The sequence below is a fragment of the Rutidosis leptorrhynchoides genome, chromosome 7 (assembly GCF_046630445.1).
Source record: "Rutidosis leptorrhynchoides isolate AG116_Rl617_1_P2 chromosome 7, CSIRO_AGI_Rlap_v1, whole genome shotgun sequence".
Taxonomy (NCBI): domain Eukaryota; kingdom Viridiplantae; phylum Streptophyta; class Magnoliopsida; order Asterales; family Asteraceae; genus Rutidosis; species Rutidosis leptorrhynchoides.
In genome coordinates, this window is record NC_092339.1 from 5,017,495 (window position 1) to 5,089,583 (window position 72,089).

Genomic DNA, 72,089 nt, shown 5'->3' on the forward strand with positions numbered 1-72,089 from the left:
AGGGGTTTAATGAAATTAATAGAATTATCATTGAATCGATTGTATCTGAAACAATCGGTTTATCTTTACCTGATCGAATGATAAAGGATGATGATTAGCGATGAAGAAGAAGACTGATGATGAGGAATTGATGACCTGCAAATCATCGATGGATGCTGCTTGATTAATCTGTTAAAGATGATGATGATTGTTGATAGATTGGGCAACGATGATATCATCTTTCTGCATGGTTGCTACTGCTATACTCGATCTCTTTTACTTGGGAAACCCTAATAGAACACTAGGTCGACTACTCCCTCTTTTATTCGTTTGGGCCGAATTAATAGGGTTGGGCCGAGATCAAATTTTGTTTTCCTGGTGGGCTGAAACAAGGACGATACATAAGGGTGATATGGAATAATTCGTGAATTATTACTCAAATGAATAAGCAGCTCAATGGTTTGGCAAAGTGTTTGTTATTCGAGAGATCGGGGGTTCGAGTCTCGTCTGAGGCTATTCTTTTTGGGGAAAGCTTAAGGTAGTTTCATTAATGATTATTATTATTATTATTATTATTATTGTTATTATTATTATTCATTTATTATAAATGTTACAAGTATTAAAACTATTTGTATGGTTATGATTTTTACTAATATGTATTATTATTATTGTTAATATGAGTAGGAGTATCATTAGTATTATCATTACCATTATCATTATTATTATTACTATAATGATTATTATTATTATTACTATGATTATTATTACTATTGTTATCTTTAGTATTATAGTAATTATTAATAATATCATAATTACAAATTTTATGTGTATTGCTAATGTTATTATTATTATCATTATTGTAGATATTATTATTATTATCAGTATTTGTATTATTAGCAATACCATTATTACCAGAAATAATATTATTTTCAAACTTATCGTTATTATTAAGACTAATAGAATCATTAAAAATAACATCTTTACTATCATTATTATTATTAAACTTATTATCATTATTATCATTATTAAAAAAAATTAAATTATTATTTTGTTATCACTAAAACTAACTATATTATCATAAAAAGATACTCTTATATAAACATACAATACGTTATATTTTTATTAACTAAAAATATATTAGCTAAGCTATATCAATTAATATATAAATATATACTAAACCTTAATATATAGTTTTTATTATTAATGATAGATAATAGTTATATAAAACATATAAACTAAATATATTAAATTTATCTAAATAACATATTGTATAACAAGTATATTATTAATAACAAAAATATATATATAATTGATCAATTTCGATTACGTATATTAATATATCCACAAATGATATAGGTTTGTGAATCCGAGGCCAACTCTACCTTTGTTCATTATCGTTATACGTATTTTTACTACAAAATACATTAGGTGAGTTTTATTTGCTCCCTTTTTAAATGCTTTCGCAATATATATTTTTGGGACTGAGAATACATGCGCTGTTTTTATAACTGTTTTACGAAATAGACACAAGTAATTGAAACTACATTATATGGTTGAATGATCGAACTCGAATATGCCCCTTTTTATTAAGTCTGGTAATCTAAGAATTAGGGAACAGACACCCTAATTGACGCGAACTCTAAAGATAGATCTATCGGGCCCAACAAGCCCCATCCAAAGTACCGGATGCTTTAGTACTTCGAAATTTATATCATGTCCGAAGGAGGATCCCGGAATGATGGGGATATTCTTATATGTATGTTGTGAATGTCGGTTACCAGGTGTTCAATCCATATGAATGATATTTTTGTCTCTATGCATGGGACGTATATTTATGAAAAACGGGAATATGAATTCTTGTGGTCTATTAAAATTATGAAATGATTATTTATGTTAAACTAATGAACTCACCAACCTTTTGGTTGACACTTGAAAGCATGTTTATTCTCAGGTATGAAAGAAATCTTCCGCTGTGCATTTGCTCATTTTAAAGATATTACTTGGAGTCATTCATGACATATTTCAAAAGACACTGCATTCGAGTCGTTGAATCCATCAAGATTATTATTAAGTCAATTATAGTTAGATATTATAAAATGATATGCATGACGTCCACTTTTGATGTAATGAAATATTGTCTTTTCAAAAACGAATGCAATGTTTGTAAAATGTATCATATAGAGGTCAAGTACCTCGCGATGAAATCAACTGTTGTGATTCATTTATAATCGATATGGACTTCGTCTGGGTGGATTAGGACGGGTCCTTTCAACTACACGAACAATACCCACGAATATTACCCATAACCTCCATAGCTATAACCCATAGTTTTCTTAGCTCTATCCCGCTCGAAAATTCATTTTGAAAACATGCGAGCAGAACCTCGTCGTAGTATTTTATGTATAATAATACTAATAATAATACTACTAATAATATATTTAGATTAATAATAATAACTAATAATAAAATAAATACGATGTAATATAAGATCAGAGGAAGTGTGCAACAAATGAACCAAAACGTCGAATTTTATAGACTTGAGCCACCAACTCACACCATGCGATCGCATGGGAAATGTGAGGGGAAACCATGCGATCACATGGCCCCTAGTTCCAGCTCATTATCATTTGTTATTTAGCTTGTCGACATATTATTATATAATATATATAAATTTTATATTAATTAATTATATATTATATTATATTCACGTGCATAGTTGACTTGTAATTTTTGGTCCGATGACTCGTACGTTTACGCTCGACTAATGTCTCAGTTCTGGTTTCTCGAATGTATTTTCGTACGATTAGAAAACTAGTACTTTTCATTACGCGACGTGTACCTTTATCAATAATTAAACTTAATCATTGATAAACTATGTCACTCGAAGTGTAGCTTTAATCAATTAAGTGTTTTGGTGATTTGCTTCTATATGTATATATCTTTATTTAATATACATAAATCAGTTTTTAAATACACATTGCAGGCTATTTATAATTAATTTTAATAATTAATATTCCAACTTATTGTATATATATATATATATATATACAAATAGATGTTCGTGAATCGTCGGTTAATAGTCAAAGGTTAACTGAATATATAACATTAGTTCAAAAATTTTGAGAATCAATATTACAGACTTTGCTTATCGTGTCAGAAACATTAAATCAATTAAAGATAAAGTTTAAATTTGATCAAAAATTTCCGGGTTGTCACAACAAATATGACACTTTTCTACCAGCTGAGCAACATCTTTCTTCATCGTGGGACACTTTTCTTATTTCTCGACGCTCTAGTTTGTAGGATATAGAATTTTCTTTATTTTCTTTAAAACTTCGACGAAAAATTATTTTAAGCGGTTAAATTGATAGACATCCAAAAATTTCTGGTTCGTAGTAATAGTTGGATTTGTTAGTGGCGAGTTGTGGGCTTCCGATTTAAAGGGTCCTGGCTACCTGCTGCATCTATTGGCTATTCGAAACGTGGGCAAAATCAAAAAAGTCTATTAATTTGATAACTTATATAATTTTTATCTTTTATAACTAATAGGATATTCAGTGAATGCACCGAGCAAAACGTTCACCGCCTTTCATACGTTCACCACCTGTAACTAGATCAAGACATTTAGCCAACATTGTAGCCGTTGATTTTTCTTTAGAATCGTCATCAAGTCGACCAAGTACTCTAATTCAAATTTTCGATAATCCATTTTTTGAACCCGACCTCACAATTGAGAATCCGGAGGATATTCAGGGACAATTCAGAGATCCTGAACCACTAATCATTCCTCCCGAACCACAAATCACTCATCCAGAGATTGTCGAGGAAGAAACCATTAAGTCAGAATCCTCTAGTGATTCAGATTCAACAAATTCAATCATGGAAAATCTGGAACCTCTAAGTATGGAAGACCGAATGAGAGCTAAACGCACTGGCCAAGGTCATGCAATTACTCTACCAGATATTAATGCGCCAGATAATGAAATTAAAGGACAAATTCTACACATGGTAACTAATCAATGCCAATTTAGTGGTGCGCCGAAGGAAGATCCAAACGAACATCTTCGTACCTTTAATAGGATCTGTACACTATTCAAAATCCAAGAAGTGGAGGATGAACAGATCTATATCATATTATTTCCCAGGACTTTAAAGGGAGAAGCCAAAGATTGGTTAGAATCGTTACCTGAAGGGGCGATTGATACATGGGATGTTTTAGTTGAAAAATTTCTTAAACAATTCTTTCCAGCATCTAAAGCAGTGAGACTTCAAGGAGAAATTGTTACGTTCACACAAAAACCAAATGAAACTCTATATGAGGCGTGGACATGATTTGAAAAGTTGTTGAGAGGATGTCCGTAACATGGTTTAGACACTTATCAAATAGTACAAATATTCTACCAAGGATGCGACATCACTACACGAAAAGACATCGATATAGCAGCTGGTGGTTCCATTATGAAGAAAACCGCAACTGAAGCTTACAAAATTATTGATAACACTGCTTCCCACTCACATGAGTGGCACCAAGAAAAAGATATCGTTAGATCATCTAAAGCGGCTAGAGCCGATTCTAGCCATGACTTTGATTCCATGTCTGCAAAGATAGATGCTTTCGAGAGACGAATGGAAAAGATGACTAAAGATATTCACGCAATACGAATTAGTTGTGAACAGTGTGGAGGACCACATTTGACAAAAGATTGTCTCAGTATTGAACAAACAATGGAACAAAGAGAGAATGTTTCATACATGAACCAAAGGCCTGGAAATAATTATCAGAATAATTATCAACCGCCAAGACCAAACTACAATCAAAATCAGAATTATAACCGAAATATTCCATACAACAACCAACAAGGTCCTAGTAATCAACAAGTATCCAACAATACTTACAATCAGCAAAGACCTATTTTTCCGATTAAACCACCACAAACTGATGATAAAAAGCCTAATTTAGAAGATATGATGTCGAAGCTAATTGAATCTCAAACTCAATTTTTCACATCTCAGAAACAAACCAATGAACAAAATGCTCAAGCATTTAAAAATCAACAAGCTTCTATTCAAAATCTGGAACAAGAAGTGAGTAACCTAGCAAGGTTGATAGGTTAAAGAAAATCGGGGAGTCTACCTAGCGATACAAATGCTAACCCCTGGAATGAAACAGCTAAAGCCATTACCACGAGAAGTGGTATTACATTTAAACCACCTGAAATACCTGTAAATTCTGATGACTCTATTCCTTCTACACAGGCACCATAACCTGAGCAAGATATGGAAACAGAACCGGTAGTTGAAAAGGTAAATGAAGATAACACAGTTAAGGCTAAACCTTATGTTAAACCATACCAACCACCGCTTCCTTACCCAAGTAAAATGAGAAAAGAAATACTTGAAGCCGAGCAATCCAAATTCTTGGATATGTTTAAACAAATAAATGTAAATCTTCCTTTCATTGATGTAATATCACGAATGCCAAGATATGCTAAATTTCTGAAAGATCTAATCACAAATAGAAAGAAAATGGAAGAACTCTCGGCTGTTACTATGAATGCTAATTGTTCTATAGTGTTGTTGAATAAGATACCAGAAAAATTATCAGATCCAGGAAGTTTCACAATTCCATGTTTTCTGGGTAGTCTTAGTTCAATAGAAGCGTTGGCAGACTTAGGTGCTAGTATAAATTTAATGCCATATTCACTATACGCTAAACTAGACCTTGGAGAATTGAAACCAACACGAATAAGCATACAACTAGCCGATCGATCTATCCTAGAGGGATAATGGAGAACATGCTAGTTAAAGTTGGTACTTTAGTATTTCCAGTAGATTTTGTTATTTTGGACATGAAAGAAGATTCTCGAGTTCCTCTCATATTAGGAAAACCATTCTTAAATACGGCTAAAGCAATAATAGACGTGTTTAGTAAGAAACTGACAATAAGTACAGAGGACGAGAGTGTTACCTTTTCTGTTGATAGAGCCATGCAACAACCGCAATCTGCAGATGATACATGTTATTATATTCAAACTATTGATTCACAAGCAGAATTGTTAGAAGAATTTCCAGAATTACAAGGAACAGGAGAATGTTCTTTAGGAGAAGGAAATGAACTAATTGATGAAGCTAAAATGTTAGCTACACTTATGGCTAATGATTACGAACCAACAACAGAAGAACTTCAAATGCTAAAAGAGGAAGACAGATATCGATACAAATCATCGATAGAAGAACCACTGACATTAGAGTTAAAGCCACTTTCAAACCATTTGGAATATGCTTATTTACATGGTGAATCTGAATTACCTGTAATAATATCGTCTTCTCTTACTGAAAATGAAAAATCTCAACTCATTTCTATGCTAAAAGCTCATAAACCAACTATTGCATGGAAGATTCATGACATTAAAGGCATAAGTCCTTCGTATTGCACACATAAAATCGTTATGGAAGAAGGCCATAAAACCTATGTGCAACGCCAACGAAGACTAAATCCTAATATGCAAGATATTGTTAAGAAAGAAATTATTAAACTACTAGATGCAGGTTTAATTTATCCAATTTCTGATAGTCCATGGGTAAGCCCAGTTCAATGCGTACCTAAGAAGGGTGGCATGACTGTCATCACAAATGAAAAAAATGAGCTTATTCCTACTAGGACTGTAACAGGATGGTGAGTTTGTATTGATTATAGAAAATTAAATGACGCCACCAGAAAAAGATCACTTTTCCTTACCTTTCATTGATCAAATGTTGGAAAGGTTAGCCGGGAATAGTTACTATTGTTTTCTTGACGGTTTCTCCGGATACTTTCAAATTCCAATAGCAACCGAGGACCAAGAGAAAACCACATTCACGTGCCCTTATGGTACTTTTGCTTATAAACGCATGCCATTTGGACTTTGCAACGCCCCTGCAACCTTTCAAAGGTGCATGATGGTAATTTTTCATGACATAATAAAAGAATGCATGGAAGTTTTCATGGATGACTTCTCAGTCTTCAGTGATACATTTGAATCATGTCTAGTTAATCTTGAACGAATGCTTATTAGATGCGAACAATCAAATCTAGTTCTTAATTGGGAGAAATGCCATTTCATGGTTAAAGAAGGCATCGTTCTTGGTCATAAAATTTCAAAGGAAGGAATTGAAGTGGATAAAGCTAAAGTAGATGTAATTGCTAAATTTCCACATCCCACCAATGTTAGAGAAGTTAGGAGTTTTCTAGGGCATGCCGGTTTTTACCGACGTTTCATAAAAGATTTTTCTAAAATTTCCACTCCTATGAATAAACTCCTTGAAAAGGATGCTCCATTCATCTTTTTGGATTAATGCATCAAATCTTTTAATATTCTTAAAGAAAAACTCACTAATGCGCCGATCATGATAACTCCAAATTGGAATCTACCATTTGAACTCATGTGCGATGCAAGTGATTTTGCAATGGGAGCCGTTTTAGGACAAAGGATTGAAAAACGATTTCAACCTATTTATTACGCTAGTAAGACGTTACAAGGAGCACAAACGAATTACACAACTGCTGAAAAAGAACTCCTTGCTATTGTCTTTGCTTTTGACAAATTTCGTTCATATCTCGTTCTAGCAAAAACGGTGGTCTATACCGACCATTCTGCTCTTAGATACCTATTTTTGAAACAAGATGCCAAACCACGATTAATCCGTTGGATCTTACTCTTACAAGAGTTCGATATTGAAATCTGAGATAAAAAGGGAGCAGAAAATCTAGCCGCTGATCATCTTTCTCGTCTTGAAAATCCTGAATTAGAAGTTCTAAATGTATTGGCCATACAAGATAACTTTCCTCATGAATATCTTTTAAAGATCGATTATAATGAAATTCCATAGTTTGCAGACTATGCAAACTACTTAGTATGTGAATTCCTTGAAAAGGGGTTGTCGTACCAAAAACGAAAGAAATTCTTTAGTGATATAAAACACTATTTCTGGGAAGATCCACATTTGTTTAAAAGTTGTCCCGATGGAATAATACGCCGATGTGTATTTGGAGATGAAGCCAGTCAAATCTTAAACCATTGTCACACAGGACCAACAGGAGGGCATTATGGGCCTCAACTCAAAGCAAGAAAAGTCTACGATGCTGGATTTTATTGGCCTACAATTTTCAAAGACGCGCACCTTCTTTGTAAATCCTGTGATGCATGTCAAAGGGCAGGAAAAATAAGTCAACGTGATGAAATGCCATAAAATGTCATTCAAGTATGTGAAGTATTTGACGTTTGGGGTATTGACTTTATGGGTTCATTTCCAAAATTTCATAATAATCTCTACATTCTCGTTGCCATTGATTATGTATCTAAAATGGGCGGAAGCACAAGCTCTCCAAACTAACGATGCACGAGTTGTAGTCAATTTCTTAAAACATCTTTTTGCAGGGTTCGGAACACCGAAAGCTTTAATAAGTGATCGGGGTACTCATTTTTATAATAATCAACTTGAGAAAGTTCTCCAAAGATATGGAGTAACTCATAAAATCTCAACCGCTTATCATCCACAAATAAGTAGACAAGTTGAAAATACCAACCGAGCTTTAAAATGTATTCTAGAAAAAACCGTAGGATCAAATCTGAATGAATGATCCATGAAATTGGAGGATACACTCTGGGCTTTTAGAACAGCCTACAAAACTCCAATTGGAACCACACCTTTTAAACTTGTTTACGGAAAAGCATGTCACCTTCCAGTAGAAATTGAGCACAAAGCATTTTGGGCTTTGAAGACATGTAATCTTGATTTACATGAAGCAGGACGTCTACGGTTAAGTCAACTAAACGAATTAGAAGAATTGAGACATGAAGCATATGAAAATTCGTTAATCTATAAGGAAAGAACGAAGAAATGGCATGATAAAAGAATCAGAACTTCAAAAGAATTTAAAGAAGGAGACAGAGTTCTTCTTTTCAATTCACGATTCAAGTTATTTCCTGGAAAATTGAAATCAAGATGGTCTGAACCATTCATAGTCAAAAGAGTTTTCCCATATGGAACAATAGAATTAATAAATTCAAATGGGGTTGAATTTAAGGTTAATGGTCACAGAGTTAAACATTACATAGAAAATCCAATGGAAGTTGAAGATGAAGTTAATCACAATTTCAACACCACAGATAACTAAGTGTGGGAAGATTCGAATCTTTTTAGGGTAATATGAATTTCTGTTAGAGTTAGATTTTCTGTTTTCGTGTAGTTCTCGAAAATGGAATCCGAATGGTCTTTCCCTAGCAGACCCTAAAGAACTAGTCTTCTCTCTCCATTCTGAATTTTTATTTCTTTTAGGTTTTACGAGATGAAGAATTCCTTTGATCTGAACCATGGTCTACTACTACACGCTTTGATTACTAAATGTAATAATAACATCTTTCCGAGTGAACTGGTATCATTCATAAGAGGTAAAATGGACGAAGTAAGGAAAGAACTCAGGAAAGATCATCATAAGACACACTTTGGTAAAGGAAAATCAAAATTTGCAACAAAAAGAAGAGCAAGACACCTTGAAAGATGTCATAAATGCGGAAAATGGTCACACGAAGGTAAATGTTCGAACAATCAAACATATTCAAATACCGAATTTGTTACTCTATGCAGAGAAGGACCGTTCATATGTTTAGAAGAAAAGTTATTGAAGAATCGAGGGTACGCTTATGTAGCTATAGAAAACCAAATCACACGACTCTCCTATGAGTCGGCTAAAGCAGGTCTCTGAGAATTCTTTCTTACAGGTAAGTATGTACAGTTTTTATTTATTTTTATTTATTTTTATTTATTGCTTTTAACCTTTTGATAATAAACGCTGAATCGTTCGCTATAAAGTATTAAATTGATATTCAATAAAATTAGGTATGGGAAACCGAAATTATTGATATCATACAAAAATTTATTACATCACTGCGAAATTTACCGTTTATTCTTAAGGTATAAATATCTTTAATCAATCAATCCAAAATATTTCAGAAATTCGTCAGGAGGAAAACTAGGTAAAATAGCCGAAATTACTTTACCCAAAAGAGGGGCGTATATTTTTGATAATATTTGATTGATTAAAGTGGGATAAAAGACCAAAAAGATTTTTAATTTTATTTTTACCTTGTTTTTAAATTAATATTAAATTATTATTGTAAATTTTTAAAACCAATATATTTAAGTTTTTAAATATTTTAAAAATTAATATTTTCAATATAAGTTTGTAAAATTAATGTATAAAAATATTAATGATATTTATATGAATTTTTAATTTTATGCATTTTAAATTTAAGTTTGGTGTGAATTTAAAAAGAAAATTTACTTTATTTCATTAAGTTAAAAAAGTGATTTCTAAAATTCGTCGTAAGTTGAAGACTAGGTCGTTGAACCGAAATTGCTTTACCCGAGGGTGGGACGAGAAATTTTATTATCATTATTTTTAATCTTATTGATCTAAAGTATGTCAAAAACATTAAAAAAAACCCCAAAATCTTTGCTTTTAAAACAATCGCTTTAAAATGACAAATTTTAAAATTTTGTCGAGGGACGGACTAGATCACGTATCGAAATGCCCTCATTCTAAAAAGAAACAAATTTTTAATTAATTATTTGTTTTATAAGTTAAAGATTTTATATAAAAAAGAAAATACACCCCATGCGATCGTATGGGGTTTGGCCTTCAAAACCATGCGGTCTCATGGGGACCAAACACTGGGCAGATTACAAGTTCCAGTCGCTTGTTCTGTCCACACACATCACACACAAACATACGTAAATACACACAAAACCCTCTCAAAAAATCACCAATTTTTCACCAAAATCAACAAAATTCCTCACAATAATTCGCTATAATCATGTCTTTTCTCAGATGGGGAATCAGGAAGGTAAAAACTTCACCCCTAAACTCATAAATTTCCTAATTTTTGTGATAATTACAAATATTTGCAATAATTTGATTTTGTTAATTTCTAGTGTAATTAGAGTTAAATTGTTAGTATAATATGCATGTATAACCTAGATTGATGCTATTTGTCATGATTTGAAGCCAAAAACTTCAAAAATTTTAGAAATCTAGGGTTTGTGTTCTTGAGCAATTTGGGGCTTTTTGATATAAACAGGTTATGACCGATTTTTGTCATGAATTATTGCTAAATTAAGTAATGTAACATGTTTAGATAGCTAAATGATCCAAACATTGATCTTAAACATGATTTTTGAGAATTAAAGTGGACTTTTTAAGTCTAAAATTCATGAACTTGATTAATTTGATATAAATGTCATTTGAAACTTGTTTAATTACTAGTAATAATTATTTTGACATGTTATTTGAGTTGAATGCTTATGAACTTTGTATACATTTTCATATATGCTTATTTGAAAAAGTGTAGAATTGATAAAAATATGGAAATGAGTATAAGTTTAATATGGATTAAACATGTTATTGTAATTATTTTAATTTGTTATTTTGCTAACACTAATGCATATTTGGATGCACAAATTTTGTGTTTAATGTGTTTTGCAGAGAAATACCGATACGGACAGTGCATCATCGTCTAGGCAACCTGATCCGGAACCACAGCCAGAGATGCAATATCATGAACCGGAACACCAACCTGAACAACAACAACATTATGATCAACACGTACCATACTATGAACCAGACCCATAATTTTTTATTGCCTACGTTGTATTTCCTGTTCACCATATAATAGAACACCCAACAATTCATGAAGAACAGTTGCATCCCAATTTAAGGATTGATAGAAGTTGGAGAGATTACCCGACGTACCAAAGTAACAAATTTAAGCTTTTGACCAAAAATGTAGAACTACCAAGGGTAATAGATTGGGAGCCTTTGGAAAGGGTCCACCTAGCTAACCCAGTTAGGCAGCATCTAATCCAAAGGTATGGCAGCTCTTCTTTTACTGATTGGGAACGTTTATTTACCACTCGTAGGCCTGTATATAAAGAGTGGTGTGTTGAGCTAATGAGTACTATCGCTTTTAATAAGGATGTAGATAGGATAGATGATAAGAGTTTTCTTAGATTTTTATTTCGCCGTAGGATGTACAGAATGTCCATGCTGGACATGGCCAGGGCTTTACAGATTTACACTCCCGCTGAATTACTATCACCTGATTGTACAAATTTGATTTATCATGGTGAGCGGGTAGATAGAAATTTTGACGCCAACGCCATCTGGAGGCGTATGTCAAATTTTAATGTGTTTACGCGGGAAGTAAGACACTCCTATTTAGATATTAATAAAGCCGAGCTTCGTATAATACATAGATTCTTAGCAAACTCAATTACACAAAGAGGTAACAACAAGGAGAAAATGACCTTACACGATTTATTTTACCTTAAGTGTATTCGAAACACTAGAAGCTTTGTTAATATCCCCTACTGTATTGGTTTTTATCTGTCCAAAATGGTGGAAGGAATACAGGAAGGGGGAATAATAGGAGGAGGTATTTTTATTACTCTCATTGGAGAGTATTTAGGTGTAGATAGGGATCAAGGGGGTCCGATGATGGTATGTAGGGAATAGGACGAGACATTAGGTTTGCAAGTCTATCAAGGTGCAAAAGTCTTGAATAGGAGACGCAATCAGGCAGTACAATATCAGGGCCGCCATTCACAGGTAGAGAGGGGTTCGGATGATGAGATGAAGGAAGCAGATGACATTAGGGATATATATATATATATATATATATATATATATATATATATATATATATATATATATATATATATATATATATATATATATATATATATATATATATATATATATAATGATAGTGCTACTGACGTTTTCCAGCGTATAGATGAGGTAGAAATGACTAATGAAGATAGGCATCATCGGTATGAGCAGTGGCAAGCCGCGAATGAGTATGAGACTTCCAGGCGACACCAACACGATAGCTGGAAAGTTCATCTGCACCAAATCATGAGCCAGCTATCATATCAGGTACCAAATAACTACATCCCGACTAGACCTGCTTACTATCCTCCACATCAGCCCGATATGCGACCACCCTATGAGTTGTACGACCCCAATCAAGCATACCAGAACACCTATCACCAACTATGGAACCCAAACGATGATATGAACTGAAATCCCTATCCAAATCAATAGTGTTCCATTGGTGATGTCTTCTCTTTTATTATTTTTATCTATTTATGCTAAACATTTAACATTTTGATACTTTAATGTAATATTTAATATTTTTATTATTTTGTACTAATATTTCATTTTTGTAATTTGAAAGTGGGATATTAAGTCCCATTTCAAATTACCATGCATGTTTATATTTGTATTGTCTGTATTTTATCTCATATACATAACATGGTAAAACAGCGCATTTTCAAAGACTGGCACTAAGTTCAGTAAAAGCTATTAATTTTGACGACAAAACGAAAAACAAGTGTGATATAACAACAGACGGAATGAACAAATGATGTGCACCATTTATCATTCAACACAAACAACAATATGTTTGGAAACTTTGGTAAAATTTAATCAAATTTCTACGCTAATCACCCTCAATAATTTAAATTGCTAATGATTTCTTGCAAATGAGGGCATTGCAGGATCTTAAGTGTGGGAAGGGGTTAAATTCTTTCGAATTTTTAAAATTTTAATTTAAACACTTGGTTACCATTAAAAATACTAGTAATGCAGTAGTTGTATTAGAATCTAGTGCTCTCTGATAATAAAGAACAACCCTATTCTTATATACTGACTACCCAATTCTAGTAAATTTTTTCTAATTTTTCAACTAAATGAACTCAAAATCATGTTTATACATATTTATGAACGATAAAACTAGGTGTTAACACCGAAATTATTGTTACCTCGAAAAGGACATAAATTGAAAAAACAACCCAAAACGCTTGAATTCATTTAAAATGGAATAGAGGAGAATAAAAAGGCAAAGAAAGAAAAATAAAAGCCAAGTGTGGGAAAAATTTACCAAGTTATTTAGAACATATATCACATATTTTTGTACAAATAATTGAAAATATTTTTGTTTTGGACGATATTAATCAGTTTTACCCAGTTTATTATAAATGGAATTTAAAAGGAAGTAAAGTCTTCCGAGAAAAAGACACGCGCTTCTTGATTTAAGTCAGAAAGTTGTCGTCCAGACCAGTTGTAGAGTCTACGAAAAACCTTGAAAAGTTTTCTCGAAAATCAGCTGGAAATCCACGGACCTCAGCATCAAACAGGGTCGCCAAGTGGTCAGACTTATCCTAACCATGAGAGGATTTGTCTCGTACAATGGGGGGCATCGTGCAAATTAGCTTATAAGACTAATGAATCAGATCCCCATAAAGGATAATCTCCTTAAAGATCAAAAATCAGCTTTTAAGACTGATATTACTCAATCCTTGAGATTGACTTTTAAAGATTGAGAATTACAAACTCATGGAATTCAATGATATCTAAACTCGAGCTTGAACGAGAAAATATTTTGATCAAATTACAAACCAATTTGTTTTCTGAAAGCCCATTTTTATTGCGTTCATTACCATTGAACGTAAAATCCTAAGAATTCACCGAAATTCATTAGGTCACCTGAACTAAATCGGGTGTCAATCGTAAGAACGGTGGTTGCATAGCAGGGTCGGAGACAGGACCTTGTGCCAGACCGAAAAACTATAGGGTGATCTTTACTATTGCTCCTACAAAGGATAGTAATTGCATCCGACACGATATAGACCATAATCAAAAGCATGTCACGGGACATTGCCTTAACAGTTGCTTGTTCAACGCTTTCCTTTACAACCGGATGGTAGTTTACCGAAAGGTAATATACGGAGCAAGTAAACTGGACGTGTTGCTTTTCCAATACAAGGTTAGCAAGTGGGTGACACAAAATCATAAGTTTGAAGCTAAAATTTTAAAATCTGAAACCCACAAAATCTACAAAAATAATTCGCAAACACCGGTGAAGGGTTATTCTGGAAAACTTATCTAGGGTAAAATCTAGATTGAATTTTCAAAAGATCAAAAGTTTTCATAAAGATCCAATTTCCTAAAGGATCTAAATTTTTATAGTCATGTGGGACTGTAAACCACATCGTTACTATCATTGTTCATACCGCCATATTAAAATCACTGATGTACAAAGTGTGAAGAATAAAGAAGTGATTCCAGTAATTCAAGTTCTATATTGCTTGAGGACAAGCAACGCTCAAGTGTGGAAATATTTGATAATGCTAAAAACGAACATATATTTCATAGCATTATCCTTCAAGAAAAACAAGCTTTTGGTTGCAATTGTTCTATTTACAAGTGATATTCGTTTAAAAATAAAAAGGTGAAGATAAAAGACAGATTCGACGATTTGAAGACGCAAACGACCAAAAAGCTCAAAAGTACAAAATACAATCCAAGTGGTTCAATTTATTGATGAGAAACGTCTAAAAGTTACAAGAGTACAAGCCGCAAAACGCAAAGTACAAGATTTTAAATTGTACGCAAGGACGTTCGAAAATCCGGAACCGGGACATGAACCAACTATCAACGCGCGACGCAACGGAGCTAAAATTACAAGTCAACTATACACATGAATATAATATAATATATAAATAATTCATAAAATTATATATATATATATATATATATATATATATATATATATATATATATATATATATATATATATATATATATATATATATATATATATATATTATATATTAAATAAAAACTGTCGGCAAACAAGAAGACAAGTGAATGTGAGCTGTCCCAGGGGGCCATGCGATCGCATGGCCTGGAAGAGAAATTGCCATGCGATCGCATGGCAGCTAAATGATGGCCAGGTCCTATAAATAGCCAACGAATTCGACGAGTAATAGACACAATATAATTATCTACTCTCTATCTCTCAATATATATATATATATATTTATATTTTAATTATAATTTTAATTTTAAGTTAATAGTAATAAGGTTATGGTGGCGAATGTTTTAAGTTTGTAAGTCGAAATTCTGTCCGTGTAACGCTACACTATTAATACTCATTGTAAGTTATGTTCAACCTTTTTAAATTAATGTATCGTAGCTAAGTTATTATTATGCTTATTTAAATCGAAGTAATCGTGATGTTGGACTAAATATTAAAGACGGGGTTATTGGGCTTTGTACCATAATTGGGGTTTGGACAAAAGACCGACACTTGTGGAAATTAGACTATGGGCTATTAATGGGCTTTATATTTTTTTAACTAAATGATAGTTCGTTAATTTAATATAGAGATTTACAATTTGACGTATCTATAAAAAACCATATACACTCAATCGGACACGATGGGCGGGATATTTATAAATACTAAAAATCGTTCATTTGACCAGACACGGGAATGGATTAATAGTCAATGGACTCATTAAAACAGGGGTGGATTACATACAAGGACACTTGGTGTCATTGATAATAAAGTATTAAAACCTTGGATTGCACACAGTCGATAACCTGGTGTAATCATTAACAATGTATTAAACCTTATTACAGTTTAAGTCCCCAATTAGTTGGAATATTTGACTTCGGATATAAGGATAATTTGACGAGGAAACTCGCACTTTATATTTATGACTGATGGACTGTTATGGACAAAAACCGTATGGACATATCGAATAATCCAGGACAAAGGACAATTAACCCATGGTAATAAACTAAAATCAACACGTCGAACATCATGATTACGAAAGTTTAAATAAGCATAATTCCTTTATTTTATATCTCATCGCACTTTTATTTACTGTCATTTTATTTATCGCACTTTTAATTATCGTACTTTATAATTATCGCAATTTTATTTATCGTCATTTTATTTATCGCACTTTTTATTATCGCAATTTTATTATCGGCATTACTTTACCATTTAAATTAAGTTATATTTATTTTTAATATTTTACATTAGATTTTAATTGTGACTTAAGACATAAAATCGACAAACCGGTCATTAAACGGTAAAAACCCCCTTTTATAATAATAATACTACTTATATATATATATATATATATATATATATATATATATATATATATATATATATATATATATATATATATATATATATACAAATATAGTTTTAAAAAGTTTAATTGCTTATATATATATATATATATATATATATATATATATATATATATATATATATATATATATATATATATATATATATATATATATATATTTAAACTCATTTCAATTAATCAATTCTTAATAAGTTTGATTGCTTAACATGTTGGAAATATTTATTCATGTAAATATTAATCTCATATAATATATAATCATGGAAAAGTTCGGGTTACTACACGAACAATACCCACGAATATTACCCATAACCTCCATAGCTATAACTCATAGTTTTCTTTGCTCTATCCCGCTCGAAAATTCATTTTGAAAACATGCGAGCAAAACCTCGTCGTAGTATTTTATGTATAATAATACTAATAATAATACTACTAATAATATATTTAGATTAATAATAATAATTAATAATAGAATAAATAAAATAAATACGATGTAATATAAGATCAGAGGAAGTGTTCAACAAATGAACCAAAACGTCGAATTTTATTGACTTGAGCCACCAACTCACACCATGCGATCGCATGGGAAATGTGAGGGAAAACCATGCGATCACATGGCCCCTAGTTCCAACTCATTATCGTTTGTTATTTATCTTGTCGACATATTATTATATAATATATATATAAATTTTATATTAATTAATTATATATTATATTATATTCACGTGCATAGTTGACTTGTAATTTTTGGTCCGATGACTCGTACGTTTACGCTCGACTAATGTCTCAGTTCCGGTTTCTCGAATGCATTTTCGTACGGTTAGAAAACTAGTACTTTTCGTTACGCGACGTGTACTTTTATCAATAATTAAACTTAATCATTGATAAACTATGTCACTCGAAGTGTAGCTTTAATCAATTAAGTGTTTTGGTTATTTGCTTCTATATGTATATATCTTTATTTAATATACATAAATCAGTTTTTAAATACACATTGCAAGTTATTTATAATTAATTTCAATAATTAATATTCCAACTTATTGTGTGTGTGTGTATATATATATATATATATATATATATATATATATATATATATATATATATATATATATATATATATATATATATATAGATGTTCGTGAATCATCGGTCAATAGTCAAAGGTTAACTGAATATATAACATTAGTTCAAAAATTTTGAGAATCAATATTACAGACTTTGCTTATCGTGTCGGAAACATTAAATCATTTAAAGATAAAGTTTAAATTTGGTCAAAAATTTCCGGGTGTCACAACAAATATGACACTTTTCTACCAGCTGAGCAACATCTTTCTTCATCGTGGGCCACCAATACATCGGTTTTAAGTCATTATACATCTTGGTACTACCCGGATGGACAGTCAACCTCGATTTGTGCGCTTCATTTAAGATCAATTTCCTTAAATCTCCAAGCATAGGCACCCAAATTCGGTTCTCAAACGTCTTAAGTCCACGGGAATCATCAGTCAACTGGTCTTTAATTTTAGTCATCAGTTCAGTTTTTAAGTTCTCCTCCAATAATGCTCGGGCTTGAACTTGTCTTATCTGTTCAATAAGACCTGAGACTATTTAAATTTTCATAAATTTCACTTTCGGCAACAACATTCGCTTTGCCCGGATGATACTTTATTTCACAATCGTAATCTTTGATAAGCTCAATCCACCGTCTCTGTCGCATATTCAGTTCTTTCTGCGTGAAAATATATTGAAGACTCTTATGATCTGTATATACTATACACTTTGTACCATATAAGTAATGTCTCCAAAGCTTCAACGCAAATACCACTGCAGCCATTTCTAAATCATGAACCGGATAATTACGTTCGTGTGTCTTTAACTGACGAGATGCATACGCGATAACTTTATCTATCTGCGTCAGATACATCCTAACCCGGCAATTGACGCATCACAATAAACCACAAAGTCATCTGAACCCTCTGGCAACGCTAACACTGGAGCATGACACAACAACTATTTCAGAGTCTGAAAGGCATGTTCCTGTTGATCACTCCATCGAAAACTTACATTTTTTCTGGTCAATCTGGTCAACGGACCCGCTATTTTAGAAAAATCTTTTATAAATCGGCGATAATAACCTGCAAGACCCAAGAAACTCTTAACTTCTGTCGGCATCTTAGGCGAATTCCAACCCATTACCGCTTCTATTTTCGACGGATCCACTTTAATACTTGCCTCACAGATAACATGACTCAGAAACTGATCCTCTCAAAGCCAGAACCACACTTAGAGAACTTAGCATATAACTGCTCTTTCTTTAACAACTCTAACACCAATCGAAGATGTGTCGCGTGATCAGCCTCTGTCTTTGAATACACCAATATATCATCGATAAACACAATAACAAACTGATCTAAATACGGTTTACAACCCTGTTCATCAGATCCATGAAGACCGCCGGAGTATTTGTTATATCTAAACACTGTCTTCGGTATATCTAATTCTGCAACCCGAACCTGATGATACCCGGATCTTAGATCTATTTTCGAGAAGTACGACACACCCTGAAGATGATCGAACAGATCATCGATTCTAGGCAACGGATACTTATTCTTAACCGTTCTCTTATTCAATTCTCGATAATCCATACACATTCTCATAGTACCGTCTTTCTTCTTTACAAACAACACCGGCGCACCCCACGACGAAGAACTCGGTCTTATAAATCCTCTGTCTAACAATTCTGGTATCTAAGACATCATCTCTCTGATTTCTGAAGGAGCTAACCTATAAGGAGCCTTAGCCACTGGAGTTGTTCCCGGAACCAACTCAATCTGATACTCTACTTCTCTTACCGGCGGCAACCCCGGTAACTCATCGGGAAATACCTCAGGAAATTCTGTAACCACCGGAATATCGGTAACAGCTCTTTTTTCTATCTTAGCATCAATTACATAAGCCATAAAAGACTCACACCCCTTAGAAAGTGACTTCTTCGCCTTCATCATAGAGATCAATGGAAAACTGAACCCACTTCGTTCCCCTCGGGCCACAATACGGGTTCCATCAATCAAACAGAAAGTCACAATCTTCTTATCACACAAGTGGGCCTTATGTAGGCTCATCCAGTTCATCCCTAACACTACGTCAAAACTAGGGATATGCAACACTAAACAAGACATAGCAAGCGGTCTACCATCAATTTCTATACTAGCTCCAGACACATACGTGGTGACTGGAACCGTCTTACCATCAGCTACCTCTACTCTAACAGGCTTAGGAAGTACAGTAGTAGGTAACCCTTACTTAATACTGAAATCTATAGACATAAACGTATAATTTGCACCTGAATCAAACAATGTCGTTATGAATGTGGTTATTAGTACTGGAATGTGGTTATTGAAAAATTCCATAAGAGGTTATCGAATTGGAAGGCTAGAACAATGTCGTTCGGGGGTAGATTAACGCTTATAAAATCGGTCCTTAGTAGCTTACCACTTTACTACTTCTCGTTGTTTCGTGCACCCTCTTGCGTCATCAAGCATCTCGAGAATATGCGCCGTAAGTTTTTTTGGGGCGGGTCGGGAAATGAGTCAAAACTTTCATGGGTCAAAGGGGATACGATTCTTTTACCTTATCGGGAGAGTGGGTTAAATATTGGGTCACTTAAAGCTAAAAATTGGGCTCTTTTGGGTAAATGGTGGTGCCGTTTTCGCACCGAAAACGGATCACTATGGGTTGACATAATCAGAAGCATTTACGGGAGGAATGGAGGGTTGGGATCTTTTAATTCTAATCCTTTATTGAGACAAGTTTCAGCGTGGCGTAACATTATCAACATTGGCAATGAAATGGAGAAGATGGGGTTCAACTTCAACAGTTTGTTCGAGAAAGTTTTCGACGATGGGCATGACATCAGATTCTGGACTAACTCGTGGTCAAATTGCAGTCCTGTTAGCGACAGATTTGCTCGTTTATTCAGGCTAGAAAGATCCAGTGATGCGTTAATCAGAGACAAGGTAGTTCTTCTGTCCTCGGGCATGTTTCGGTTCAGTTGGGACTGGGTCAGACCTCTCACGGGTCGACTTACAGGTAAGCATGATCGACTTGAAGATTGGGTCAGAAACAATTTGCAGCTTGGCAATGGTTCGTGTACGTGGAAATTCTTATTAGGGAACAACGGTGTTTTTCTCGCTAAAGATTTAACAAACAAGCTAAATTCAATTATCATTCCTAGGGATGGCAACAACAAAGCTACTCTCCGCAACAACTTGATTCCTCAAAAAATTGGAATTTTTATTTAGAGAGTCCTAAAAGGGAGAATCGCGGTAAAATTGGAGATAGATAAACGTGGGATTGACCTCGACACATTATTATGCCCATTATGTAATGATGTTGTCGAATCAATTGATCACGCTATTTTCTCTTGCAAGTTTGCGAAAGAGGTTTGGGTCGGTATTCATAATTGGTGGAATCTTAGTTTCTCATCAACCGTCTACAATGATGATTTCTTCAAAGCGTCGGGACATCCAAACATCTCGGGCTTCAACTCTTTGGTCGACATGTTACTATATTTAGAAAAATAGAAATCTTAAGGTCTACAAAAGCAATGTGTGGGCTTCATCAAAAGTTATCTCCGAAGTGCAAACAAAAATGTTCGAGTGGATATGCAACCGTTCCAAAAAAATGCAAAAAGATTGGCTTCAATGGCTCTCGTGTCCTTCAAACATGGGTTTTCCGAGTATCAACAACGTGGATCCGGGTTAAATTGTTTTTCGAGTTCATTTGTTAGTAGTGTATATAGTTTCGTGCCTCAATTCTCATTCGTGTAATTTGTAAATTTTCTCGTGATTCTCGGTGTAGGCAATGTTGTTGACAACTTGCCATCACCCTCCTTTGTACATTGTATATTTCATATTAATACAAGCAGCTTTTCAAAAAAAAAAAAAATAAATAAATACAACGAGAGTGTAACCCAACTTGTATATGGGTACAAGTGTACAACTTGTATATTTAGTATTTTTTTTTTAAATAATAATAAATTTGCTTATACACGTTTTGACGATGATAGTGACTCAATGACTCGTATAGATGGCATTATATCAAAGTTGAATTACGTATTTATAAGTGATCTCTGTTTTCGGAAATTAAAGTAAAGAATTTTGGGCCGATTTCTCTTGTTCTTATTGTACACACGTAGCAATATCAATTATCGCTTTATCATTTTTTAAAATTATTATTGTAAGTAGCAATTCTAAACTTTTTTCTAGTGCAACGTTTTAGCAGCTTGCACGTATGAAAGAGGACATATAAAAGTTCATATACGCCATTTTGTTGCTTTACTATCCCTTTTAGCAACCTCAACCGTGTAAATGGTTTATGTAGATAAGTTGCGTCTTACAGGGTGTACAACATATGTAATAGAATATGACTTGAAAATTTAGAAGGACCTAAAATTTTTAAATACCTTTCATATATATTTATATTGCTATCCGTACAAGCAGGTCAAAAAAACTTACAACAAAAAAAGCTATTTTTTTCGACACAGATCATCCTAGTTAGAAGTAATTTTAATTAGGAGACGGAAACAGTGATAAATTATTTTACTATTTATAATGATAACTATCTTCATAGTGTTATTTCATTTTTATATATATCAAGAAACTTGACTGAAACGCCATTGACCTGAAAGAAAGTTTTTTATAAGTGCGTTGTGCGCACTTTGAATATGTGCGCGGCGTGCAACCCTTTGCAAAAGTTCTCCTCCATATCTACATTGTAGTGTGCGGTGCGTAGAACAAATGTGTGACGCGCACTCCCTGCTCTACCATCTTTTCCAACATTTAACCAAAGTGACACTTGACCCAAAAATCACAAAATGGCTTTAGCCTTAGTTTAAAACACACATTTTACGGTAGAGTAAAACCCTAAACATTACAAAACATAATATGACTTCATACAAAACATAATTTGCTATACGGGCTTCAACCACCACAAGAGCATCAGATGGATTAGTATTAAATATAAAAGGAAAAGCAATCAACTCCTGCTTCCAATCTTCCAATGTTTATGCTTTTCTCCGTTGTCCAGCTTGCCACGTATGTATCATGTTTGCTTCAATAGGTATTATCTGATTATTATTAGTTGCTTTACTCTTGAGAGATGATTGATTCTTTAGAACGGATGGCGCCATATGTTGGTACTATTTTCGTATAGCGGGTGACAGGTACCAGTACAGGACAATAGCCGCTTAGCGTCGAGCGAAGTGTTGTCGATTGATGATTGCCCTTGGGAAATAATCCATGCAGACCCGAAATACGGATGAGAGATCCGTGGGGTGGCTTCAATCATTCTTTGGACCAATCTGGAATTGGTCTGTGTAGCATTCAGTTGCTAAGCGGTTAATGTTTTTAAAGTGAAAAAGAACTATGTGAGAGAGAAAGTGTACTTCTCTCTGACTGAAGTTCAGATATGAAATGTGGTGACCCAAGGGGTCTATTTATAGGTGTAGAAGGTCCGAAATTCTCGGGATACACGTGTCAAACGCTGTTTAATTCTGTTATGCGAAATATCCGGAACCGATTTGGCGTGGCTGACGTGGCTGCGTGCCGCTCACGCGCCTAGTTAAATGGCTTAAGCTTAGAAGCTGTCTGCAGGGCTTACGCATGACGTTGGGCGGCCTGCTAAACGCTAGACGCCAAATGCTAAAAACTGCCAAATATTGTTTTCTTTTATGCTTATTTATCCATTCTTCTGTATAAAAACAATGCTTTTATGCGTGTATCCCCTAGGATACACCATTAATTCCCATATTAATTCCGATCGTTCATAAAAACTTTTTATACATACAAAGATACACTTACATACGTCAAAAGACCCAAAACCACTTGAAAGCATTTAGTGGACTAAAATCAGTTGCACGCAACTTAATCTCATAAACCACAAGACATTGTTTCATAAATCAAAAGACGACACTTTTTTATCAATACACGATTCTAAAACAGCGTTTCCATCAAGTGGTGACATCCACATTAATTAAAGAGCTTGAAGAATTCACTTATACTAAAGCATCTTCAAGCTAGTCCTTAACTTCTTGTTTCCCTCCCGAAGCACCTCGCTCTACCTATACCTAAACCCACAACACAACTAACGAGTAAGCAAAACTTGCTTAATGAGAACAAACTAGCAATAACATAAGTAAAAGTAAAACACAACACATATTCACATTTTGTAACTTACACACACTCCCAACAATATTCATCAGGATTCTGTGATGGCCCTACCTATCTGAACAAGGTCATAACAAGCAATTATGGTAATCGACCCTACAATTACTATGCCCAAATGACTAGCTCCTTGCCATTATAGTCCAACACGATGGACTAATTATCATTTATCACAAAATCAATACACATAAATGAATGAACAAGTAAACATGTTTCGAAACCCCAAAATTGCATGTCGCCTCTTGCACGGGTGCAATCCGACAGCATACAATCCTTTCCCAATACAACAACTTGAGAAGTGCAATTACATGATTCTTTAGCATTACCTATTCAAATACACACATACGAAAAATATCATTAGTATACACTGCTACCTCTAAACCCCTTTCCTAATGTACCTAAGTACTACACATTGAATTAGCCCTTAAGTTCTCCCATCAAGAAGGCCCGACCCATTACACCTTGCTACACAATTTAACTCCAAAAACAATTCTATTCATACCCATTTGAACTCGCTCCCTTAATTTCGTAACTAAAAGTATAATTTAAATACACTTTCTTAACAAAATCCACAATCATATTCACAACTTTATGTTCTCACCCAAATTAACTTATAAAAGGTTTCGTCCCATTTCACTTTTTCATCACAAACACACTTCTATATCAACTCAACCCGCTCTAGCCCAAAAGACCGATCTCCTAAAGCTTAATTCACATAGACATTATAACCCAAAAGTTACTGAGACACTTTGATAAGTTACTTGCTAAAAAAACTTGCTAAAAAACTTATACACTTAAACATCATAAATTTTAGCTTTTCAACTCGTAGTAAGACTACAATTACATATCCACTTCACCCAAAATCCCCATTTAATTCCATGAACCCTCATTTTACTTAACCCTTTAAGATTTTCATCATAATAACTCTAGTTAGAAGATAAATTATCCTAAACAACACCATATCATAAAGTAACCCTAAACCCCCAACTCATTCATAAAAGTGAGATTATGATTCTTACCAACATTGGTGATGATAAGCAGTAGTAATACCCTTGTTTGTTGTTGATGAACACCCACAAGCAGGGGGAGTCTAAAGCATGCCATGTGGGGTATCAGGTATGACCTCACTATTTTTTAAATATGTGATGCAATTTATTCTTCAAATTTATAAGAAATCGCTAAATTTAACTATAGAATCTAAGAAATTTTTAATAGTTTTTTGAGGTAAACAAACACTAAAGTGTCATTCAATTATAATTAGTCTTGAAATTTGTTTTTGAGAACCCATTAATTTTTCATCCTGGATTCGCCATTGTCCACAAGACTCATGCATTTATCCAAACCTATCAATTTCTTCAATTAGGAACCCTTTCACTCTAAGAACCCAAGATCGCCATATCTCTCTATAATATTTCTAGAATATGTTTGTTGAAAAATGAGTAATATGCCAAAAAAATTCCAGCTAAGTTTTTTACACGAAATTACACTTTTCAACTCTGAATCCACATATTTACACAACACATATCTACCCGACAGAGTGCACGGCGCGCACCCTTAGTAGTGCACGGTGCGCACTATGATGAAGGTTCTAGGATGTCACATTAACGTTTATAAGGGTTCAGTTTTATATATGGAACATGTACACATAAATCAATGAGACAACTCTGATGAAGACGTGACATTTAATCCTAGCTAGCGTCTTGAAAATTGTTCTAATGTAGAAAAAAGTCATTTATTACTTACATTTATGTGTATCACATAAACGTTATTTGTGATCATTACCAGTTCTCTTCCACGATGCTACATGATATTTACGTGCGACACAATAAAAAGATACTTGTACAAAACTTTGCATATAGATTACACGTTTTTTTGTGATATTATAGCTTAACTGAACATCCACTTTTTGTTAATTTGTTATATAAATTAACGAATTTAAAACCAAAAATAATTTAATAATAGTATTTTTATAAATATATTATTACATTATATATGTGTGATTTTTCGAATTTGGGCGAATAAAGTTGAATAGTTTAGCGTTTTGAAAACTTAAAAAATTACTTATGTGATTGTGAAATATAACGATTTTGTTTAGACTTTATAATTGAAATACATACATATTTTTTGTGCTCTGTGAACTCGAATTTGGTTAAGAAGTAATATTTATTAATAGTTATATTTAAGTAGTGTTTATCATATAAACAATATAATTATGCACATTTCGTAGCTTTGTATGCATATTTATTAACTTTGTATGTTGAAATAAGGTAAAGGTAATTTAAATGTAATTTTAATTTTAATTTTTCTTCGTTTTTAATCGAACCCGAGTTATAGCAAGGGTATGTATACAAAACATTGAGATATCCTATGTAAATCCGTGACAAAATGATAAACGATTTGAATAGTAAATGCTCTTTTTCTGACATAGGTCCCAAAATTTTACAATAGTTTATAGTTTATGAAAGTATAATTTAAATTTTCCATAAGTTTATTTAAAGTTTAAACTAGTTATAGTGTTTGGTTTGATGAAAGATATAAAATATAGAGTTTATAAAAATTTACACATATAAGTTACTTTAATATGTATACGGAGTATATTTACATATAAATACCATATATGTTACAATGAATAATGTATGCCTGATGCCTCGATGTATATTCAGCGAACATTATATATTCATATTTGCTAAATAGAGACGAAATTTTTAGGTTGTTACAAAAGGTCGACATTATCATATCATTTATAAATTAGATAAAGAAAACAAAAAAGGACCAGATGAAGATGCAGTGACCCTGTCGCAGTTACTACGAACTTTCCAAATAAAATATTGAAAATGAGAAAATTACCTCAACTCTATCGTCAGTTCACTTGATATCACTTGGGGTGCGTTTGATTCGTGAAATTTCAGGAGATTTCGTGAGATTTGCATTTTAAATCCCATAATATTCTACGTTCAATCGGAGTATTTCGAATGAATAGCGATTTTAATTTCCGCGAACATATAATTTCAAAAACCCTTGTATATGTAAGGATATATTGCGTTTACGATTTACATTTTATGTTTACGTTATATGTTTATGATTTACATTTTTGATTTACGTATACGTTTTATGTTTATGTTTTACGTTTATGGTTGTGTTTTATATGTACGTTTACGTTTTACGTGTTATGTTACATGTTACATTTAGGTTTTACGATTATGTTTTACGTTTTACGGTTTACGTTGTACGTTTTACGTTTACGTAGTACGTGCTACGTTTACGTTTTAGTTTTACGTTTACGTTTTACGGTATACGGTTTACGCTTACGTTTTACGTTCATACGTTTATGTTTACGTTTTACGTTATACGTTCAAATTTTTACGTTTAAGTTTTACGTTTAAGGTTTACGTTTTATTTTTTACATTTTATGTTTTATGTTTACGTTTTATAAATCCCGAAATTTCATATCACCGAAACCAACACATGATAGGATTTCAAATCTCATGAAATTTCAATTACTCGAACCAAACACCACCTTAACAAATTATGTGCCAATTATCTCTTTTCAAAATAAAACAAAACACCACCAAATATGACTAATAATCAGTGATTTCGTCAAATCTAGTATACCAATCCAATCCGGTCGTGGATTCAATATTCATTTAATCGTTGAACATTCGATAGATCGTTCAACATTCAATGTATATGTTATTGAATTTAAGGCCGTGTTTAATATAACTAAAAAATTTAGAGGTAAATGGTTCATATATGAATGATTCGAAGTCTAATAATAAATTGTTTCCGAATAAAAATAAGTCGTTTAATAATCATTTTGGATAATGATATAAATTGAGTAAAATCACATAATCAACGTGTTACATTAATAAAAAAATTCAATATATTTGTTTGGTAAGTGTTGTGGATATGATTTGCGGCAGATATCAATGAAAATTTAGATGCTTAATGGCTACTAGAGTGTTTAAAATATAATGGTTTAACACTGAATATTGAATTATTCAGTATCACGTGTCATTTAGAGATAAAAAAACAAACACATTAAATTCTGAATAATTCACCATTTAACGCTAAACCATTTAATTATCTATTTAACATCGTCTATTTTCTTATCCTCTCAAATTGGTATTCAAAAATATTATTACGTAACTATTTTAATTTATCTATTTATTTAAAATTAAAATACTATTTGCAGAAATAATGAACTGGAAAATTTAATTGAATTGAAATTTCAAAAATGAATTTTCTTAATTTATATATATATAAATTGTGGTAAATGGTGTCAACCTATGATTGATTGGCACCATTTGTTAATAGTAACTTTTTTTTTCTTTTCAAAACATGATTTGTCCAACACCCCAAACCACTAACCCAATACCATCCGGATCCCCTGACCCACTCCACCTACCCGACCCGAATACCCAGCTACTGTAGATGCTACAGTACTTTTTTTCGAAATAAATCCGCAGCGAAAGCGCGGGCAAAAGACTAGTTTAAATCATTTTTAGTTAGAATGATAATCAAAATAAATTATTCATTTAAAAATCAAGTACCCGAACTTTCATTTCACAGGCTCAAACACTCAAATTTCACACACATAAAAGCACACGCTAAAACAGAGTTCATCCTCATCTTCAACAATCCATCAAAATTAACCATGGATCGAACGGAAGAAGATATGAAATTCGTCGGATTCTTCGGTATCTTCAAGCAATCATTCAAAACACTCTTCAATCACAAAAAACTCTTCACACAAATCACTCTAACCTTAATCCTTCCACTCGCAATCATCTTTTTAGCTCATATAAATATCTCACGCCATTTCTTCTTCAGAATCGAAAACAACTACATATCATACTCTGATACTTACTATTACAAAAGAATAACCGTTTCCGACTGGCTGTACTACTGGTTATTCAAAATCATATACTTCACGGTTCTAACCGTTTTCTCTCTCCTCTCCACGGCCGCCGTCGTTTTCACCATCGCTTCCGTTTACACCGACCGTGACGTCACCTACCGTCACGTGATCAAAATCGTTCCGAAAATATGGAAACGGTTATTCGTAACGTTTATATGTATATACGTTGCTATGTTTCTATATAATGTAATCGCCGGTATCGTTATGGTTATAACCAGATCTATTTTCGGTTATCAGGTTACCGCTGCAGTTATTTTGTTAATTTTGCTAATTGTGTACCTGTTAGGGTTTCTGTACCTAACAATTATTTGGCAGTTAGCGAGTGTGGTTACAGTTTTGGAAAATATAAACGGATTTAAAGCGATGAAAAAGGGGAAAACCTTAGCGTACGGAAAGAAGAAAGTAGGAATGGGGATTGCGTTTGTGTTGTATGTGATTTTGTTAGGGTTGATGTTTGTGTATGAAATATTTGTGGAATACGGTGATACTACAGCTGAATTGAAGATGATTTGGAGAGTGATGATTGGGATATTATGTGCAATTTTTGTTATGATTTTGTTTTTGATGTTTATTGTGACGCAAACGATGTTATATCTCGTTTGTAAATCGTATCATCGTGAAGCAATTGATAAGTTGAGTTTAGCGACGTATTTAGCTTCGTATAGTGATGAGACGGTGGTGGTTCCGAAACCGGAGGAGATTCAGCTTGGTAGAGCTCAAGTTGAGCAGGTTTGAGGATGGGTTGTACGTTTTGCATAGGGTATTGTACGTTTTTCGTAAGTAGTTGTACGGTGTGGAAATATGGAAATTAGGAATGGAGTCGTGTAAAGTCTACGCAACGTGGACTGTTTTCCTTTTGAGTAAACTGTGCATTGAATATTTTACTTGATTAAGGTTTTGTTTTCGTGTTATATTAGACCACTCTCAACCATGACACCGTCATGGACACTTCCTCAGCGCCACATCAGCTTTCTCTCTCCTCATTTCTCACCACTTCCTCTCATAACACTCTCAGGACACATCATTGCCAACCATGACATACTTCCTCCCAATCACATACCCCACAAAATTAATTAAATAAGTAATGTACAAGGTTGTTTATGCTAAAGTACAAGTAAATAAAGCAAAGAAAAAAAGAAAGAAAAAATGATCTCGTGCTGGAAGATGCTTGGGGAAGAAACAGATGAGGGCGAATCTTGTGAGGGCGGACTGAGGGCTTGGGAGGGCACACCAATGCCAATGGAGCCCTCGAGGAAGAATGGTGAGGAAGGGATTGAGGGCGGACCATTGGGAGTGGTCTTATAATTATAATTTCTAGTGAAAGTTGCGTAGTAATTGATGGTTACAAGTATATACTTTGCTATCCTGATTAAGAAATGTTTGTTAGGTTCATATGCACCGACAACAAAATAATAACAAGGGACCAAGTTTTGTTGATTAATTTTGGTAAATTTCGATACGGTCTAGAAACTGTTCGGTATTGGAGCTTCGAATATGGATTGTTTGTTTGGTTTTGCTATTTGACAACAACAAGAATTGAGGGTTCGCGCGTTGCTGCTTTAAGGTTTATGCGATTTTAAAGCTAGCTAACAATTTGCACGGCACATTTTACCTACTGATTTTTGGGGCATACAAACTACAACGAAAAACAATTATATCCTACACAACCGATAGTCATTCGTTGACAAAGATACCAAATCCATACATACACTGAAAACACCTAACTCGAAGACCCGAAGCTTGTTACGGGTACGTTTCTTATTGACAATAAATCTGCTTACGTTTTATTTGATTCGGGTGCGGATAGAAGCTATATGTGTAGAGATTTTTGTGCTAAATTAAGTTGTCCATAAAGTATACCAAAGACAAAGATACCAAAGAAGTCATCTTACAAGGAAAGTTACTTCATCAGTAACGACTATAGAGTCCTTTAATCTGCAACACTCAGCTATAATACTTGGCTCATCCATATATAAAAAAAAAAAAAAAAAAAAAAAAAATTCCAATTGGGTTCAGATTTAAAAAATTTGATACGTACTGCTTATAATGTAATGGTTTTATTTATATGTGACATAATAAGACATAATAAAGTTACATCTATATATACCATGAGCCCATTCAACTGCGAAGCAAGGATTTGAAAAAACCCCGAAATAAGCAACAACTTAGTCACTTCTATCTCGACGCCCATGTATACAAAGATCGGAAAGCTTGTATTGCACCCCACCCTAATATATCTTTGTTGAAAAGTCATGTAACTTTCGGGCTTAAACCTGAAAAGTCATGTAACTTTCGGGCTTAAACCTGTAATATATTGTTTATTGATATACCTATACCTATAGCGACTCATTTATATGTATAAATCTATGTAACACTTACGATCTCTACGGATTATCAAATGGAATAAATTGCAATTAGCAGAATAGCAAATTGGAAAAATACCTTAAGTATACCATTACAACCATGTCTCTGTGATAATCTTGACTAAACGGTCCCTCAACCTGAAATTAATGAACCAAAAAGAGTAAATTCTTTTCATCATGAAGCAAAACATGAACCTACCGATATTACCATCAACATATAAAAAAAATTCAACATTAATAATACACGTAAACATTAAGACAAAAGAAATAGTACCAACGATATGAACACTTTCTTGAATTCTCATTTTATTTCTACTATACATCATTGCATGATTGATATCCTCTACATCGCCTTAAGACACATCAGCAATAACTTCTCTGATAAAAAAATGAAGAAAAAAATGCATACCGCAAATGAATCTATGCATCCGACCGTGTTTATCTTGAATCTTAAAACCAAATGTATTGGGTAGCATTGATGAAGGATGAGGAAAAGACTTTACAGAATCTGCTTTCGACATTAATATGAATGAACTCACGCTGCATCATCAAAATTTTAACTTTTAGGCCAAACAAAAGTAATTTATAATTTGAACTTCTAATAATAGTGTAACAATAGAGCAATCATGACCTTCTTATTTCATCATCTTCTTCGACCGAAGTTATTGCCATAGCAGAATCCTAAAACTTTTGCATCATTGAACTTGCAGCTTCATTATCTATGTCTGCCGTGTTTCCCACCTAATCCATATCAATTCAACATCAACTTCAGTCAATCAATCTTGAGATAAAATATAAATTAGAGGTGGAAGGTTTGACCCATTCACTTATGAACGTGTCAATTTGGGTTGTGTTTTTTCACATATGGTTCCAAAAAGCTTAGATAAAGCTTATTGTGGTTATTGCAGCATGGGTTATCTGAAGTACATCAACAATGGCAATAACGGCTCCCTCTGCATCAAATCAAATAATAATAATAATAATAATAATAATAATAATAATAATAATAATAATAATAATAATATTATTATTATTATTATTATTATTATTATTATTATTATTATTATTATTATTATTATTATTATTATTATTATTATTATTATTATTATTATTATTATTATTATTATTATTATTATTATTATTATTATTATTATTATTATTATTATTATTATTATTATTATTATTATTATTATTATTATTATTATTATTATTATTATTATTATTATTATTATTATTATTATTATTATTATTATTATTATTATTATTATTATTATTATTATTATTATTATTATTATTATTATTATTATTATTATTATTATTATTATTATTATTATTATTATTATTATTATTATTATTATTATTATTATTATTATTATTATTATTATTATTATTATTATTATTATTATTATTATTATTATTATTATTATTATTATATAAATTTATTTAAATTAAAATTGGCTGAAAATTGGTTATCTTCAGCTGAGTTCAACAATGAACCTTGATATACCTCTATCAACTACGGGAAGATGCAAATACTTTCCATCATGCATGTTATGCAGGGCATTAACAATAGGCGTATCGAGCGTAGCACATTCTGGATTAGGAGTCATCACCTACATATTACAAAAATAATAATCAATGGCGGAGACAAGGGGGGACAGGGTGGTGTTCAGCCACCCTCAACAACTAAAGTTTAACTATTATTATTCTATAATTTTAGTAAAAGTTATATTAGTTTGGGTGATTTAATGTTAGAAAAATACTCTGTAATTTGAAAAAATACTCTGTAATTGTTATGCTTTTTGTTTCTTTTATTCAGTAACATACAATATTTATCGGTGCTATTGTTCAAAAGATGTGACCATGTTCCTTTATTATAAGTTACGATATATAAATAATTCAAGCCCCCTTTATCTTGAATTTCTGGCTTCGCCTCTGATAATAATTAAATTCATATATCAAACACATGTATATATGATAACATATACGAAAGAAAGTAATAACTTACCTTCTCAACTAAAATCAGTTCAGGACGAAGATCTTGTGCTATCACTCTCATTAAAATATCCTTTGATCTAAATATAAAGTAGAAAACTATGTTATGGCATTTTTTTACTTTTTTTTTTTTTACTTTTAAATGAATGACTTTTATATAATCTAAGACTCACGTCAAAATCCCAACGGGCATGTTATCAACAGTTGCAACAACCGAGCTCATACGAAACTCAAGCATCCTTTTTGTTGTCGTTACCACCGTGTCACTCGGTGAAACTGTAAAAACCCTGGTATATGCTCAATTGAATAAATAATGCAAAATTATATTATTTTGTAAAAATTACAAGTATATGAATAAAACAAAGCATGATTAAATTAATAATGATATAAAGTAAAGATAGTACCTACTTTGGATTCTCAGATATTATTGTAGATAAAGATGGCCTGAACATTTGCCCACGAAGCGATTCAACAAACGCGTTCGAACCTGCAGTACGATTTCAATCAATACTTTTTATCAGATTACATCGATCTGATTAAAATGGATAAATCAAACCCTAAATAAACACATCATTCTAAGCATATTTTATATATTTTTTCTTGTTTTGCAGCTGCATTTTTCCAGTTTCTCCTAAACTAACCATTCTTACAATTTTCAGTGTCTGATTCTCACATTTACACCAAAATCATACTCCAACCAAAATTCAGGGTATGCATTTATATTCAGAAATAAGTAATACACATAGCACGAATTTAACATAGTCCATACACCCCTCACATTATGATGATTATCTAAAGCCAAAATTTGATTGATACACAGAGCTAAAAAGGTTCCAAATTATGCACTGCATAAACAGTTTCATGGAAATCATGTCTGAATGAAGCATCATGTGACAGAATAGACATTTTGTTTGGCAATGCAAGGATTAAAGGATGCATAAGTGGAAAAAGAAGTATTATTAACAATGTTAATAACTTTCTTTTAATTCAGCTCGTTTAAACAAATACTAATAAACAGCCGTTTCAATCTGAGTCTGTTTAGATCCCATAGTCAACCCTAACATCTTGCCACATTTAAATAGAACCACGTAAATTTCCACATGCTTAAAAATATTATAATTTTAAAAAAAAATATCACATTGTCTATATGAAGTAAAACTATTTCTTTCAGAATTAAATTGAGTAGTCAAAAATTATAGAATGGTACTTACATATGAACCGATCAGAAAAGGTTTTAAGTCCAAAGTAGAACTGAACTGGATCTTCTAGTCAAATCTTTATGCCAAACATATGGGGCTTTGTAGATCGTAAGCTGTTTGAGAGCCTTGAGCTTTTGCTTGCACTGCTGGCATTAGTAATGTTTGACCCCACCATCCAACTGTTATTTAGCGGCGAAATTAGCAAAAGCCTTACACAAATTGTCTGCTCTCAAAATTTGAAGACTTAAATCCAAGAACGGATCGAACTTGTCATAGCAATAATTACACTACATACATTTCACCTGGAAAAACCTTTTTTTTTATACCCAAACATGAGCATACAAGTGGCTATAACGGAAATGGGTCAAACAGATTAAAAGTCGAATAAACTGTATGTTTTATGAATATAACCTTCCAGATCAATTAACACATACAAGTTACTTAATTGCTCGAATAATATACTTTTAGAGAAGTTACCTGACTATGAAGTCGGCCATCGAATGAATATCTTATGTACTAAACTTCTATCATAAGCACTTTGCAGATTCACTAGGCACTCCATTAGGGCAAACAACACTTATGCATCGATTCCGATAAAGAAGGCTGTAATTAAAAGAATTATAACAGATAAAGAAGGCTGTAAATAAAAGGATTATAAGAGACAAAGAAGGCTGTAAATAAACTGCAACAGATTTTGGGACATCAACAAAAAAACAATGAATTTATGTAGTCTACAATCAAAATCATACCCGTTTCAATTCAATGTCGCCACAAATTTTGTATGGACTCAAGAACCGTCATAGCCTTCACATTAGATTATTTGACCTACCAACCATTGATCCAAATCTTAAAAGCAGTTTCTTTAAATTTAAACCCAGCCATCAAATTTCTAATACAGTTACAAAAGAATTAGTTGATACCTCAATTTCTTCCTCGCTCTGTAAATGACGCAGGCAAACAACGAGTGAGTACAAAGAATAACTGAATTTGTAGTCATTCAGTTGAACCCGACCTTCTGTCGCCTTACACTCCAATTTTACAGATCTAATTGGAGTGTGGATTTGATAGAGAAGAAGAAAGAAGGAAAGGTAGAAGAGATGGGTGAGGTAAGGTGGAAAGTATGGTGGAAGGTACGGTATGAAACGTGTGCTTCCCTCTTTTTTTTTCCTTTTTTTCCCTTTTTTTTAAACCTGCAGACGTGGACCAATGGGAAGGCTCGAAAAATGTGCAAAGCGTGAGCAGTAAAAAAGGCTGACGTGAACCAATGGGAGGCCTAGATTTTGGCTGTTATCAGTATGTGGGTAATGTGTATGGGGCTGATTAAATGGATATGGATGATCTACGAGGAGGGAGAAAGCAAATTTTAGGTATTAGATTATTCACTATCCACTACAAAGTTTTGGTTTTCTAAATATAAATTTTAGTATTAGTATGATGATGTTTTCGCTTTATAGGGGAAAATATTTTACTTCGTTTTCATCTTTTTCCAAATTATGAGTATTTTTTTTAAGGTAAGTTTTTATTTTAGGTAACTTGTTGTCATCGAATACTCCCATTTGTCACGTACATACGCGCTTTTGGACAGAAACTCGAACCGCATTATAGGGAACCGAACGTTAAACCATACTGAGAGCAGGCGGGTCGGACCTGGTCCTGAATATGAGTCTATAAAACCTCTCCGGGAAAAACCCGACATTTAAATAATAAATCTCACAAATATTTTTAAGGGTAAGGACTCGAATTTGAGACCTCTTCACGACTCCACCTTCATCTCAATACACAAGTACAAAGTACAAATGGGTGAACCACTATACTTTGAGTTCTAGTCAACATATTTAAAGCAGCTATCCTTGAATTAAGGGTGATGATATCTACACAACCTAAAATTGTTATGTATACAACTATGATGTTTTACAGTATTGTACAGTACAATACTGTAAAGCGTGAAAGTTGTGTACATAACAATTTTGAGTTGTGTACATATCACTTCCCTTGAAATAATATTAAAAGTTTGATTATTATAGGAGTAGATAGATAGATGTGACTATTATTATTTTTTATAAATAAACAAGTAATTCAAAAAGATTAAATTGGCACTTTGTGAAGGATCTTAGACTGTTTTCAACTCTGACTCTGATGTCAGAGTCGAATTGTGTACTTTTTGATAGAAAAGTAGGTTTTTGATCGTGACTGTATTACATTCAAGACAAAATTACGCTCGTCGTCCCTGAACTTGTTTCCAGCCTTCTGATGTCACCCTTTTTTTTTTGCTTGTGTCGTCCCTAAAGTTCTACTTATGAACACAGGTCGTCCTTCTGTGAACCTACCGTCATATTGTTCTGTTAACCTTCATCATGTGCGAATCATGTGAGGGTGTTTCAGTCTTTTAACAACTTCAGGGATGACACACGAAATTTTGTCCCTTTAAATATACCATGTACATCACCAGTTAACCCAATTCGCCCCTTTTATAATACTAAACCCTAATTTTCAATTGTAATTTCTCAGCTTCAACAATTAAATATAGTGATGTGCAATTGTGGCAAGCAAACTGTTATTCGTACTTCAATGAATGCCAAAAACCCAGATCGACGTTACTATTCATGTCCAACCAAGGTAAACAAAAAACCCTAATTTTAGTGATTAAAACCCATTTGATTGCAGGTTTTTAGGTTAGTACTCTGATTAAAACCATAACTAAGTGTCATAAATTCTTCGAATTCTTGTTTAGTACTTTGATTGCAGGTTTTTCGTTTGGATTGATCCACCAACTAATGAAGGGATGAACGCCATTGAAGAGCTTTTGAATGCTGAACAAAGAAGGTCAAGAAGGTTGAAGATGTGGTTAATTTGTAGCTGGGTTATTATTTTAATGTATTGGTTTTTGTTTAATTAAATTCACATGGTTGTAAGCTCATGTTTTGTTGTAGTTCATGTATGAGTGTAGACATGGTGTTGTGTTGTAATGTGATGTTTAGTTTGTAGTAATCAATGAATGGTTGTTTTCAGTTATAACATTTTCTGTAGCTTAGTAACACAATACATGTGCATATTGAATAATATAGTTCAACTAAAACTGAAAACTGCAAATAACCCAACTTAAATCTGAAACTGAATCTGCATACACAACTAAAAACTGAAAATGCAATTAAAACATAGTTCACAAAGTGCAAGTTCAAACAACATCACAACTTAACCATACTACTACAACCTAACCATACTACTACAACCTGCAAGTTCAAAATACATTACAATTTTCCACAAACCACAAATTAAAAAAACAAAAGACAACATACTTGCACAATAGACAACATACACTACAATCACTTCTTTGATTTCTTCTGTGTTCCACTTCCTGAAGTCTCACTGCACCTTTTAGTTTCTACTCCTTCATTCTTTCATCCTCTTTTATTGTGGCCAAATTCTTTGCAATTAGAACACTGCATCTGCTTCCCCTTTTTAGACAACTTTCCATCCTTAGTAATGTTGTCTTTTTCTTCCAACCCTTTCCTTCTATTTTTCTTTGGTCTACCTGCTGTTGCTATAATCTTTGGTGGGATTAGGGTAAAAGGTAAAGTAGAGTTGGGCTACATAGATCTCCCATTTACAGGGTTGATGGAAAATGCATAAGTGTTTCTCCAAGTGCTCATCATATAAACTGGATGAACCCATTGCTCTGGCGGTTCAACTTCATCATTATTAGCAGATCTATTGTAAAGTGCAGTAATACATGCTTGCAAGGCATGCCAGATGAAATGTCCCGTTCTTATTGATTAAAAACGTTCCATATTAATTGATTTTGTTGCGAGGTTTTGACCTCTATATGAGACGTTTTTCAAAGACTGCATTCATTTTAAAACAAACCATAACCTTTATTTCATCAATAAAGGTTTAAAAAGCTTTACGTAGATTATCAAATAATGATAATCTAAAATATCCTGTTTACACACGACCATTACATAATGGTTTACAATACAAATATGTTACAACAAAATAAGTTTCTTGAATGCAGTTTTTACACAATATCATACAAGCATGGACTCCAAATCTCGTCCATATTTAAGTATGCGACAGCGGAAGCTCTTAATAATCACCTGAGAATAAACATGCTTAAAACGTCAACAAAAATGTTGGTGAGTTATAGGTTTAACCTATATATATCAAATCATAATAATAGACCACAAGATTTCATATTTCAATACACATCCCATACATAGAGATAAAAATCATTCATATGGTGAACACCTGGTAACCGACATTAACAAGATGCATATATAAGAATATCCCCATCATTCCGGGACACCCTTCGGATATGATATAAATTTCGAAGTACTAAAGCATCCGGTACTTTGGATGGGGTTTGTTAGGCCCAATAGATCTATCTTTAGGATTCGCGTCAATTAGGGTGTCTGTTCCCTAATTCTTAGATTACCAGACTTAATAAAAAGGGGCATATTCGATTTCGATAATTCAACCATAGAATGTAGTTTCACGTACTTGTGTCTATTTTGTAAATCATTTATAAAACCTGCATGTATTCTCATCCCAAAAATATTAGATTTTAAAAGTGGGACTATAACTCACTTTCACAGATTTTTACTTCGTCGGGAAGTAAGACTTGGCCACTGGTTGATTCACGAACCTATAACAATATATACATATATATCAAAGTATGTTCAAAATATATTTACAACACTTTTAATATATTTTGATGTTTTAAGTTTATTAAGTCAGCTGTCCTCGTTAGTAACCTACAACTAGTTGTCCACAGTTAGATATACAGAAATAAATCGATAAATATTATCTTGAATCAATCCACGACCCAGTGTATACGTATCTCAGTATTGATCACAACTCAAACTATATATATTTTGGAATCAACCTCAACCCTGTATAGCTAACTCCAACATTCACATATAGAATGGCTATGGTTGTTCCGAAATATATATAGATGTGTCGACATGATAGGTCGAAACATTGTATACGTGTCTATGGTATCTCAAGATTACATAATATACAATACAAGTTGATTAAGTTATGGTTGGAATAGATTTGTTACCAATTTTCACGTAGCTAAAATGAGAAAAATTATCCAATCTTGTTTTACCCATAACTTCTTCATTTTAAATCCGTTTTGAGTGAATCAAATTGCTATGGTTTCATATTGAACTCTATTTTATGAATCTAAACAGAAAAGTATAGGTTTATAGTCGGAAAAATAAGTTACAAGTCGTTTTTGTAAAGGTAGTCATTTCAGTCGAAAGAACGACGTCTAGATGACCATTTTAGAAAACATACTTCCACTTTGAGTTTAACCATAATTTTTGGATATAGTTTCATGTTTATAATAAAAATCATTTTCTCAGAATAACAACTTTTAAATCAATGTTTATCATAGTTTTTAATTAACTAACCCAAAACAGCCCGCGGTGTTACTACGACGGCGTAAATCCGGTTTTACGGTGTTTTTCGTGTTTCCAGGTTTTAAATCATTAAGTTAGCATATCATATAGATATAGAACATGTGTTTAGTTGATTTTAAAAGTCAAGTTAGAAGGATTAACTTTTGTTTGCGAACAAGTTTAGAATTAACTAAACTATGTTCTAGTGATTACAAGTTTAGACCTTCGAATATGATAGCTTTATATGTATGAATCGAATGATGTTATGAACATCATTACTACCTTAAGTTCCTTGGATAAACCTACTGGAAAAGAAAAAAATGGATCTAGCTTCAACGGATCCTTGGATGGCTCGAAGTTCTTGAAGCAGAATCATGACACGAAAACAAGTTCAAGTAAGATCATCACTTGAAATAAGATTGTTATAGTTATAGAAATTGAACCAAAGTTTGAATATGATTATTACCTTGTATTAGAATGATAACCTACTGTAAGAAACAAAGATTTCTTGAGGTTGGATGATCACCTTACAAGATTGGAAGTGAGCTAGCAAACTTGAAAGTATTCTTGATTTTATGTAACTAGAACTTGTAGAATATATGAAGAACACTTAGAACTTGAAGATAGAACTTGAGAGAGATCAATTAGATGAAGAAAATTGAAGAATTAAAGTGTTTGTAGGTGTTTTTGGTCGTTGGTGTATGGATTAGATATAAAGGATATGTAATTTTGTTTTCATGTAAATAAGTCATGAATGATTACTCATATTTTTGTAATTTTATGAGATATTTCATGCTAGTTGCCAAATGATGGTTCCCACATGTGTTAGGTGACTCACATGGGCTGCTAAGAGCTGATCATTGGAGTGTATATACCAATAGTACATACATCTAAAAGCTGTGTATTGTACGAGTACGAATACGGGTGCATACGAGTAGAATTGTTGATGAAACTGAACGAGGATGTAATTGTAAGCATTTTTGTTAAGTAGAAGTATTTTCATAAGTGTATTGAAGTCTTTCAAAAGTGTATAAATACATATTAAAACACTACATGTATATACATTTTAACTGAGTCGTTAAGTCATCGTTAGTCGTTACATGTAAGTGTTGTTTTGAAACCTTTAGGTTAACGATCTTGTTAAATGTTGTTAACCCAATATTTATAATATCAAATGAGATTTTAAATTATTATATTATCATGATATTATCATGTATGAATATCTCTTAATATGATATATATACATTAAATGTCTTTACAACGATAATCGTTACATATATGTCTCGTTTAAAAATCATTAAGTTAGTAGTCTTGTTTTTACATATGTAGTTCATTGTTAATATACTTAATGATATGTTTACTTATCATAGTATCATGTTAACTATATATATATCCATATATATGTCATCATATAGTTTTTACAAGTTTTAACGTTCGTGAATCACCGGTCAACTTGGGTGGTCAATTGTCTATATGAAACATATTTCAATTAATCAAGTCTTAAAAAGTTTGATTGCTTAACATGTTGGAAACATTTAATCATGTAAATATCAATCTCAATTAATATATATAAACATGGAAAAGTTCGGGTCACTACAGTACCTACCCGTTAAATAAATTTCGTCCCGAAATTTTAAGCTGTTGAAGGTGTTGACGAATCTTCTGGAAATAGATGCGGGTATTTCTTCTTCATCTGATCTTCACGCTCCCAGGTGAACTCGGGTCCTCTACGAGCATTCCATCGAACCTTAACAATTGGTATCTTGTTTTGCTTAAGTCTTTTAACCTCACGATCCATTATTTCGACGGGTTCTTCGATGAATTGAAGTTTTTCATTGATTTGGATTTCATCTAACGGAATAGTGAGATCTTCTTTAGCAAAACATTTCTTCAAATTCGAGACGTGGAAAGTGTTATGTACAGCCGCGAGTTGTTGAGGTAACTCAAGTCGGTAAGCTACTGGTCCGACACGATCAATAATCTTGAATGGTCCAATATACCTTGGATTTAATTTCCCTCGTTTACCAAATCGGACAACGCCTTTCCAAGGTGCAACTTTAAGCATGACCATCTCTCCAATTTCAAATTCTATATCTTTTCTTTTAATGTCAGCGTAGCTCTTTTGTCGACTTTGGGCGGTTTTCAACCGTTGTTGAATTTGGATGATCTTCTCGGTAGTTTCTTGTATAATCTCCGGACCCGTAATCTGTCTATCCCCCACTTCACTCCAACAAATCGGAGACCTGCACTTTCTAACATAAAGTGCTTCAAACGGCGCCATCTCAATGCTTGAATGGTAGCTGTTGTTGTAGGAAAATTCTGCTAACGGTAGATGTCGATCCCAACTGTTTCCGAAATCAATAACACATGCTCGTAGCATGTCTTCAAGCGTTTGTATCGTCCTTTCGCTCTGCCCATCAGTTTGTGGATGATAGGCAGTACTCATGTCTAGACGAGTTCCTAATGCTTGCTGTAATGTCTGCCAGAATCTTGAAATAAATCTGCCATCCCTATCAGAGATAATAGAGATTGGTATTCCATGTCTGGAGACGACTTCCTTCAAATACAGTCGTGCTAACTTCTCCATCTTGTCATCTTCTCTTATTGGCAGGAAGTGTGCTGATTTGGTGAGACGATCAACTATTACCCAAATAGTATCAAAACTACTTGCAGTCCTTGGCAATTTAGTGATGAAATCCATGGTAATGTTTTCCCATTTCCATTCCGGGATTTTGGGTTGTTGAAGTAGACCTGATGGTTTCTGATGCTCAGCTTTGACCTTAGAACACGTCAAACATTCTCCTACGTATTTAGCAACATCGGCTTTCATACCCGGCCACCAAAAATGTTTCTTGAGATCCTTGTACATCTTCTCCGTTCCAGGATGTATTGAGTATCTGGTTTTATGAGCTTCTCTAAGTACCATTTCTCTCATATCTCCAAATTTTGGTACCCAAATCCTTTCAGCCCTATACCGGGTTCCGTCTTCCCGAATATTAAGATGCTTCTCCGATCCTTTGGGTATTTCATCCTTTAAATTTCCCTCTTTTAAAACTCCTTGTTGCGCCTCCTTTATTTGAGTAGTAAGGTTATTATGAATCATTATATTCATAGATTTTACTCGAATGGGTTCTCTGTCCTTCCTACTCAAGGCATCGGCTACCACATTTGCCTTCCCCAGGTGGTAACGAATCTCAAAGTCGTAATCATTCAACAATTCAATCCACCTACGCTGCCTCATATTCAGTTGTTTCTGATTAAATATGTGTTGAAGACTTTTGTGGTCGGTATATATAATACTTTTGACCCCATATAAGTAGTGCCTCCAAGTCTTTAATGCAAAAACAACCGCGCCTAATTCCAAATCATGCGTCGTATAATTTTGCTCGTGAATCTTCAATTGTCTAGACGCATAAGCAATCACCTTCGTTCGTTACATTAATACACAACCGAGACCTTGCTTTGATGCGTCACAATAAATCACAAAATCATCATTCCCTTCAGGAAATGACAATATAGGTGCCGTAGTTAGCTTTTTCTTCAATAACTGAAACGCTTTCTCTTGTTCATCATTCCATTCAAATTTCTTCCCTTTATGCGTTAATGCAGTCAAGGGTTTTGCTATTCTGGAAAAGTCTTGGATGAACCTTCTGTAGTAACCAGCTAGTCCTAAAAACTGGCGTATGTGTTTCGGATTTTTCGGGGTTTCTCACTTTTCAACAGTTTCTATCTTTGCCGGATCCACCTTAATACCTTCTTTGTTCACTATGTGACCGAGGAATTGAACTTCTTCCAACCAAAATGCACACTTTGAAAACTTAGCGTACAATTCTTCCTTCCTCAATACTTCTAACACCTTTCTCAAATGTTCACCGTGTTCTTGGTCATTCTTTGAGTAAATAAGTATGTCATCAATGAAAACAATGACAAACTTGTCAAGGTATGGTCCACACACTCGGTTCATAAGGTCCATGAACACAGCTGGTGCATTAGTTAAACCAAACGGCATGACCATAAACTCGTAATGACCGTAACGTGTTCTGAAAGCAGTCTTTGGAATATCATCTTCTTTCACCCGCATTTGATGATACCCGAAACGTAAGTCAATCTTTGAATAAACAGACGAGCCTTGTAGTTGATCAAATAAGTCGTCGATTCTCGGTAGTGGGTAGCGGTTCTTGATGGTAAGTTTGTTCAACTCTCGGTAGTCGATACACAACCTTAATGTACCATCTTTCTTCTTGACAAACAAAACAGGAGCTCCCCACGGTGATGTGCTTGGTCGAATGAAACCAATCTCCAAAAGTTCTTGTAATTGGCTTTGCAGTTCTTTCATCTCGCTGGGTGCAAGTCTGTAAGGAGCACGGGCTATTGGTGCAGCTCCTGGTACAAGATCTATTTGAAATTCAACGGATCGATGTGGGGGTAATCCCGGTAATTCTTTCGGAAATACATCGGGAAATTCTTTTGCAATGGGAACATCATTGATGCTCTTTTCTTCAGTTTGTACTTTCTCGACGTGTGCTAGAACAGCATAGCAACCTTTTCTTATTAGTTTTTGTGCCTTCAAATTACTAATAAGATGTAGCTTCGTGTTGCCCTTTTCTCCGTACACCATTAAGGGTTTTCCTTTCTCTCGTATAATGCGAATTGCATTTTTGTAACAAACGATCTCTGCTTTCACTTCTTTCAACCAGTCCATACCGATTATCACATCAAAACTCCCTAACTCTACTGGTATCAAATCAATCTTAAATGTTTCGCTAACCAGTTTAATTTCTCGATTCCGACATATATTATCTGCTGAAATTAATTTACCATTTGCTAAATCGAGTAAAAATTTACTATCCAAAGGCGTCAATGGACAACTTAATTTAGCACAAAAATCTCTACTCATATAGCTTCTATCCGCACCCGAATCAAATAAAACGTAAGCAGATTTATTGTCAATAAGAAACGTACCCGTAACAAGCTCCGGGTCTTCTTGTGCCTCTGCCGCATTAATATTGAAAACTCTTCCGCGGCCTTGTCCATTCGTGTTCTCCTGGTTCGGGCAATTTCTAATAATGTGGCCCAGTTTTCCACATTTATAACAAACTACATTGGCATAACTTGCTCCGACACTACTTGCTCCGCCATTACTCGTTCCGACACCATTTGTTCCTTTCGTTCTATTAACCCCTGGTCCGTAGACCTCACACTTCGCCGCGCTATGACCATTTCTTTTACACTTGTTGCAAAATTTGGTGCAGAACCCCGAGTGATACTTTTCACACCTTTGGCATAGCTGCTTCTGATTGTTGTTGTTGTTGCGGTTATTATTGTTGTTGGGATGATTGTTGTAGTTGCTGTTGTTGTTGTTGTTGTTGTTGTTGGGCCGTTTGTTGTAGTTGCGATTGATGTTGCGATTGTTGGGATAATTGTTGCGATTATTGTTGTAATTGCTGTTGTTGTTGTATTGGTGATTCTTATCACCGTTTTCCTCCCACTTTCTTTTGACTTGCTTCACATTGGCCTCTTCAGCAGTCTGTTCTTTAATTCTTTCTTCAATCTGGTTCACTAGTTTGTGAGCCATTCTACATGCCTGTTGTATGGAGGCGGGCTCGTGTGAACTTATATCTTCTTGGATTCTTTCCGGTAATCCTTTCACAAACGCGTCGATCTTCTCTTCCTCATCTTCGAATGCTCCCGGACACAATAGGCACAATTCTGTGAATCGTCTTTCGTACGTGGTAATATCAAATCCTTGGGTTCGTAACCCTCTAAGTTCTGTCTTGAGCTTATTGACCTCGGTTTTGGGACGGTACTTCTCGTTCATCAAGTGTTTGAATGCTGACCACGGTAGTGCGTACGCATCGTCTTGTCCCACTTGCTCTAGATAGGTATTCCACCATGTTAACGCAGAACCTGTGAAGGTATGCGTAGCGTACTTTACTTTGTCCTCTTCAGTACACTTACTTATGGCAAACACCGATTCGACCTTCTCGGTCCACCGTTTCAATCCGATCGGTCCTTCGGTTCCATCAAATTCCAAAGGTTTGCAGGCAGTGAATTCTTTGTAGGTGCATCCTACACGATTTCCTGTACTGCTAGATCCAAGGTTATTGTTGGTATGTAGCGCAGCCTGTACTGCAGCTATGTTTGAAGCTAGAAAAGTACGGAATTCCTCTTCATTCATATTCACGGTGTGTCGAGTAGTCGGTGCCATTTCCTTCAAAATAGTCAAATGGAACAAGTTAATCATACAGAATATTAAGAGTAGTTAATAGTATTTCGTAGCATAATATGAACTCATTTATAAAAGCTTTTTCTTCATATTAGCGTTTTATAAGTTTAAATTCGGGTAGTACCTACCCGTTAAGTTCATACTTAGTAGCTAATATACAATTCAACTACTACAATTCTATATGAAAAACTGATTATAATAATATTTCGCGTTCAAACTTTTACACAATATTTTACAAACTTACAATACCGCTTATTTTACATATAGCATGAAATATAGCACACAATAAATTTGATACAAGATGGTTGTGAAGATAATTCTAGCTAGTACACAAGTCGTTCAGCAAAGGCAATAAAGACACGTAATTCATACGTCCAGAAACAAGTCATGCATTCTGGTTTTACTAGGATTACTTCCCATCCTTGGTCTTGTGGAACATAACCGTTATGGCCGTTGATAAGACAGCGTGTTGTAACGTCGTCAAAGGGACGAGGGTTACGTAATGTCCAACAGTCCCGTAATAATCTAAGAACCTCATTTCTTACCCCAATTACCGACTCTGTCACTTGTGGGAACGTTTTGTTTAATAGTTGTAGGCCGATGTTCTTGTTCTCACTTTGGTGAGAAGCGAACATTACTAATCCGTAAGCATAACATGCTTCTTTATGTTGCATGTTAGCCGCTTTTTCTAAATCACGAAGTCCAATATTCGGATATATTGAGTCAAAAATAATTTCTTAACCCATTGCGTAAAATAGCATTTGGGTTCCCCGCAATATATGCGTCAAAGTAAACACATCGTAACTTATGGATTTCCCAATGTGATATCCCCCATCTTTCGAACGAAAGCCTTTTATAAACCAAGGCATTCTTGGAACGTTCTTCGAATGTCTTACAAACTGATCTCGCCTTAAATAGTTGTGCAGAAGAATTCTGACCGACTCTAGACAAGATTTCATCAATCATGTCTCCGGGTAGGTCTCTTAAAATATTGGGTTGTCTATCCATTTTGTGTTTTTATACTGTAAAATAGACAAGAGTTAGATTCATAAAAAAAATACTTATTAATACAAGCAATTTTTACATATATCATAAAGCATAAGCACACTATATTACATATATTACACCACACGAATACAACTATCTTATTCCGACTCGCTTGTTTCTTCTTCTTCGGTTTTAGTTCGTTTTGCCAAGTTTCTAGGGATATATGATGTTCCCCTAATACGAGCCGTCGTTATCCACATTGGTTTAGAAAAACCTGGTGGTTTAGAGGTTCCCGGGTCATTGTTACAACTTAAGGACTTCGGGGGTTGACGATACATATAAAGTTCATCGGGGTTGGAATTAGATTTCTCTATTTTTATGCCCTTTCCCTTATTATTTTCTTTTGCCTTTTTAAATTCAGTTGGGGTAATTTCTATAACATCATCGGAATTCTCGTCAGAATCCGATTCATCGGAGAATTGGTAATCCTCCCAATATTTTGCTTCCTTGGCGGAAACACCATTGACCATAATTAACCTTGGTCGGTTGGTTGAGGATTTTCTTTTACTTAACCGTTTTATTATTTCCCCCACCGGTTCTATTTCTTCATCCGGTTCCGATTCTTCTTCCGGTTCCGATTCTTCTTTCGGTTCCGACTCTTCTTCCGGTTCCTCTTCGGGAACTTGTGAATCAGTCCACGAATCATTCCAATTTACATTTGACTCTTCATTATTATTAGGTGAGTCAATGGGACTTGTTCTAGAGGTAGACATCTATCACATAATATCAAACGCGTTAAGAGATTAATATATCACATAATATTCACATGTTAAAAATATATAGTTTCCAACAAAATTTGTTAAGCAATCATTTTTCAAGTAAACACGGTCGAAGTCTAGACTCACTAATGCATCCTAACAAACTCGATAATACACACTAATGCAAAATTCTGGTTCTCTAAGACCAACGCTCGGATACCAACTGAAATGTCCCGTTCTTATTGATTAAAAACGTTCCATATTAATTGATTTCGTTGCGAGGTTTTGACCTCTATATGAGACGTTTTTCAAAGACTGCATTCATTTTAAAACAAACCATAACCTTTATTTCATCAATAAAGGTTTAAAAAGCTTTACGTAGATTATCAAATAATGATAATCTAAAATATCCTGTTTACACACGACCATTACATAATGGTTTACAATACAAATATGTTACAACAAAATAAGTTTCTTGAATGCAGTTTTTACACAATATCATACAAGCATGGACTCCAAATCTCGTCCATATTTAAGTATGCGACAGCGGAAGCTCTTAATAATCACCTGAAAATAAACATGCTTAAAACGTCAACAAAAATGTTGGTGAGTTATAGGTTTAACCTATATATATCAAATCATAATAATAGACCACAAGATTTCATATTTCAATACACATCCCATACATAGAGATAAAAATCATTCATATGGTGAACACCTGGTAACCGACATTAACAAGATGCATATATAAGAATATCCCCATCATTCCGGGACACCCTTCGGATATGATATAAATTTCGAAGTACTAAAGCATCCGGTACTTTGGATGGGGTTTGTTAGGCCCAATAGATCTATCTTTAGGATTCGCGTCAATTAGGGTGTCTGTTCCCTAATTCTTAAATTACCAGACTTAATAAAAAGGGGCATATTCGATTTCGATAATTCAACCATAGAATGTAGTTTCACGTACTTGTGTCTATTTTGTAAATCATTTATAAAACCTGCATGTATTCTCATCCCAAAAATATTAGATTTTAAAAGTGGGACTATAACTCACTTTCACATATTTTTACTTCGTCGGGAAGTAAGACTTGGCCACTGGTTGATTCACGAACCTATAACAATATATACATATATATCAAAGTATGTTCAAAATATATTTACAACACTTTTAATATATTTTGATGTTTTAAGTTTATTAAGTCAGCTGTCCTCGTTAGTAACCTACAACTAGTTGTCCACAGTTAGATATACAGAAATAAATTGATAAATATTATCTTGAATCAATCCACGACCCAGTGTATACGTATCTCAGTATTGATCACAACTCAAACTATATATATTTTGGAATCAACCTCAACCCTGTATAGCTAACTCCAACATTCACATATAGAGTGGCTATGGTTGTTCCGAAATATATATAGATGTGTCGACATGATAGGTCGAAACATTGTATACGTGTCTATGGTATCTCAAGATTACATAATATACAATACAAGTTGATTAAGTTATGGTTGGAATAGATTTGTTACCAATTTTCACGTAGCTAAAATGAGAAAAATTATCCAATCTTGTTTTACCCATAACTTCTTCATTTTAAATCCGTTTTGAGTGAATCATATTGCTATGGTTTCATATTGAACTCTATTTTATGAATCTAAACAGAAAAAGTATAGGTTTATAGTCGGAAAAATAAGTTACAAGTCATTTTTGTAAAGGTAGTCATTTCAGTCGAAAGAACGACGTCTAGATGACCATTTTAGAAAACATACTTCCACTTTGAGTTTAACCATAATTTTTGGATATAGTTTCATGTTCATAATAAAAATCATTTTCTCAGAATAACAACTTTTAAATCAAAGTTTATCATAGTTTTTAATTAACTAACCCAAAAGAGCCCGCGGTGTTACTACGACGGCGTAAATCCGGTTTTACGGTGTTTTTCGTGTTTCCAGGTTTTAAATCATTAAGTTAGCATATCATATAGATATAGAACATGTGTTTAGTTGATTTTAAAATTCAAGTTAGAAGGATTAACTTTTGTTTGTGAACAAGTTTAGAATTAACTAAACTATGTTCTAGTGATTACAAGTTTAAACCTTCGAATAAGATAGCTTTATATGTATGAATCGAATGATGTTATGAACATCATTACTACCTTAAGTTCCTTGGATAAACCTACTGGAAAAGAGAAAAATGGATCTAGCTTCAACAGATCCTTGGATGGCTCGAAGTTCTTGAAGCAGAATCATGACACGAAAACAAGTTCAAGTAAGATCATCACTTGAAATAAGATTGTTATAGTTATAGAAATTGAACCAAAGTTTGAATATGATTATTATCTTGTATTAGAATGATAACCTACTATAAGAAACAAAGATTTCTTGAGGTTGGATGATCACCTTACAAGATTGGAAGTGAGCTAGCAAACTTGAAAGTATTCTTGATTTTATGTAACTAGAACTTGTAGAATATATGAAGAACACTTAGAACTTGAAGATAGAACTTGAGAGAGATCAATTAGATGAAGAAAATTGAAGAATGAAAGTGTTTGTAGGTATTTTTGGTCGTTGGTGTATGGATTAGATATAAAGGATATGTAATTTTGTTTTCATGTAAATAAGTCATGAATGATTACTCATATTTTTGTAATTTTATGAGATATTTCATGCTAGTTGCCAAATGATGGTTCCCACATGTGTTAGGTGACTCACATGGACTGCTAAGAGCTGATCATTGGAGTGTATATACCAATAGTACATACATCTAAAAGCTGTGTATTGTACGAGTACGAATACGGGTGCATACGAGTAGAATTGTTGATGAAACTGAACGAGGATGTAATTGTAAGCATTTTTGTTAAGTAGAAGTATTTTCATAAGTGTATTGAAGTCTTTCAAAAGTGTATAAATACATATTAAAACACTACATGTATATACATTTTAACTGAGTCGTTAAGTCATCGTTAGTCGTTACATGTAAGTGTTGTTTTGAAACCTTTAGGTTAACGATCTTGTTAAATGTTGTTAACCCAATATTTATAATATCAAATGAGATTTTAAATTATTATATTATCATGATATTATCATGTATGAATATCTCTTAATATGATATATATACATTAAATGTCTTTACAACGATAATCGTTACATATATGTCTCGTTTAAAAATCATTAAGTTAGTAGTCTTGTTTTTACATATGTAGTTCATTGTTAATATACTTAATGATATGTTTACTTATCATAGTATCATGTTAACTATATATATATCCATATATATGTCATCATATAGTTTTTACAAGTTTTAACGTTCGTGAATCACCGGTCAACTTGGGTGGTCAATTGTCTATATGAAACATATTTCAATTAATCAAGTCTTAACAAGTTTGATTGCTTAACATGTTGGAAACATTTAATCATTTAAATATCAATCTCAATTAATATATATAAACATGGAAAAGTTCGGGTCACTACACCAGTGATCTCCCACCTTCTACAAGCACACTCTTTAGTAGCTAAATCAACAACCACTTGTTCACCATTCAGACCATTAACCTGATATTTCTGTCTACCATTCCAAAGCACTGTATACTTACTTGCATCCTTCTTATTTGCTTCAAAAAGTTTGGTTGCATTAGGAGTTAAAATCTGATTACTTGCATCCTTCTTGTTTGTTACAACCAACACATTCACAATCCTCTTCATCAGATACTCTCTCACATATTCTAATGCTGTAATGATTGGTTTATCCCTTGCATCAGCTAACCATCGGTTCAACACCTCACACATATTGTTTAACAGTATATCTGAGACTGCTCTACCTACACATGTAATTTAACAGTTTTATAGTGTTAATATTGTAAACCAGAATAAATTGACAATCTCTGTGGAATAACCAAATTACTAACCAGAGAAATGGCTTCTAGCCCAATGTCTTGGTTGAATATCTGCTAAGTATTTATGGCATGCACTATTAAACTCTTTCAGAGACTTCATTGATCTTTCAAACTCTGGCACAGTAGTAGCTGTAGCACAAGTCCACAAATGTGACTTGTATGCTTTTACATTCCATGTCTTCTTCATGTTCTCATGAATGTGTCTTAGACAGTAACGATGCTCAGCAGCTGGAAACACTTGTTCAACAGCATTAATCAATCCCTGACACATTAAAACAATTATAACGTCAACATACATAATAATTGTTTTAAACTATAATTAAATTAACTGTATTAAATATGGATTTAACTTACTCTTTTTCTGTTTTTCATTTGGACCACATGTTCATCTGCATTTATTCCATCTTTTGATACACACTTTTTTGTCTTATTGTTTTTGTCCTTGTCTTTACCACCATTGATTCCATCCTTTGTGGTCCCCAACCCATTTATTTCATCCTTTGTGGTCCCAACTCAGCATTCACATGGTTAGAACTTTGACCAAACTCACACTTTCTAACCCCCACAAATACACCATCTTTAAAAAATTGCAATGGAACCTTCACAACCATATCTAATTCTATTTTTGTCATTTTTTATAGAAACTAAGTTTATCCTGGTTTCTATTGCATGTAGTTCAACATATTGCTTCACCTCCTCTGCAGTTCCAAACTCTTGACCCAGATAGAAGAAAGTCTTATTATCATTTCTATCACTCATCTCTTGTTGTTTCGGATCATGAAGCTTCTTCTTCCTTAAGTCATCCTCATCTCCAGAATCATAGTCATCATTATTCACCTCATAAGTTGCCTCATTATCTTCACAGTTGTTACTCTCAACATTCTCTTGGTTACCAGATCCCATAAATTCTGCATCTTTATCTATGCTGAAGTGAAAATTCTGCATATCAACCTCAATATCTTCAATATCATTATCAGCAACATAGTCCTCATCATCACCATCAGTTTCCATCTCATTCTGTTGGAGAGTATCATGTGGGTCACTCTCACTACCACTATGCAGGTCATTCTGTAGGAAAGTATCATGTGGGTCACTATGACTATCACTGTGAAGCTCATCAACAACATGTGTTTTCTCCTGAGGGTGACTATCACTGTGAAGCTCATCAACAACAACATCACTCTCATTATACTCTAATAAATGTAGCTTCTTTGGAATTAATGGACTAGTTGTTGTTGTTGATTTTTTACTCTTAACAGATCGAGTTTCTTCCTCTTCAATCTCTTCTAACATAAATCGAACTTTAGAAGTTGGACTCTTAAAAGGGTTTACTTTGGGTTTCATGCCATGTTCAGTGAAGATACTAATTTTCTTAATTTCCTTTACAAACTTACTCAAGTGTATAATATCTCCATCACTACCCAACGGTTCTAAACCAAATTCTAGATCATAGTCAGGCTTTAAAAAGTGAAAAATCATGACATCATGACCATTGTAACCTATATCTTGAATAATTTCACCTAGTTCATGATAGGAAAAGAAATCAATATCAATGGCATCGATGTAGGTTACCTTTCCATCTACATATTTTCTTCCAGGACTATCAGTAAAATGGCCACCATGGTGCAACTTTATAGTAAATAAAGTAGTAGTATGTTCAGCAAAGCATAAAATTTTGGTCAAAAACATAACATAAATTAGATTATACATACCTGATAGAATAAACAAACGATTAATGGTGTAACACTTACCATAAAGCTCATCAATATCGTAATGAACATCTGCTTCACGAATTTGGTAGAACTTATTAACCATCTTCTTCAACTGAATGTGATATTAGGGCTTGTAATTTTGGGGGTGTCGAATTGCATATAGAATAAATAAAATGGTGAGAAAGATGGACAGAGGGTTTTATGTGTCATCCCTGAAATTGTTAAAGACTGAAACACCCTCACATGATATGCACATGATGAAGGTTAACAGAACAATATGACGGTAGGTTCACAGAAGGACGACCTGTGTTCATAAGTAGAACTTTAGGGACGACGCAAGCAAAAAAAGAAAAAGAAAAAGGGTGACATCAGAAGGCTGGAAACAAGTTCAGGGACGACGAGCGTAATTTTGTCTACATTCAATAACCCAAAATGTCAAATTTTTATGTTAAATATTAGTAGGGTAATGTGGTAAAATCTGATTAAAAATTGGGTGAAAAAAATAAATAAATAAAAACAGTATATTCTCTCTCTCCCTCATTGGTCCTCCTCCTACCTCACGGTCATTTCTCCTCGGTCAAAATTCCAACTGAAGCCCTGTTCCGTCAAACTTTGACGCTGCGATAATGGCGTCAGATTCCGTCAACTGGTGCCACCTCACTTGACGGATCAGATCTCACGCTGCGTTGGAAGCAGCCTTACAAGTAACGTACGTAATCACTTTTAACCTCTCCCTTGTTTGATTGTATCGATTCACAATGGATACTAGAAAACGTTGACTTCACCTTAATTTTCATGCATGAATAATAGAGAACATTGACTTCGCCTCACTTATAATGCTCTAAACAAAAACAGGGAATACCATAATATATTCACCTTTTTTCTATATGTAAAAATGAAAACTTATGTCATCTCCTATTAAAAGTTTAACTATTGACCTATATATGAGTTTCTAACTTTGAATTTCGACTACTTAAGTTATAATATAATGTTATACTTTTCTCTTTATATTAAGTTATCAACTAATAATTTGAATTTCGACAATAAATTTGTATTTAATTTTATTATTTTATATATTATTCATTACTACAAGCATGCTAAACCGCTCTTAATTTCGACAATTTACTTATATTGAATTTAGGTCTTTAAACAAAAGACTCATTTTTATGTATCGAATATTGATTTTTAAATTAGTGAGACGAACCTAATGAACGTATAATGTCTTGTTATTATCATATATTTCTCTTGCTTTATCAAAATGCCATTACATACGTAAGACTCGAATTCAATTCAAGTAAAATAAAACAGATAGCACATTTGTAGACAAATATTCACGATAGTTTTTCTATTCTCGGACTGTTTACAAATATGTATGGTGTAAAACAGTAGCAGCAAAACCTAATTCTACATAAGTGGGTATGATGAAGGTAATATGTAGACAATATTTCTCCTATTTTAGAATAAAGAAAAGTTATTTCTCCACTCAAGTTATTTCATACACGTTGATAAAGAAAAGTTATTTTACAAATATGTTTGAAAATGAAGAGTCGGAGTTTGAGATGTTACCACAAATGTTGTAAACGAGGAAATTATATCCGCGCTTCGCTGCGGGGTGATTTCGTTCGGTTAACGGTTTGTGGTTTTGGTTGGTTAGGTAGACGCTTAAAAACGACTGGAAAAACACTTATAATCTGAAAAATTTAGTCTGCGGGAGTATTAAATTCATGGTTATATTGTAAATAAAGAAAAGATTTCGAACATAATTGAGCCCGATGATATTCCAGGTTAATAATTATCTTTTTTGTTGATGTTAATCATGTAATTTGAAAATCATGTTTTTTTTTAAAATTGATTTTTATGGATGTTAAGTATCATTAATCACTAACATAATATATCATGTAATATGTAAATGTAATATACATCTTGCATGGTAATGTATCTTTAGTGTATTTATAGTTTTTTGCTAATAAAATTTGTTTTGGCTTAAAAAAATGTAATGTATTGTAAGAATATGTGGATGATGTTTGTGTTCGTTTGTTCAATAATACTACGTATATGATAATATATGGAACTTGGGGTAATACATGATAATATATGGAACTTGGGGTAACACTTGATATTAAGATATTAAGTTATAGGTTTGTGGAGCCCAAATCCATTAGAAAAGTCTGCAAGATCTCTATTATCACTCTTTTCACTCTGTATCTATTTTTTTGGTTTTGGGTGACAGGTACAGTAAGTACTTCATATCTCCACCTACCAAATAAATTCACCATACATTAGTCATTCATTGTTATATAAAACCTTCAAGAGTTCACCTGTTTTTTTTCTCAATGCACAATCACAAATCCTAGTTTAAATGAAACACCACTGACGCCACTGGCCACCGGCCATTACAACACTTCTGGCCATTGTCCTCTCTCTCTCTCTCTCTCTCTCTCTCTCTCTCTCTCTCTCTCTCTCTCTCTCTCTCTGACAGACGCTACCTTCCCCATCCCTCTTTTTTGTTTCTTTTTACTCAGATTATGGTGCTGGTGTAAAGAAATTAGTTGCTTCATCCCGTAAAAAATAAAGGTCGGTGGTTTGTAGCTTTTTGGCCGGAATCTTCTTCTCCGGTGTCTTTTTTGGCCGGGAATCGGCCGGCGAGTTCCTGTTCTGTTTCTCTGGTTCTTGTCGGAGGTCGACTGTGTAGTTTTTTATGTGGGTTCAAGGTTTCGTAGGCCGTTTCAGGTAGGTGGTTGTCGAAGCTTGACTTGTTTGTGGTGGTTGAATTCGTTAGATGTGGTGGCGGTTCGGTGATCGTCTTGGTGAGGTTGACAGTAATGGTGGCGGTGGCAGGAGGCTGATGGTGGTGGTGGGAGGCAGGTGGCTGATAGTGGTGTTGGTTGGTGGTGGCAGGAGTATAGTGTTCATGAGACCCTAAAAAAAAAAAAATAAATAAAATAAAAAATAAAAATTCTACGGTAGATACAGTGAGTGCTACAGTAGTTACAGTGAATTTAGGCGGGGTGGCGAGATATTATTGATTTCCGGTGTCCATATTTATTATATAGTATAGTATAATAATAATATAATAATATATAATATACGGAGTACATAATTAGATCAGATGCCTGCAGAGTACCAAGACTGTTACACCCTCAAAAGGCATCAACTTAAATTAGCATTGTTCCCTTCACTAGTTTCAACACTTCCACCTTTATTTTCTCCACTAACTGCTCTCCCTTTACCTTTTCACGTGGACCACTTAACCTACCTTTGTTTGTTATATAGGGTGTAAAATGATCATTTTTGTTATCCATTTATATACCTTAAATATATTATATTGTTTACAATAATAATAACTAGCTTTTCTAACCCTTACTTCGTGTCGGGTTTCGGTTTATAATGTATTTTATTATGTTTACTTTGCAAAATTATTTTGTGGCTAACAATGATGCCGTTGACGCACAACTCGAGACCAACGAAAAGGTATAACCCGTCAAAGATTTAGATGTTATCTTAAATTAGCAACATATGTGTATTTACGCATTTCGCTATGGAGTTGTCGACTTTTTAAAATTTAACGCAATTAACTCGTTAGCTTATATTAACACTCCGTATGATTTAAGAATAGAATATTTACTGAGTAATATCAAAAAAATTACTAAATAATTTTTTAAATAAATAATAAGACTCATATGTATATGTTGTTAATAGATGAAAATAGTTACGAAGCCTGTGAGGAAAAAATCAACGTGTATGAAATGTGGACTCAAATATTTAGCAATTTTTAAAAAGCGTGCTTTTTGCGTATAGTTAGTGACATTGTGTTCGTAAAATTATTTCGAGCTTAACGATGATGTCGGAAAATTTAAATCGTTGCGGGCGAGAAGATAAGACCCGTTGAATATTTCAGTGGAGTTTATTTAAGATTTTTATGAAAATGTTGATTTGACACTTTAACCCCTCTTGGGGGGTCGATTTTAATTTTTGAACAAAATGTGGGGGCTTTTTTGAAAGGGGAAAAATTAGTGAAAAGACGAAAACGCCTTCGATACTATTCATAACTTTTGTCTAATAGATAATGTAGTAAAATAAATTAATATAATATATATACTTACATAATACAGTAACGTTGGGGGATCGGCAGAAACGGCCCCAACTAACAATATTCTTGTAAGCAAAAATTCGAATGCACATAAGACTCGCTTAATTGATTACACCCAAATCACAACAAATAAATAATAACGAGCATAATAAACAAGATAAGTAAAACGACACATATATTTTATGTAATTTTATCACATCTCCGATTGCATGGAGATGAGTTTAGTATGTATTTTACGTGGTTTTAACACATCTCCAATAGCATGGAGAAGTGTTTAGTCGTCCACAATCGCAAAACAAAGATTATTTTTTTCATTATTACGTGCACTATAAAAGGAGGATAAGATTACAATATATAGGAGTTTACAACAAAAGAAACAAAATCTGAAAAGTTGCTCCTTACAACAGGACCTTGTGAAAGGGAGTACTTGTAAGCTCGTGGTGATGTTAGCACTAGTAGTTGTGCTAGTTCGTTTGATTCGCCATCTTGCTCCATCGATGTTTGTGCTATCGTTCCAAATTGTATTGGGTTTTCCGTACTAACATTCAGGAGTACTAGAACGCTGATGTTTTGCGGTTGTGGGGTCCGTGCTATTTGGATTCTTGTTCAAGCAATAGTTGTTGCGATGCCTCTTGCGAGATGATATTTGTTTGTTTACTAGTGTTTTTTCTAGACTTGTCTGTCGGTATTATTGTCTGATTGTTGACTTGATTGTTGTTAACGCTTAGAAGCTCTTGTTTGGCTAGATTGAATTATTGGATCACTGAGATGTTGTGTTGATTTTGCTACTGATACTGGTTGGTAGTCCCCTAGTGCAAGATTGTAGATGAAATCTAACATGCCTTCACCTGTTAGTGTTATGTCTTCAATTTCAATTGGGCCATCGTCTCCGGTAGTTGTTCGCGTTGGACCTGGAACCTACGGGGCGACTATCGGTGTTATTTGTTTTGAACTATGGTTAGTGTTGGTGGTGACACTACTACAGAAAAGGGGATTCCAAACCTGTTTTTAGGGGATTGCAAACCGGTTTTAAAACCGGTTTGTAATCGTAGGGGTTTATAAAGCCTAGACCGGTTTTGTAACCGGTTTCCAATCTACACCTTCGAGACCGGTTTCATACAAAAAACATGTTTCGTATGTTGTGTATAGAGACCTCTTTTTAGCTAAAAACCGGTTTGGATGCTATTTTTTTTTTAAAAAAATAATTATTTGTTTTCCTGCAGCTGTTTAACAAGAACTAGATCGATGTTGTATCTTCTAAACCAAACCAGATACTAGCGATAAAAATAAAATCATACCAAACTGCAATTGAAATCACAAACTTATATTACCAACAATTCCTTGAGGTACAAAATTATTCTCAATCAAATTAATACACTAAGTTGAGTTTAATTAATCTATACAAAGTAGTAACAAGTAAATAACTACAACAAGATACCCATTAAATCTAATATTTTAATTCTAATGAAAATATCACTACTCAAGAACCTCGTGAAAGGGCTATAATGCACTAGCAGATGAAGCGTCCCAATAACACTAATCGAACCTGTTTACAAATCCAATCGAATTAACCTGTTTATAAATAAGCAAAATAAAACTATGGATTGATGAATCTGAACGAACTGATGATGAATCTGAATAACCTGTTTACTTCACATGAATTGATGAATTCGAATTGAAAGAATAGATCGAATATGGCCGGTAGTGAATAAAGATGGTGGCGGTGACGATGAGGTTTTGTGTTTGAAAGTGTTTGAATTTTGAAAGCGTTTGAAAATTTTCAAAAGTTTGATATACATATATGCAGCTTCGGAATATGCACGAAAAATGAAGAAAAATGAAAATGCAAAGGGGTTTCAAAGGGAGATTTTTTTAGGGGAAATTGGAACCGGTTTTGGTAAAAAAGAGGTTTCGAAGGGTCGGAACCGGTTTTCTTAAAAAAGGGGTTTCGAAAGTATACTTTGGAGACCGGTTTTTTTAAAAAACCGGTTCCGGATTTCCACCCAAATTGAAAACCGGTCTCTTTCATCCTTTGAAACCGGTTTTTTCAACTTTTTTAAAAAACAGGTTTTCATTAGGGGTTTAGAATGTCAAATATGTAGTAGTGTGAAGTTGCTTCAATGTAATCTTTGGTAGCTAGAGTGACTTAGTTGTTCACCGTAGTCATATGATGTGGATATCGTATATCGGATATAAATGAACATTTTATGATGAGTTACATATTTTGAACACGAATTTTGTATTTGATATATATATATATATATATATATATATATATATATATATATATATATATATATATATATATATATATATATATATATATATATATAGTGGCCCAATCCATGGATAAGCACTAAATGGGGCACAAACTGGATAAGTAAAATTTCAAATTTTTTTTTTTTAAAAAAAAACGATCCTTTAATATGCAAATAGAAGAAATCGAAAAAAATTTAAAAAGTTTTTGAACAAAATCGTTCGAAAATCGATGATGAATGGTAAACATCGATGATGAATGATAATAATTGATGATGAATGGTAAAATTAACCATTCGTCTGGTTAATTTATCATTCATTTTTGTTCGCGATGAATGATAAAATTAATCAATGCTAAAAAAAAGTAGATGAATGGTTAATTTAACCATTCATCTGTTTATGATGAATGATAAAAAAACAGATGAATGGTTAATTTAACCATTCATCTGGTTTTTTTTAGCATTGATTAATTTTATCATTAATCGTAAACAAGATGAATGATAAATTAACCCGATGAATGGTTAATTTTACCATCCATCATTGATTTTTGAAAGATTTTGAACTTTTTTTTTTATGAAAAAAATTGATTAGAGGTGCATTTTAATGCAGATTTATGAATGTAAAAATAATTAAAAAAAAAAATTTATTTTGCTTATCCGGTTTGTACTCCTTTTAAGCTTATTCATGGATCGTGCCCCTATATATATATATATATATATATATATATATATATATATATATATATATATATATATATATATATATATATATATATATATATATATATATATATATATATATATATATATATATATATATATATATTATAAAGGTTGTGATAACATGTGCTCTAAAGTACATGTTAAGAAGTATTATTTATGTAAAAATTTTCTTTTGTAGATAAATAATATAATAATAAAAACACATAGTTTATTTTAACAATTTTCATCTTCATTAAAGAAAATTTTAAAAGCATACAAGATACTCCCTCCGTCCGAGTATTACATATAAGAAGCACTACAAGATACACTAGCAAGACTCGAGCAGCCCTAGAACCATAACTTCACCTAAGAGCAGCAATGAGTACTTAAAACAAAGAATAACAAACTGACCTCGAAAATACTAACTCAGATCAAAATGCTACCAAACACGAAATAACATAATATATGCTAAGATGGCAAATGGAATATTCTCGACTGAGACAAATACTCTCGCGGGTTTGAGAGCCAAATATACAAATCGATACTAACACATTTTAACCTTCATTAAATACATTTGAAGTTATTTAAGAAATAATTTACAATCATAAATACTTTTTAACATGTATTTTGGTGGCACAATAAAAAAAATAACCCTTCTTACATAGCTACGGAATACTAAATCTTGATATAAAGGATTCTGGAAGGGTCGGGATTGTGAAACAATTATCGTTAACGATTGCGGCCCGCATAAGGATGATAAGAAAATGGTCATGTGGGATAATCTTACGAGTCTTATGAATTATGGTAATGCGGCTTGGGTGTTTTGTGAGGACTTTACGAGGTTCGTAATCACGAAGAACGTAAGAATTGTGTCTTTCATGATAGACGGACCTCTATGTTCAACACTTTCATTGATGACGCTAGATTGGTGGAGATCCCGCTAACAGGAAAGAGGTATACTTGAATAAGTGACTATGAGGTTAAATTTAGTAAGCTCGACAGGTTTTTAGTCTCCGAGGAATTTATTAACATGTGGGATGATCTATCTACTATCGCTCTTGATCGAAAATTATCTGACCATTGCCCCCATTCTCCTTCGTGTATAGTTCGTGTTTTGTTTTTCGGATACCTTCCTTGGTGTCCCTAATGTACTTTCATAGTTCGTTTATTAATATAATTTGGCCTTTCAAAAATAAAAAAAAAAAATAAATCTTGATACCGCATAATACAATGTGTTGCACGTTATTTACTATGATATAGACGAAATAAATAATGGATGGTGAAAACTGAAAAGTACTTAATTAACGTACGTAACGCTGACATAGAAAGATTCTCTTAAACCATTCCCAATGGCATGTTATAGACTATGTCATCATGTATGTCACGCGAGGAAGCCGTTGGCATTCTCTTGCCCTCAACATGCCCTCGGCCGCCCTCACCTCCTCCGTCCTGAAATTTTTCATCCCCACGCACATTTGAGCACGGGCTTTTCTCTTTCTTCATATATTTGTGCAATGTTTGCTTGTACTTACAACTAACATATTTGTATTTTAATTTATTTAATTAATTTTGTGGGTATGTGATGAGGAGGGAGTATGTCATGGTTGGTAGTGGTGTGTTATATGAGTGTTATGGGAGGAAGTTGTGAGAAAGGTGGAGTGAGAAAGGCGGAGAGAGAAAGCTGATGTGGCGCTGAGAAAATGCCCATGACGGCGTCATGGTTGGGATTGATCATAGGACATCTAAATATTTAAAAATGTCGAATATATTTTGTTTGTACATTCTTAAACTTTTTAGGGACTAGCCGTAAACACCTTCATCTTAATCAAACACAACAATTTAACAATTAATTTTGGAAGTATATTATGATTAAACTATAATAAAAAACAAAACGACATTCAGATACAAATTGATTCACTTGGTTATTGTCATTATATAATAAATTATTGTACTATGTAATAATACGGTTGATTTGTTTCAAACCTTATCATTGCATTTTCTTGTTGTAATTTCCAAAAAGTACTATTCATGTTTTATAAATTGAGACTCAATACCTTTATTAATCTCCAATGCTTCTTAAACTTAACTTAGCTATGGATAAAGATCAATCAGAGATGCAAAATGTAGGTTTCTTTGGCCTCTTCAAAGAAACTTTTAAAACCATATTTTCATGGAAGAAAATATTCTTTCAGATTACCTTAACATTCATCCTACCGCTCTCTTTCATTATCTTGGCTCATATCCTCATTCTTATCATTTTGATATGTAGAAAAATCTTCATGAGTAACATCCTCAACTAAATCATCTATATCTCTATCACTAAAACCCTCTGTAACCTCAGGGCCAAAAGAATCATCCTCAGATGGAGAATCGTCGGACTGTGCGTCAGCAGCTTTAGCTTCCTCTTGCTCTAGACGCACCAGTTCGTCCAGCTCTTCTCTAGAGAGGTTGTGAGGGATCTCTCCCTCTTCAAGTTCATCATAAACAACAGAATGCTTGAGCTCATCCTGTTTAGAAAAGAAATCACTAAAACTATAATCAATTTTAAGAGGAATTACTGACAGTGCTGTAGCTTTGGAGGAACCAGGAGCCTCCACCATTCGGTTATCAGTCTCATCCTCAGGCATCTCAACCAGATCAAACTTCTCTTCCCACGCAGTCATCTTAGCTAGAGCTGATGCAGCCAACTCCTTAGCTTGAGAAGCTTCTCGTTTCGCATCAGTTGATAACAACGATTGATCACCAACTTTTCTTTGCAACAGGTCAACTTGCAGCGATAGCCTTGTAACATCTTCAGACTTAACACGATTCTCCTCCTTCAACTGCTCAATCTTCTCATCCATTTCCTTCCTCATTCTCAAATTATCAGCCATAGCTTGAACATATAAATCATTCAAATTGCGGAGAGTCGAGGAACTAACACCTCCTTCAGTTCCAGCATGAATCGGAGATTCCGGAGTAGGCGTAGAAACAGTCTCTTGGGAGACTTGTTGAACCACGGGTGGTGACTGTTGTGTTGAAGGACGTTGTTGTTGTGAAGTTTGTTGTCCTTAAGTCTGCGGTGTGGGTGTCACTGGTTGAGTTCCAGCTGATGATCCACCAGCATCTTTGTATACCAACTTGAACCTCCTTTTCAACTTCAGCTTTGTTGAAACCTGAGAACTCTCATCTTCAACCATTCTCCTTTTTGATCCCCTTGAAGCTTCTTCAACACCAACATTTGGATTAACATCACCAATCTCATCAACTAATCCACCAGCACCTGACCCACCAGTAGCTTGAGTATTCACTGGTTGTTCCACTTCTTCATCACTATTCGCTACCTCAAAATCAGGCTCGCGATCAGATAAGCTATTTTCATTTCTCCACTTCTTCCCTGGAGGACACTGATATGTTTCTTTCGCAAGATGACATACAAGCTTGCCATCATTAGCACTCTTCTTTTGATTCAGTCGATTGAAAGTAAGATCTGTCATATGTTTCAAATCAATGACATCTTCCCTCAATCTTGGCAAATCAACAGTTTGACGATTGATTATAATTTGTAAGAACCTCAGATAAATCAGATATAACTTGCTTGTCACATTCTCCACCAGTAGATCAAAGATAACCCCCGAGAAATTGAAATCAGCCTTCAAAACCAATGCAGCAAACATTCCTTGATAGATCTCGCTCAGTTCATCAAACCCTCCTTGCAACGGACTTAAACACCTCAGCACAACAAGTGACAAATATCTATATGGTGGAGTGAATCCACTTCTTTTAATCGTTGCTCTCGTGATATCACCAGCATATTTGCATCTTAACACACATCCAATAATCTTTGTCTTTGACAGCTTCTTCGGCATGTTCTCATCATCCTCGAATAAGAAAGTGTTTCGAATCGTATCTTCAGATATCTTAACCTCCTGACCACAAACAGTACTCACGATTACCTTCCTTTCATCTACGGTCTCAACCCTTGCATGTTCCCAGAACTCTCTCTGATGTGAGTAATAAGCAGTGCAGGGCATAGAGATAGCAACAAATACTCTTGAACGTTTCAGAAACTCGATTACACCCTTGTACTTACCAGCATTAGGACCTTTCTCATTTAGACATGCAGTGAGATTGGAACCACTGTTAGCTTTCAATCCTGGAAGATCAATAGAAAACGGACCCCCCGATGACTCAGTATCAGATTCATGTGCAATGTTTTCTGGATCAGCTTGAACACCTGACATTATGAAAATAACTGCAAACACAATTCAAATCAACACAGAGTATTCATAACTTATTAGACATCACATGGTGGTCATAACAGAATATATTAAATCATTCAGTCTATGAGATCAAGATCACAATACCCTGTTCAAAGTATGATTATTACAGACATAGAATAGTGTATCAATGCTAACAGACTAGCATCATCAAATTACATACAAGTTGAAAATACATAAAAACAAAGACAAACACAGAAACATAAACTCAGAAACACTTATCCCACAATGGGATTCTCTTGCACTAGCTTTTCCTCATATTGAACCACACCAAGTTTCTCAAACATGTTATGCAATAAGGCTGCATACAGAAATGGTTCTTCCATCTCAAGAAAATCTTTCATTACATGAATGAGGAAGTGGCCCATATTCACTTGAATACCCTCTATTAGGCAATACAAAAGCAGAGCTTCAGTACCAGACAATAGATTATCTCCTTCTCTCCTAAAGGTCACATTACTTTTGATTATTCTCAAGTGTATCTCATGTTATTGTGACACCTCATCATCACTAATCTCAACCCTACCAGCATTGACTACTTTCCCTGGCTTGCATAACCTTGCAATTATGTCAGACAGTTTGAATCTGTTGGGAATCTTTCGTAGATCTTTGCTAGGATACAATATTTTAACCCCAGTGTACGGTACATTTAACAGGTTTGAGAATTCCTCCATGGTCCACTTATACTGTTGGTCAAATAAGCCTGAGTGGACAAATTTTTTCTTGCTATTTTCTAAGGCAACATTGGCATAAAATTCCCACAACAAATCAGGACAAAAATAATCCCCAATGTCTAAGAAAGCTTGACATCCAATTTGTTCCCAAGGACTATAGGTCTGTCGAGTCGCAATGACCTTTTGTTCCACTAAGATGGGTCGTCCACTAGCTAGAATTCTCCTACGGTCGATGTTAAACATCCATTGCCCAACAAAGGAACCACCTGACATTCTAATACAGACTACAAGCACTAGCATTAGATAGGCATAACAAATATTATCAGAAAACTAAAATTCATTCAGATTTAAACATAAAAATTCACCATCGGTCCAATTAAGTGACCATCGGTCGATGGACAGGACCATCGGTCCGATGGTCTAGACCTACGGCAGTTGGTCTAAACCACATGAACAAACTGATCAACTGGAGACCTATGGCCTAGTGACTAGTCGAGGGTAGTTCATCAGATCTATTTTCCCAAACTTTTCAAATCGATTGATCTGTTGTTTTAGGTTCAATTCTTGGTCACAATAGTGTCTAAAGAGGCCGATTAACAAAAATACATCATCAATTTTAACATCTAATGGCCAAAAATCACTCGACTAGCAACATATACTTCGAAACTAAAATTAACGATTTAAAACGAATGAAAACGAGTTAGATTACCTCGTTAATGGCACTGGAATCACAACGAAAAGATGCACAAAACTATCGGACAAAAACTCCTTTCTCTTTCACTTGAAAATTTGAAGGTATAATCTCACAAATTGCACCAAGTGACTGACCCGATTGACTTTGGGTCTTTTTATACCCTGTCAGTGACCATCGGCCGATGGTCTAATCCTTCGGCCCGATGGTCCAGACACTCGGTCGAGTGTCCGAGCCCTTCGGCCGAGGGTAATCACAGTCGGCCGGTAGTCTTGGTTTAGGAAAATTTTAAAACTTAACACTTTCCACAATCAAAACTTACCTTCTTTTTCACATTCACTCCCCCTGGGACTGATCTCTACAGTATAAACATAAACACGCTTTGTACCGTTAAGCTCTAAACAACTTGTTTTCAAATTTTACGAAAGACATAGGATCCTTTCACAGTAAACCTTTCCAAGAACTGAGTTGTTTGGCTTAAACCATAAACAGAAATGCATATGCAACTAATCTTATGAATGCAAACAATCTCAGATATGCATGCACATGCAAATACACAAAGCAAGTTACTGTACAAGATCCAGTGTGTCATGATTATCAAACATTATAACAGCAACAGTTAACCTTTTAGATCTGCAATAAATCAACTTCTAACATCAGTTTCATTAAATAATAGCATATGAAGAATATATGATGTTATCAGCATAGGAACAGATAAAACTGCTTATCATGAATCACACTTCAAGAAGTATAACACATCTCTTTGTGAGTTGACATATTAAATTGATTAAATCTTTTGATTCGGGGATCAGAACTGAACTATATTGACATGTTTTTCCACAGTTCATTCATTAACTTATTTGATAAAGCATATACAGAACAACTTTCAAATATATCAGCGAACATTTATCAACTTTCATCCCAGACTTCGATGATCACGTTATATTAATTACTTTAACACTTTTCAATGTTAGACTTTGATCACGAAGTCAGTCCTCATTTGAGATCGCACGATGTTTCAGGTAGAACAATTGAGCACAACATGTTGACGCTGTCCTCTTATCACATCAATGTACTTTTAATTTGATTGAACAGAACCATCTCACGATGTTTCTAGCAACCCTGTCAGCCATGAGCTTCTACCTTAAACTTACACCTTTCGTTTCAGATAACCTTGTGAATCTCAAATTTATTGCATACTTTATTAAAGACGCATACCGTCAGCTATAAACCCCATACTTAAATGGAAATCATATGATGTATGATGTTGGATGGATGGAAGTGATATATATATATATATATATATATATATATATATATATATATATATATATATATATATATATATATATATATATTTGAGTGATGGAATGCTAAGATATCCTCCAGAAGATATTCCCTCTATCCAGGTCAATAGGTACAATCCCATACCACAGACAAAAGATGAAAAGTCCACCAAATGTGATGTGAACTGACTGATTTAAGTTCTCTATATCTGATGATCTGATAAATTAAATTTCTCCCCCTCAGATGTAGATAACTAAATCTTCGAAATAAATCTCCGATGGAATTATCTGAATCTGTGTTCAATTCTTGATCCATGATTCTCTTGCAGTAATGTGATGCATCATGTTATTTACAACGTTGAATAAATAAACATAAAGATAACCTCTTTTTTTTTTTTTTTTTTTTTGGATTTTCTGATGTTGCCTTTTGCCATGCTATTTAACAGAACATAAATAAAACAAACAAAATAAAGGGTCCGATAAATAAAGAAAACACCTTTGTTGTAACTGCACGGAAAACCAATCTTCTGATGTTGAAATCTATAACCCGATGACGTTGCATTGTACAAATCATTCTGTGTCTGTGATACAAGACTGCACTTCTCAACCCTTTTAGAGAAAACACCTCCCTTTGAACACCCGATATGTATGTTGTTGAATTTCGGTCTAAGTAATAAAGGTAAATAGAAACAAGTATGCATCCTAGACAAAGTATGCTCACCTTGGGGACTCACAAAATTATCCTTTTGCTACCGAGTATAAATCTTAGTAGGGGAGACCTCAACCGTCTGTTGAGTTTCTGAACAACCATTTCTCAGTACATATTCTGTGATAAGTAGGTGACTACCCTCAACCACTGTAAATCTTTTCATGATTTCCTCATCATGATATTTACGCTTTGTTAATGTGATCATCTCTATCTAGAGTTAGGCCAATAAAGTCCACTAACACATTATCAATCATCATGTATTACTTGTTTTTCACAACTTACATGTCAGTTCAGTATTGCAATCACTTCCCCATAACATAGAATAAGCAACTCATTTTCAGGTTTTTCAATTTTTTATGAATTTTCCATTTTTCAATTTTTATTTGCTTTTCTGGTGTTTCTGATTTTTATGGCTTTTTGGTTTTCTCTGTACAAAAGCATAAAACTATCTAAAAACATAAGCAAACATGCAGAAACATCATCAAAAACTAACCTATCATGCAAATGGAAAGTAAACATGCAGATGATCTACAAACTACCATGCAAAGCAACACATATTATACAAGCAGTTGCAAAACCTTCACAACTCAGTCTCTTGGTTAGGTTCCTCTGTGTCAGGAACCTCAGTTTCAGGAACCACATCAGTAAGCAATTTAATACCTATTTCCTTTAACAGAAAATCAAAGCGTGGTTTTTCAAAAGCTTTTGTGAAGAGATCAGCCCTTTGGGCTGTAGTGTCTATCTGCACTACATCAATCAGCTTTTTCTCATAGCAATCTCTAATGAAATGGTATTTAATCCCTATATGTTTCGTTTTAGAATGATTTACGGGATTTTTAGTGACAACTATGGCAGCAGTATTATCAACATAAATAGGAGTGTTAGAAATTTGCAAACCGTAGTCACGTAGTTGCTGTTGAATCCAGATGACCTGAGATGTACAGCTGGCCGCAGCAATGTATTCTGCTTCACAAGTGGACTGAGCCACACCTGTTTGCTTCTTACACTGCCAGGTAACAAGTTTGCTTCCCAGAAACTGACAACCCCCTGATGTTGACTTAAAATCTTTCTTACAACCTCCATAGTCCGAATCACTATACGCTGTGAGATCAAAACCATCCTCACACGGATACCATAACCCTAAGCTCGGTGTATCTTTCAAATACCTCAGAATCTTCTTAACCACTAACATATGATGAACATTAGGATTTGCCTGATAACGAGCACACAGACAAACCGCAAACATGATATCTGGTCGAGAAGCTGTAAGATACATTAGAGAACCTATGATTGCCCTGTATAATGTTTGGTCCACTGGAGCACCCTCACAATCAGGAGATATCCCATGATTTACAGACAACGGAGTCTTAGCGGGTCTTTCTGCTTCCATTTGAAACCTCTTCAGAATATCAGCTACATACTTGTTTTGATGCAAGAAGATGCCTTTATCCGTCTGAGCTACCTGTAGACCTAAGAAAAAATTTATCGTTCCCATTGAACTCATCTTGAACTTCTGCTGCATGACTTTCTCAAACTCATCGACCATTCCCTGATCTGTTGACCCGAAGATAATATCATCCACATAAACCTGCACTAACATAAGATGTTGTCCCTTTTTCTTGATGAAAAGTGTCTAATCAATAACACCTCTCCTGAAACCGTTTTCAATCATGTAGTTGGACAATGTTGCATACCATGCTCTAGGAGCTTGGTGAAGACCATAAAGTGCCTTTTCAAGTCGATAAACCTTTTCTGGGAAATGCGGGTCTTCGAAACCAGGTGGTTGTTCAACAAACACTCTTTCATTGATCTCGTCGTACAAAAATGCGCTTTTGACATCCATCTGAAAAACTTTAAAACCCATGAAGGATGCAAAGGCCAAGAAAATCCTAATCGCTTCCAGTCGTGCAACCGGAGCAAAAACCTCATCATAGTCAATTTCAGGGATCTGTTGATATCCCTTCACCACCAGTTTAGCTTTGTTTCTGATAACAATACCCTGTTCATCCTTCTTATTTTTTAAAACCCATCGAAGACCATAGGGCACACAACCATGCGGTGAATTGACTAGCTTTCAAACCTTTAAATGTTTGAATTGTAACAGATCTTCTTGCATTGCACTAACCCACTCGTCAAACTTCAATGCTTCATAAGCATATTTAGGCTCGATTTGACACACATAACATGAGTGAGCATGCACAAATATTCTTCCTGACTTATTCAACGTTGAATAAAAAGCTGTTACCACATTCGCACTCTTTGTCTGAACATCTTCTTCTACTGTTGAACTTACACTTGTCACATGAACCTCTGATGTAGTCGGAACTCCAGACGTAGAAGCTTCGTTAGACTTCGCTTGAGGAATACTAATGTGAGGAATGCCTCTTGAATCCACATAATAATCATTAAGATGTTTAGGTGGCAGACTAACACGATTGGATCTACGTACACCTCCTGCTTCAGTTGGCGGTTCAGTCACTGTTACCGTTGGTGGTTGATTATATAGAGGATTAAGATGTTCCTCTGTCAGTTGCGTTCGACTAACTTCCTCGTCATCTTCAAGCTCACTATCTTCATCTGTATACACTACCCCTTCCTCATTAGAATCAAAATCACCTCTAACACTCTGAGAACTTGGTTGCAAGCTAGAAACCGGATTCTGAACCTGCGCTGGAATAGTGAAAACATTCTCAGAAGAGTTTTAAGAATCAAACAATATCTGAGTCAGAACTTCTTCATCTGTAGCATCTGGTGGAAGATTGAATGAATCAAATAACTTATCATATTCAAACTGCCATGCGAATCCTTTACTGACACGAGGTGGAGCTTTGCGTTGAATAAACCTCATAACGTTCTTCCACACACTTAGACTCAGTATTATATACCCGTTTGTTCGGATTCCCATATCCCAAGAAGATACCAGAGATCACCTTTGAATTAAATTTTCCTCCAGCGTCTCGTACCAGAATAGTACAAGGTGCACCAAAGGGTTCAAAATGTTTAATGTTCGGCTTTCTCTTGTGTAACAGTTCATAACATGTTTTACCATGTCTCTTCACCACCAGAACTCTGTTCATCACGTAGCATGCAGTACTCACGGCTTCACCCCAGAAAACAATTGAAAGACATGAATCAGCAAGCATTGTTCTTGCGGTTTCAATTAGAGTCCTATTCTTTCTTTCAGCAACACCGTTTGATTGAGGTGTATAAGCAGGACTGAACTGTTGTTGTATCCCCTTCTCATTACAGAACAGCAGCATCTGATTGTTCTTAAATTCCGTACCATTATCAGTACGAATCTTTCTAACCTTCAACTTATACAAACTTTCAAGCTTCAGAATCAAAACTTTAATATGATCGAAAGTATCTGACTTGTGTTTCAACATCACAACTCACGAGAAACGGGAATATTCATCTGTAACTACCAAGCAATAAGACTCTCCGGTGAGAGTTTTACAGTTAACTGGACCGAAGAGATCCATGTGAAGCAATTCCAAAGGAATATTAACTGAATGATGCTTCTTGGCAGTATGTGACTTCTTAGTCTATTTCCCTTGCTTACACGGAAGATAACCTTCAGGAATATGAAAACTCTTAACATTCACACCTTCAACTAATTCATTGTGGACAAGATTATTCATCTTCCTTATACTCAGATGACCCATACGCTTATGCCAGATAATCGACTCCTGTTCAGTAGCCTTAGAAATAAATGCC

At 33.9% G+C, this 72,089-nt stretch overlaps 1 protein-coding gene and 1 pseudogene across 1 annotated transcript; one reads left to right on the top strand and one right to left on the bottom strand.

Moving 5' to 3' along the window:
- Positions 1–28,905: 28,905 nt before the first annotated feature.
- Positions 28,906–30,206, top strand: LOC139857901 (uncharacterized). The gene is made up of 2 exons (XM_071846752.1): positions 28,906–29,898; positions 30,087–30,206. The coding sequence occupies exons 1-2, from the start codon at positions 28,906–28,908 to the stop codon at positions 30,204–30,206; spliced, it is 1,113 nt and encodes a 370-aa protein (XP_071702853.1).
- A 980-nt stretch (positions 30,207–31,186) lies between these two features.
- On the bottom strand, positions 31,187–51,803 carry LOC139857902 (CBS domain-containing protein CBSCBSPB5-like; annotated as a pseudogene).
- Positions 51,804–72,089: the final 20,286 nt, after the last annotated feature.

Coding starts and splice junctions, on each gene's coding strand:
- LOC139857901 (XM_071846752.1), top strand. CDS start 28,906: ATGGATCGAACGGAAGAAGATATGAAATTCGTCGGATTCTTCGGTATC. Junction 29,899..30,086: donor GTAGAGCTCAAGTTGAGCAG/GTTTGAGGATGG, acceptor GTGTTATATTAG/ACCACTCTCAACCATGACAC.